Source organism: Pelophylax lessonae (genome assembly GCF_965119305.1).
Source record: "Pelophylax lessonae genome assembly, chromosome: 3".
Lineage (NCBI taxonomy): Eukaryota > Metazoa > Chordata > Amphibia > Anura > Ranidae > Pelophylax > Pelophylax lessonae.
The window spans coordinates 138089990-138150950 of NC_138770.1; the positions used below are offsets into that span (position 1 = coordinate 138089990).

Consider the following 60961-nt stretch of genomic DNA (forward strand, 5'->3'; position numbering starts at 1 on the left):
GTCTGTTGGAGGGACATTCATTCCCCTGACCACCATTGTTAGGGGCCGTTGTCTTGCTGGTCACCAATGTGAGGGGGTCAATGCTCTGCTGGCCACCAATGTCAGGGGTCAATGCTACGCTGGCAACCAATGTCAAGGAGTCAATGCTCCACTGGCCACCAATGTCAGGGGGTCAATGCTCTGCTGGCCACCAATGTCAGGGGTCAATGCTACGCTGACAACCAATGTCAAGGAGTCAATGCTACGCTGGCCACCAATGTCAAGGGGTCAATGCTGTGCTGGCCACCAATGTCAGGGGGTCAGGGGTCAATGCTTTGATGGGCACCAATATCAGGGGGCATGGCTACGTTGACCATCAATATCAGGGGGCATTGCTTCACTGGCTACTAATATCAGGTGGCATCACTCCACTGGCCACTAATATCAGGGGGCACTACAATTTTCAGTTTTTTTTTTGGGGCCATTATTGACAACCACTGCCAGGGGTTGTTGCCCCATCATCATCAGGGGGTCAATGCTCCTCTTTCCACCAATGTCAGGGGGTCAATGCTCTGCTGGCCACCAACGTCAAGGGGTCAATGCTCCGCTGGCCACCAATGTTAGGGGGTCAATGCTACAATGGCAACAAATGTCAGGGGGCATGCCTATGTTGGCCATCAATATCAGGGGGCATTGCTCCCCTGACCACTAATATCAGGGGGCATGACTCTGCTGGCCACTAATATCAGGGGGCACTACAATTTTCACTGATTTTCTTTTGGGGCTATTATTGACCACCACTGCCAGGGGCTGTTGCCCCACTGGTCACCAATATCAGGGGGTCAATGCTCTGCTGGCCACCAATGTCAGGGAGTCAAAGCTCTGCTGGCCACCAATTTCAGGGGGTCAATGCTCCACTGGCCACCAATGTCAGGGATCAATGCTATGCTGGCCACCAATGTCATGGGGCATTGCTATGCTGGCCACCAATGTCAGGGGGTCAATGGTATGCTGGCCACCAATGTCAGGGGGCATTGCTATGCTGGCCACCAATGTCAAGGGGCACTGCTATGCTGGCCACCAATGTCAGGGGGTCAATGCTCTGCTGGCCACCAATGTCAGGGGGTCAATGCTCTGCTGGCCACCAATGTCAGGGGTCAATGCTACACTGGCCACCAATGTCAGGGGGCATTGCTATGCTGGCCACAAATGTCAGGGGGTCAATCCTATGATGGCCACCAATGTCAGGGGGTCAATGCTAAGATGGCCACCAATGTCAGGGGATCAATGCTACGCTGGCCACCAATATCAGGGGGGTCAATCCTACGATGGTCACCAATGTCAGGGGGTCAATCCTACGATGGCCAACAATGTCAGGGGGTCACTGGCTACAATGGTCACCAATATCAGGGGGGCACTACAATTTTCACTGATTTACTTTCGGGGCCATTATTATTGGCTTCATAATTATTTCTGAAATAATTATGACTGATATGACAGGAGCCACTATCCATTGTAGAAATCAAATATGCTTGGTACACCACAGTCCTGAATCTTTTATTACTATATCTACAACTTACTAATCACACGAATGTATAACTAAGGTGTGGATATAATCCTTTTTAGCAGGGGTTCCCCGGGTCCTCAACATTATTTCAAGGTTTCCTCCATTACATAAAGATTGTGAAAGGCTGCTAGTCAGATTATAAGAATGATAAAAATCATTTTTGTCACCAAGTCACATGACCTTATTTAATAATAACATACATTCGGCAGCCACATTAGATTAGTACACTTACATGATTTGTTTTCTGCTCTGTAGCACAGCAATCAGTCTTACTTTACACCGCTCTGACAATAGCATTTCACTGAAAACATACTGTACAGTACATAGGAGGTAGATTTTCTGGTCAAATCACCTTTAAATCTATCAACATTAAACTGATTTGGATATAGGTAAGGTTTGGTAGGTAAGATCTTTCATTGACCCCAACTTACTTAAGGAATAGAGTGTGTTCACCTTGTTTTTTGCAAAGTGAATTTTCACTTATCTAATATACATGAAAATGTACTTTGAAAAGAGAAATTTCTTTAAGGTTTCTTTAAGATTTCTTAATTTCTTTAAGGTTACGTTGTGCTGGCTTTAATTGTCCAATCATGTGCAAGCAAAAATTATGATTTTTCTTTAATGTTCCTGGCACATGTTTGGGTATTCCTTGCAACTTGAATTTAACAAGGGATTGTACCATCAGACTTAACCTTCTTAGTGGCATTCCCGAGCGTGGCTCGGGGTTAAATTTCAGAGCCAAAAGTGGTAACCCCGAGCCACACTCGGGGTACCGCCAGAAGCATCGCTGGATCCTGTAAAAGAGGTTTCTTACCTTGTCACCGGGATCCAGCGATGTATCTCAGCGGTATGCGGCGGCGGATCTTCCACCCGATCCTCTCCATGCCCCGCCTTCCATCTCCTGCGACGTGACGTTCGCAGGGGGGTGGAACCGGCGGCAAATTCAAATGTAAAACACACCAAACACACTGATACCATTCAAAATAAAATAAATTCACATTACATTGCCCCCCAGTGCCCTTTCCTGCAGTTTTACTGTACTTTTTATGTATATATATATATGTATACACGTCTATATATATATATATATATATACGTGTGTGTATATATATATATATATATATATATATACTTTAACTTTTTCATAGTTTTTTATTATATTATAATTTATGATTTTGTATCTCAAACTTTATCATACCCGAGATGTTATAAAGAAGAACGCACAGTAAAAAAAAAAAAAAAAAAAAATGTAAATAGTTGGTTTGGGCTGCTCATTCTCAAGAATTACATGCAAAATAATGGTACCGCTTTCAGCACCTAAAATCCGAAAGAATCATACCGCCAGGGAGGTTAAAATACTAGTTTCCCCAATACACCTATATATGCACTAAAAGGGTAAAACTAGAAAACTGTGGATGGGATGAAATGAAGAAATTATAGAATAAAATGAATGTAAAATCTGGTCAAACTTTACACTAGGGTCAAATCATGTAAAAAGTTGCATCTTCCTAATACACTTATTGCTGTAAAACAGGACAGTGAAATGGTTAAAGTGGATTCATCTATACTCAACATTAAGATGTTGTTATGCATGACAGTATTGGACATCTAAAGGCAAAACCTTTTTTTTTTTTTTTTAAAGGGGGGTCAAATATGACACCAGCCATGTAATCCAACCACAAAATTTTTTGGTACTTTTTCTTCAAAAGAGATCACATGACCAACGGCCTATGCATTTGGCTTACATGATCATCACAGGAGGAAGCCTAGGGCAGTGTTCTCTTTAGAAAGTATTTCAACTATTTTGTTTGATGTATAGTTCTTTATTTAAAGTGGAGTTCCAGGGTAAAATCTATCCAACTAGGTTTTAAACAATAGAGCACCCCCTCCTCTATTTTGGATATCTTTTTTTTAGTCCTTTTGGTACCTTTTATGATTTTTTCAGGTGGACTTCCATTGTATCTCCCTGCAGCGAGGTACATCACTTCCGCAATTGGGACCTGTCACTTCCTTGCCTACTGGGACCTGTGTGTGTGCCATAAGATGATGGGACCATTCAGAAAGTGCAGCAGGACTCGCACATGTGCAGTAGGAAACTGGCTGCGAAGCCTGAAGGCTTCAATGCTACTTTACCTTACTAGCAATGCCGGCGCCTGCACCCGGAGCTGATGGACAGGTTGGCTTGGGGTGCCGACATCGTGGGAACACTGGACAGGTAAATGTCCTTGTATTAAAAGTTAGCAGCTACAGTATTTTTAACTGCTGACTTTTAGATTTTTTTTTTTATATACAGGCTGGAAGCCCTCTTTAACCATCGTGGAAAAAATCTTAATGCAGTTTTAGAGATAAAGTGGAAATCCAACTCTAAAATACATAGATGTTCCTCTTCCATTATACACACAGGGCCCCCTACAGCCTACCTGGCAGTTCCCCCCCCCCCCCCGAATATATCAATACAATATTTTCACTAAAAATACACTAAAATTATTATTAGCGGTCGCAAACATAACAGAGAACCTGTGTGAATTAGCCCTTTTTAATTGTTTTTTACCATTTTTTTTTTACATTAAAAAAATATATATAATTTTTTTTTTTAAATGTTCAAATGTTTTGATAATTTTAGTTTACAATTTTTTAAAATGAATCATTAATAATGTTTAATTATTTTCTTTTTTTTACAAATTTTTTCTACAGGACAGGGAAGCCTGTAGGCTTGCGGCACAGTAAAAGAAAGGCATGGGGGGGATCGGGTGCAGGCAGAACAGGGAGGGGGATCGGTGTTGGAGAAGCAATTACAGGAATGATGCCGTGTGTATGTGTCTCTCCCTGCAGCAGCTGAAGCTGGCAGGAAGGGAATAAACTGGCTTTCAGCTGCTGCAGAGAGCGGCACAGGGCTTTCTTCTTTAATTGCTGCTCTGCCCGATCGCACTGATTCCCCATACTGTTGGGGCCCCCCATGTGCCCGGGCCCCCTACAGGAGGAATGGTGGTCCCTCCCTATCAATGGCCCTGCCTATTACAAAAGTAAGTAAGCATAGGACACACCCCCATCATGCCCCCTTAAATGAGGATTGTACAAAAAAAAAGGATTAGTTAAACCTACAAGTGCTTTTTATAACCACTACTATTCCTTTATAATGGCTTTTGAAATGTACAAATGTAGCAATTTAGAGATTGGATGGACAGTTCAGAACTGGGAAACACTTTTTTAAAGATAAAAAGTGCATTTTATGTACAACTATATAAATCAGACCAAAATGAGGGACAAATGAGGAGGAAAGGGGGACTTTGTTCCAAATCAGGGACAGTTGGGAGCTATGTATTTGGCAAAGGATTTGTAATTCTGCTCAGTCAGTCGTGTAATTTACACACCTTTGCACACTGCATGACTAGGAAGACCACTTTAAGGCCTAGTCTACACTAGTGGTTGGGGAAGGGTAAAACAGGTGGTTGAGCAGAGTTTTTACTACCCCCCAAGCTGAAAGGGTAGCTGTACAGGGTATAAAGTCCGGGAGTATTAGGAACCATGAATTCTCCAGGACCACATGCAAAGCTGTTTTTAAACCAACAGAAAGTCTTTATTCCTCTAAGAGAAACAAAACATTGCTTCCAGAAACAAACATACAAAAGGACAAAAGTAAAAGTCTTTTCTTCAGCACAATAACAAACATTGGTTTGCCAGCCCAACCCAACCCAACCCAACACAACCCAACCCAACACAAGGCTTTTACCTGCTGGAAGTATAGCCCTGTCCAAACAGGTTAAGGCAGCTTCCAGCCAAGCTCAACAGTAATTCATTTTTCCAAACACTTGTCCCATCTCAGCTCCTCACTACTCCACACCTACTCTAGGAGCTTCCTGTCTTTAAAGTATAAGTTTACCTTCATTTTATTTTCTAAATTCCAGCTCCCCTATGTACCAATATACCATTAATGTACCTCAGTTGCAGAAAAATAAAAGCTTTCTTTGATTTTCAGAACAAGGCCTTACCTTAGACCATGCTGTGTTTCTTAGAAAGCTTCAGAGACTTCCTGGTAGATAGATTCGGGATGTGAGGGCCAGTAAGACACAGGAAGCAGTTCACCAGCTGACCTCATTAGCACACACCCTGCACCCATCAACTAGGTTTGCACCACATCCCAGCATCCCTCCATGTGTGAATTTGCCTGGCTTGTCAATGTAAGCTGCCCAGCATCACACCAGACAGGCCTGGACCACATGCTTAAATCTCTGGCCGTGGGTTGGACACCCCAGATGTAGTGAAGGGCCTGCCTGATTGGATACAGAGTGAATGGATAGATAGGTGGGTCCTCCTATTCTATATTTTTGGTAAATCTAAAGAAGATTGTACAGGGATTGTACAATCAGTTTGTATAGTGTATGGCCACCTTTATACACTTAAAATGAACTAGTTGCCCTGGCAGTGTCATTAATTGTTAACCACTTGACGACCGCCCACCGCAGATTTACTGCAGCAGGCGGCCGCTCCTGGGCAAACTGACGTAGTACTACATCGCTCATTCAGGAGACTCTAGGGTGCAAGCACTCCCGCCTCCGCTCGTCAGCCGGGGAGCCAGCGCGTGTGACAGGCGGCTCCGATGGCCACCGGCCAATCGCGATCTCCCCCCGCTGACAGAGAAGGAGAGACGGATGATGTAAACACAGCCGTCTGTCGTTCTCCCTGGGATGATCACAGAGCCTATGTGATCCTTCTATATAGGATCACATGTCTCTGTGATGATCTCACAAGCCCAACCCCCCCACAGTTAGAATCACTCCCCTAGGCTTACATTTAACCCCTTGATCCCTAATAGCATTAACCTCTTCCCTGGCAGTGTAATTATTATAGTAACAGTGCATATTTTTAGCACTGATTACTGTAGTAATGTCACTGGTACCCCCAAAAGTGTCAAAAATGTCAGTTAGGGGTCCGATCTGCCACAATGTCGCAGTCCACAAAAAACCACAGATCGCCACCATTACTAGTAAAAAAACAAAAAAAAAAAAAACAACAAAAATGACATAAATCTTTCACGTAGTTAGTAGACGCAATAAATTTTGCGCAAACCAAACAAAATACGCTTATTGCAATTTTTTTTCACTAAAAATATGTAGCAAAAAACAAATTGGCCTAATGTGTTAAAAATTTTTGATTTTTTGGGAATGTCATATAGCAGAATGTGAAAAATATAGTTTTTTTTTTTACAAAATTGTCGCTCTTTTTTTGTTTATAGCACAAAAAATAAAAATTGCAGAGGTGATCAAATACCAAAAAAAAAGAAATCTCTATTTGTGGGAATAAAAGGACGTCAATTTTATTTGGGTACAGCGTTGCACCACCGCGCAATTGTCCATTAAAGTAACACAGTGCCGAATCGCAAAATAGGGCCTGGTCATTAAGCAGCAAAATGCTCCGGGGCTAAAGTAGGTAAAAGGCACATAAACACACATTTTGCCACGTAAAAAAATGAGCGAAAAACGCATCAAACTGCACCGTAAAAAAACACGCAACATGCCAAAAGGTCCCATGAGCTACTTTACCATGTGTAGCGCAGCCCATTGAAATCAATGGACTGCCCTATGCGTGTCATGGGAGAAAACGAGCCAAAAAAATATGTGCTCCCACTATGCTAGATATGAATGGGGCATGAAAGTGAAATTTGTTTATTTACACAACAATAATGAAGCTCCATTCACATCTGTGCATTTTCAAATGCATGGCAAAGCGCACAGAAAAGTGCTGTAAACACACCATAAAACGTGCCATGCTCCGCTCTAAAAAAAGTTCTTGAGCTTGTTTGGAGCGATTGTTGCACACAGAGCAGTCCATTCAAATGAATGTTTGACTATTCTTCAAATGAATGGGCTGCCCTATGCGTTATGAGTAAAAACATAACAAAAAAAAGTATGCAGGAATGTGAGTTCCCCCTACGCAGAGATGTGAACAGGGCATGAGAGTGGAGCGTGGTGCGTTTTTGATGTGCTTTTTGGTGCGTTTGCAGCGTGTTTCTGAAACCCAAGGCAAAGCACCACTTTCTCCGCGGTTTGTCATGCGTTTGGAAACACACAAATGTGAATGGAGCCTCATTGTTCTTGTATAAACACACCAATTTCACTTTCAGGCCCCATTCACACCTAGCGTAATGGAAGCGCACTTTTTTAGACGTGTTTTTCCGGTGACACACATAGGGCAGTCAAACAAGTGGCAAAGTAGCTCATGGGACATTTGTGTGTGTTGCAGGTTCTTTACTGTGTGTTTTCCTGCATTTTGCACTTGTTTTTTTCACATGGCAAAATGTGTATTTGCCCCTGTGTTTGCTGTGTCATTAATTAATGGCACCAAAAGTGCAACTAGTTAATTTTAGGTCTATAAAGGTGGCCATGCACTATACAATCGGATTGTACAAACTCTGTACCATCTCCTTTAGATTTACCAATATTGTTTAATAGGAGGACACACCATCTATCCAATCACTCTGTATCCAATCAAGCAGACCCTTGCACTACATAGATTATGGTAGATCTAAAGTACAAAAAGGTTTTTTAGTGTATGGTGAGCTTTACAGAACCCAGGACATACTTCTGTTTTTAATATTACAGCTCTATCCATATAGGCTGTTATCGGATCACTCAGCTCCTGCACACTCTGCCAAATGAACAAGCTATGGCTGTGTATTTAGTGAGAACGGTGGTCTCTGATTGCATTTGGAAAACATGCACCTGATTAGGGGTGGTAGTGATCTGCTGGAGTAGGAGGGTAGATGATACAGGGTGTGTGCTAATGAGGTCAGCTGGTAAACTCCTTCCTGTGTCACATACCAAGATCTGTCCAGGAAGTAAAGGAGAAGTTTTTTTTTATAGAGCCATCTGGACATGGAGGCAAGGGATGTGTATATGATAATTAGAAAGATTTTTTTTATTTCTGCAAAAGAAGTACATTAATGGTATATTGGTACATAGAGGAGCTGGAATTTAGGGGAAAAAAAGTGAACTTATCCTTCTAGAGCCTCTTTTTGAAAGTAGGTTAACCCTTTTGGGATCAAAGTGTCTGTAATCAGGGTTTGGAGGTTCTTTTCCATCCAAAGTCTTTCCGAGCCTTCAAATTCCAGCTTCAAAATAAGGACCCACCAACCCATCCTTTCCTCTGCAACTAAACAACCCTGGAACCCCTCACTCTCTATAGGTGAGAACCCCTGAGTACGCAAAATCTCTGATCGCCCACTTTGATGCTGGGTTCACACATATGGGGCCCCGGGTTCGTGCCTTGGGTCCGGCGCATCCCTGTTCACCAGTTCAGAGGCAAATCAGTTATGAATTTTTGCCTGAATTAGAGCCAAAGACGCACAGGACCCTTTTTGAATGCAGACCGTGGCCGCCCCGGACCTATGTGAACCGGCTCCATTGAGAGCCAGCCACACTCGGCTGTCATGAGAATTGAATGCGGGGAAACCTGCATCCAATTCTTATATGTGTGAACCCAACCTAAAGGGACCACAACTGAAATAACGGGGAAATTTAGCGTCCATCCAGGACCTATCCTTGACACGTGTCCTGTACAGGGTAGGACACACGTTCCACAGTTGTGTTGCTTTGCATTGCAGCACGGGAAAAAGGATCGCACACCAAATGCAGCTGATTCAAGTGAATAGGGCTGCTTCGCAAACACATGCAATGCATGTGCTTGCAGTGCTGGTTTTTAGGGGTTAAAACAAATGGTAGACATAACACCTCCTCACCTCCTGTCAAACTCCATCTGAAAAGCGATCCACTGTGGATCCCTCTTCAGACAGCTACTGCTAGTGTCAACAAGTCCTTATATTGGTGGATCATGGGGATTATTTCTGATTCTGAATAAGCAGAAAGGTGACATAGGAAGCTGCACTACTCATCCAGGAAATATGTTTGTCACCCGCTTGGTTGTGCGGTGTGATGGCACAGTGAGAAACCCCACAAGTGCCACTACAGAATCACAAAACCTTTACCAGGGTGTAAGAAAGTATTGCACCTGTCATGAACCATCTGCCTGGAGAATTTACTTTAGCACCATGGGTCAGATTTATATATAAATGATGTAGCACCTCCTGGTTCATGAAATATTCATGGACTCCAATTAGAAATATTCGCTTTTTTTTTTATTTTTAGATTTAACCCTATAATAAGCAGATTCTAAAATATCTCATATCATGGAAAATTAGTACACGTGTGCATTTGTTTTCCACTAGCCGTACACTATTAGAATATTGTCAACATTTTTCATTTTACGAAGGTTTGCGATTTTCTTATTAGTGGGGTAAAATCAATGTTCATTTTCAACTGCTGGGGCAAGAAAATTCAAAGGAGCAGGATAGAAAATGTTTTCTTGAATTAATGAATTTCTAACAATGAAACGTCCATTCATTCCAAAATCGAATGTGAAAAGCAAATGAAAATTTTGAAGTTCTTTTGAGTGGCATCATCATTTTCATACAAGCGTTCGTTCAAAAATTCTCCTATCGTATGGCCAGCTTTACAGACAGACAACTGTAGCCTTCAGAAAGCAAATCAAGACAGCATGTGAACCGCTAACACCGTTCAATCATTTCACCTTAAAGTGACACTTTCTGATGGCATGTTAATTTACCAATCAAAAATGGAATATATTGCAGCTTATTAATCATTAGATGTGGTGGTTGCATTAGTTTTCTTTATTAGGCTCCCCCCCTTCTGTTTTCACCTAGTGATCTGGCCAGTAACACAATTCCTTTATTATTGTTTTAGAGTACCACCACTCTGAAAGAAGGAGCACAGGGGGCACCTTTGGACAGCAGGTTTGTCAGTCTAGGGGGGGTGTTTGATGTACTACCAGATTTAAAGTGTCATTAACCGCTTGCTGACTGCCTGTAGCTAGTGTTGAGCAAACCAGGACTGTATTGTTCGGGTTTGTACTGGACTTTTGGGTATTCAGTACCTGGACCCGAACCAGAACATTTCACTGTATGTTCGGGTACTGTCCATTGTTCGGTAACGTTATTTGATGTTTTGGCGTGGTTTTAATGACGCGCTTTCAACAGGTGCAAGGCAGCCAATCAGCAAGCATCTAACTAGTGTGCCCTAGAAGCCATTACAGCCATGTCTACTAATGGCATGGCTGTGATTGGCCAGTGCAGCATGTGACTCAGACTCTATATAAGCTGGAGTCACATAGCACCGCGTGTCACTCTGCTATAACTATACTAGGGAGAGGTTCCTGACTGCTGCTGCTGAGGGAGAGATAGGAGTTTACTGTAGGGTGAGGCTGGAGAGATTGTTTGTAGGGAAAGCATAGGAACAATCTGCTATGTCATACAGCGATCTACATTGATTTGATTGTGTGGGGTGCAGTGCACAATCTTTTTGCCCGGAGGGAGAGATAGGAGTTTACTGTAGGGCCAGGCTGGAGAAATTGCTTGTAGGGAAAGCATAGGAGGAACAATCTGCTTTAATCAGACAGCGATCTACATTGATTGTATTGTGTGGGGGTGCAGTGCACGATCTTTATGCCCTGACCTGAGCCCAGTGAGGAGGAGAAAGGAGAAAAAACATTTTTTTATCAGTCTGTTAGGCGTGCGGTGCTGCACATTTCATGCAAGCTCAGTGCATATCGGCCTGCTTAATCTGCATTTAAAAATATTTAACTTTGACATGCAGTCTTTAGACAGACACTGCTTTTCTAACCTGCTCTTCAAAAAGCACCAATGTGAGGGGAAAATAATTATTTTTCAGTATTTAGGGTAAAAAAAATTGTTTTCAGTCTTTCATTCAAATGTTTTTTTTTTTTTTTTATTCAATAGCGGAATAGAACAACAACAGTATCCAACCTGTTAGGCGTGCGGTGTTTAGTGGGCATTTCCTGCAACCTCAGTGCATATCTGTCTGCTTAATCTGCATTTAACCACTTAAGCCCCGGAAGATTTTACCCCCTTCCTGACCAGGGGTTTTTTTGCGATTTTTTACTGCGTGACTTTAACGGACAATTGCGCGGTCGTGCGACGCTGTACCTAAACGAATTTCACGTCCTTTTTTTCCCACAAACAGAGCTTTCTTTTGGTGGTATTTGATCACCTGTGCGATTTTTTGATCATGCGCTATAAACAAAAAGGGGACGTAATTTTTGCAAAAATAACAACAATATTTTTCACTTTTTTTTATATGAAATTCCCCCCAAAAAAATTTAAAAATCAAAATTTTTTAACATTTTCGGCCAAATTGTTTTATGCTACATATGTTTGGTAAAAAAAAAAAAATCGCAAAAAGCGTATTTTGATTGGTTTGCGCAAAAGTTATCGCGTTTACTAACAAAGGGAAAGATTTTTGTAATTTTTGGTGTTTTTTTTTTAACGAGTAATGGCGGCGATCTGCGATTTTTTTTGCGGTACTGCGACATTGCGGCGGACAGATCGGACCCTTGACTGACATTTTTGACACTTTTGGGGGTACCAGTGACATTACTGCAGTAATCAGTGCTATATATATGCACTGTTACTGCAAAAATTACACTGGCAGAGAAGGGGTTAACTGTATTGGACAGGGAGGGGTTAAGTGTGTCCTAGGGGCGTGATTCTAACTGTAGTGGGACAATGCTATTGGTGAAAAAACAAAGATCAACAGTTCTACATAGTAGAACCGTCTGATCTTCATTTTTACACAGGGGAGAATGACAGGTGGCTTGTTTACATAAGCTGCTCTGCCTTTCTCCCGCTGTACCGACGATTGGCGAGTGACCGGGGAACATCGGGTCCGCCGGTCACACGCCCGCACTCCTCCCTGAACGAGCCGAGGCGGGCGCGCGCCTCAGTGGGCGCGCGCTCGCCCGCTATTGGCTCTAATAGCAGTGACAGGCGAGTGACGTAGATCTACGTCACTCTGCCTGGCCGGGGCTGACTGCCGCAGTAAATATACTGTGCGCAGTCGGCAACCGGTTAAAAAAGAAAAAACATCTTTTCCTTCATATTTAACTTTGACATACGGTCTTTAGACAGACACTGCTTTTCTAACCTGCTCTTCAAAAAGCACCAATGTGAGGGGAAAATAATTATTTTTCAGTATTTAGGGTAAAAAAATTATTTTTCAGTTTTTCATTCAAATGGGGTTTTTTTTTTTTATTCAATAGCGGAATAGAACAACAGCAGTATCCAACCTGTTAGGTGTGCGGTGTGTAGCGGGCATTTCCTGCATATGTGTCTGCTTAATCTGCATTTTAAAAAGAAAAAAACTTTTTTCCTTCATATTTTACTGTGACTTACAGCGTTTATACAGACACTGCATTTCAAATCTGCTATTCAATAAGCACCAATTAAGGGGACAATTATTTTTCAGTATTTCATTCATACTTTACAGTGAGATACACCCATTGCATACTGTTGTATTGCACCTTGCAATAAAAAAAAACATTTAGGGGCAAAAAAAGTTTATTGCGGCCCTGTCCGCATATGTTACAGTGAGATACACCCATTGCATACTGTTGTATTGCGCCTTTCAAAAAAAAAAACTATTTAGGGGACAAAAGAGTTTATTGCGGCCCTGTCTGCATATGTTACAGTGAGATACACCCATTGCATACTGTTGTAATGCGCCTTGCAATAAAAAAACTATTTAGGGGACAAAAGAGTTTATTGCGGCCCTGTCCGCATATGTTACAGTGAGATACACCCATTGCATACTGTTGTATTGCGCCTTTCAAAAAAAAAAAACTATTTAGGGGACAAAAGAGTTTATTGCGGCCCTGTCTGCATATGTTACAGTGAGATACACCCATTGCATACTATTGTATTGCGCATTGCAATAAAAAAAAAACATTTAGGGGACAGAAAGATATTAAATTGCGGCTTAGTCTGTATCTGTACGTGTGAGATACACTCGTTGGATACTGTTGTTCTAGTCCACTATTCAATAAACACCCATTTAGGGAAAAAATATTACATTGCAGCCTAGTCTGCATATTTTACTGTGAGATACACTCTTTTGATACTGTTGTTCTATTCCGCTATTCAATAAACACCCATTTTGGGAAAAAATATTACATTGCGGCCTAGTCTGCATATGTTACAGCGCAACAAGGCCCACAGGTCCAGTCACTGGAGGCCCAGTTACTGTTGGTGAAGTGGTGCTGTTCCGCAGAGCGACTCATGCGTGCGTGCTGCAGCTGAAACTCCACTATGGCCTGTTGCTGCTTGCACAGTCTGGCCAGCATGTGCAAGGTGGAGTTCCACCTTGTGGACACATCACATATGAGGCGGTGAGTGGGAGCGCCGAAGTTACGCTGCAGCGCTGACAGGCGAGCAGCAGCAGGGTGAGAACGCCAAAAGTTCACACAGACGGCCCGCACTTTCTGCAGCAGCTCTGACATATCGGGGTAATTTCTAAGGAACCTCTGCACCACCAAATTCAGCACATGCGCCAGGCAAGGGATGTGTGTCAAACTGGCTAGGCCCAGAGCTGCTACGAGATTTCGCCCATTATCACACACCACCAGGCCGGGCTTGAGGCTCACTGGCAGCAACCACTCATTTGTCTGCTGTTCAATGCCCCTCCACAACTCCTGCGCGGTGTGTGGTTTTTCCCCCAAACAGGCAAGTTTTAAAACTGCCTGCTGTCGTTTACCCCTGGCTGTGCTGAAGTTGGTGGTGAAGGTGTTATGCTGACTGGATGAGAAGGTGGTAGAAGATGAGGAAGCGGAGTAGGAGGAGTTAGGAACAGGAGGCAAACTGAAGCGCACTGCAATCCTCGGTGGTGGAAGGACATGCGCCAAACTGCTATCCGCCTCAGGCCCAGCTGCCACTGCATTAACCCAGTGTGCTGTTAGGGAGATATAACGTCCCTGACCGTGCTTACTGGTCCACGTATCTGTAGTTAGGTGGACCTTGCCACAGATGGCATTGTGCAGTGCATACCTGATTTTGTCACCCGCTTGGTTGTGCAGGGAAGGGATGGCTTGCCTGGAACAGTAGTGGCGGCTGGGCACGACGTACTGTGGGACAGCCACCGCCACAAGGCTTTTAAAACTCTGCGTCTCCACCAGACGGAATGACAGCATTTCAAAGGCCAGGAATTTTGATATGCTGGCATTCAGGGCCAGGGATCGCGGGTGGGTGTGGGGGGGGGGAGTACTTCCTATTCCGCTCCAGTGTTTGGGAGATAGAAAGCTGAACGCTTCCACGGGACATTGTGGAGATCGTTGCTGGTGACCCAGGTGGTGGTGTTGCTGGCAGATCCTCTGTTTGCGGGGTGGCAGGTGCCACTGTCACTACAGAGGTGGATGAAGAGGCCGAGACTGCAGCAGCAGAAGAGGAAGCAGGAGGAGCCAGAGATACCTTTCTTGGTTTTTGAGGTGTTAAGGTTAACCCCTTCCCTGTCAATGTCATTATTACAGTAACAGTGCATATTTGTAGCAGCCGAAATGTTGCAATACTGCTAAAAATTATTGTTCGCCGCCATTATTATTAAAAAAAAAAAAAAAAAAAGACATAAATCTTTCCCCTAATTTGTAGACACGATAACTTTTACGCAAACCAATCAATATATACTTATTGCGATTTTTCTTTACCAAAAATATGTAGCAGAATATAAATTGGCCTAAAATGAAAAAAAAAAAAATTGATTTTACATCTGTTTTATTGGGAACGTTATATAGCAGGAAGTGAAAATTCTGTTATTTTTTTTTCTGAATTGTCGCTATTTTTTGTTCATAGCGCAAAAAATAAAAATCGCCTAGGTGATCAAATACCACCAAAAGAAAGCTCTATTTGTAGGAAAAAAAGAACATCAATTTTATTTTGGTACAGCATAGCACGACCGTGCAATTGTCTGTTAAAATAACGCAGTGCTGAATCGCAAAAAATGGCCTGGTCATTAGGGGGGCAAATCTTCCGGTCCAGAACTGGTTAAACCCAGTACCCTGCATTCACTATATCTGGTCTCCCACAGTACACAGAACATGGAAATGCAATTATCTTAGTAAATATAAACTGCTAAATATATTTTCTCATTAGCAGGTACAGCAGTCTTGTGACTTCTATCAGTGTCTGTTAAAGCTTGCAGGAGGAGTTTTCATTCTACTCTGACTGTCCCATGATGCTGCAGGATCCCTGACCCTCTGTCTGGACAGTGCTGATTGCCCCTGTGCTGATCACATGCACTCTCCCTAGAAAAAGAAAACCTTTCTATCAATACACACCAAACTTAGCATGTGCAGCTTGTTCCCAAGGCTCTGTACTATTGGGAGATAGATTGGGGACAGTGAAAGAGGAGGAGGATCAGAGAAGACAAGATCAAACAGCCTTTTTGCACATTGCGGAGGATTAACCCCTTAGGTTCCACAGTAAGTATAACAAGCATGCTTTACTGCATATACAGACTGATTTTACTGTTGTGGGTTTAGCAGCATATTAAAATACCAACAAATTGAAGCCAAACTCCAGCTAATACTAAGCATTTACAGCAAACCATTTATATTTTTCTTTTGGGATAAAGGTTTTACATAAAGAAATAAAAGCTGATCATTATAAGCACCCCTGTCAGTGTTAAATAGTTTGACTCAACACTCTTGCATTTGCAGGATAGCTTGTTCTGATGAAAAACAACAGACTTACTGGCCAGATCACCAGGTGAAAATAAAGGAAAGAAAACCTTAGAAATAAAATGAATACAGTACATCCATCACATCGAAGAATTGGTAAGTTGCAATATAATAAATGTTTGCTTTTGGTTTAATACCACTTTAATCAGTGGAGAAGCTTGATTCAACACAAACACGCCTGGATAGTAAACAGAAGCCATGGCCTAGACTGTGTACCTATATTATAAGTAAATATACTGTATATAAGTTTAAAGTACAAGTCCAAACAAATGTTATTTTCTTTATTCTAGACACAGTAGGGATGGGTTGGAACCTCTGTCATCATTTTACCATTACGCGGTGTAGCATAAGAGATTTCTCCTCACTTCCTGTCCTGCTGGCAATGGTTTTATCAGACAGGAAGTACAAAATTCTCTTCAACAGCAACACAAACAGAAATACAAAAACACATTTTTTATTTGATTAGGGTGTCAGAAACTAGCACCCCGGTTATAGATTTATTTCTGTCTGTGTCCCTGTCCCAAATTTCCCCTCAACTCCTGTCCAGTCATTTTTTTTTTTTTTTTTTTACCAAAGGGACAGAAAGGCAAAATCTAATGATTTAATAATTACCCACTTTATCTAAAAACAATTTTTCACTTGACATAAAGTGGAAATAAACTAAACATGTTAAGATCTGGTTTGTTATAGGGACCACCTAGAACTGTTAATTGTGCCTAAGCAAGTACCCTTTGGTCTGAAACTCCTGAAAAATAGCAGTTCACTCCATAGTACATGAGGGTACCTCCCTTCACTCCATAGTACATGAGGGTACCTCCCTTCACTCCATAGTACATGAGGGTACCTCCCTTCACTCCATAGTACATGAGGGTACCTCCCTTCACTCCATAGTACATGAGGGTACCTCCCTTCACTCCATAGTACATGAGGGTACCTCCCTTCACTCCATAGTACATGAGAGTGCCTCCCTTCACTCCATAGTACATGAGGGTACCTCCCTTCACTCCATAGTACATGAGGTTACCTCCCTTCACTCCATAGTACATGAGGGTACCTCCCTTCACTCCATAGTACATGAGAGTGCCTCCCTTCACTCCATAGTACATGAGGTTACCTCCCTTCACTCCATAGTACATGAGGGTACCTCCCTTCACTCCATAGTACATGAGAGTGCCTCCCTTCACTCCATAGTACATGAGGGAACCTCCCTTCACTCCATAGTACATGAGGGAACCCCCCTTCACTCCATAGTACATGAGGGTACCTCCCTTCACTCCATAGTACATGAGGGTACCTCCCTTTACTCCATAGCACATGAGGGTACCTCCCTTCACTCCATAGTACATGAGGGTACCTCCCTTCACTTCATAGTACATAATGGTGCCACCCTTCACTCCATAGTACATGAGGGTGCCTCCCTTCACTCCATAGTACATGAGGGTACCTCCCTTCACTCCATAGTACATGAGGGTGCCTCCCTTCACTCCATAGTACATGAGGGTACCTCCCTTCACTCCATAGTACATAAGGGTGCCTCCCTTCACTTCATAGTACATGAGGGTGCCTCCCTTCACTCCATAGTACATGAGGGTGCCTCCCTTCACTCCATAGTACATGAGGGTACCTCCCTTCACTCCATAGTACATGAGAGTGCCTCCCTTCACTCCATAGTACATGAGGGTACCTCCCTTCACTCCATAGTACATGAGGGTACCTCCCTTCACTCCATAGTACATGAGAGTGCCTCCCTTCACTCCATAGTACATGAGGGTACCTCCCTTCACTCCATAGTACATGAGGTTACCTCCCTTCACTCCATAGTACATGAGGGTACCTCCCTTCACTCCATAGTACATGAGAGTGCCTCCCTTCACTCCATAGTACATGAGGTTACCTCCCTTCACTCCATAGTACATGAGGGTACCTCCCTTCACTCCATAGTACATGAGAGTGCCTCCCTTCACTCCATAGTACATGAGGGAACCTCCCTTCACTCCATAGTACATGAGGGAACCTCCCTTCACTCCATAGTACATGAGGGTACCTCCCTTTACTCCATAGCACATGAGGGTACCTCCCTTCACTCCATAGTACATGAGGGTACCTCCCTTCACTTCATAGTACATAATGGTGCCACCCTTCACTCCATAGTACATGAGGGTGCCTCCCTTCACTCCATAGTACATGAGGGTACCTCCCTTCACTCCATAGTACATGAGGGTGCCTCCCTTCACTCCATAGTACATGAGGGTACCTCCCTTCACTCCATAGTACATAAGGGTGCCTCCCTTCACTTCATAGTACATGAGGGTGCCTCCCTTCACTCCATAGTACATGAGGGTGCCTCCCTTCACTCCATAGTACATGAGGGTGCCTCCCTTCACTCCATAATACATGAGGGTACCTCCCTTCACTCCATAGTACATGAGGGTACCTCCCTTCACTCCATAGTACATGAGGGTACCTCCCTTCACTCCATAGTACATAAGGGTGCCTCCCTTCACTCCATAGTACATAAGGGTGCCTCCCTTCACTCCATAGTACATAAGGGTGCCTCCCTTCACTCCATAGTACATAAGGGTGCCTCCCTTCACTCCATAGTACATAAGGGTGCCACCCTTCACTCCATAGTACATAAGGGTGCCACCCTTCACTCCATAGTACATAAGGGTGCCACCCTTCACTCCATAGTACATGAGGGTACCTCCCTTTACTCCATAGCACATGAGGGTACCTCCCTTCACTCCATAGTACATGAGGGTACCTCCCTTCACTTCATAGTACATAATGGTGCCACCCTTCACTCCATAGTACATGAGGGTGCCTCCCTTCACTCCATAGTACATGAGGGTACCTCCCTTCACTCCATAGTACATGAGGGTGCCTCCCTTCACTCCATAGTACATGAGGGTACCTCCCTTCACTCCATAGTACATAAGGGTGCCTCCCTTCACTTCATAGTACATGAGGGTGCCTCCCTTCACTCCATAGTACATGAGGGTGCCTCCCTTCACTCCATAGTACATGAGGGTGCCTCCCTTCACTCCATAATACATGAGGGTACCTCCCTTCACTCCATAGTACATGAGGGTACCTCCCTTCACTCCATAGTACATAAGGGTGCCTCCCTTCACTCCATAGTACATAAGGGTGCCTCCCTTCACTCCATAGTACATAAGGGTGCCACCCTTCACTCCATAGTACATAAGGGTGCCACCCTTCACTCCATAGTACATAAGGGTGCCTCCCTTCACTCCATAGTACATGAGGGTGCCTCCCTTCACTCCATAGTACATAAGGGTGCCTCCCTTCACTCCATAGTACATAAGGGTGCCACCCTTCACTCCATAGTACATAAGGGTGCCTCCCTTCACTCCATAGTACATGAGGGTGCCTCCTTTCACTCCATAGTACATGAGGGTACCTCCCTTCACTCCATAGTACATGAGGGTGCCTCCCTTCACTCCATAGTACATGAGGGTACCTCCCTTCACTCCATAGTACATAAGGGTGCCTCCCTTCACTTCATAGTACATGAGGGTGCCTCCCTTCACTCCATAGTACATGAGGGTGCCTCCCTTCACTCCATAGTACATGAGGGTACCTCCCTTCACTCCATAGTACATGAGAGTGCCTCCCTTCACTCCATAGTACATGAGGGTACCTCCCTTCACTCCATAGTACATGAGGGTACCTCCCTTCACTCCATAGTACATGAGAGTGCCTCCCTTCACTCCATAGTACATGAGGGTACCTCCCTTCACTCCATAGTACATGAGGTTACCTCCCTTCACTCCATAGTACATGAGGGTACCTCCCTTCACTCCATAGTACATGAGAGTGCCTCCCTTCACTCCATAGTACATGAGGTTACCTCCCTTCACTCCATAGTACATGAGGGTACCTCCCTTCACTCCATAGTACATGAGAGTGCCTCCCTTCACTCCATAGTACATGAGGGAACCTCCCTTCACTCCATAGTACATGAGGGAACCTCCCTTCACTCCATAGTACATGAGGGTACCTCCCTTTACTCCATAGCACATGAGGGTACCTCCCTTCACTCCATAGTACATGAGGGTACCTCCCTTCACTTCATAGTACATAATGGTGCCACCCTTCACTCCATAGTACATGAGGGTGCCTCCCTTCACTCCATAGTACATGAGGGTACCTCCCTTCACTCCATAGTACATGAGGGTGCCTCCCTTCACTCCATAGTACATGAGGGTACCTCCCTTCACTCCATAGTACATAAGGGTGCCTCCCTTCACTTCATAGTACATGAGGGTGCCTCCCTTCACTCCATAGTACATGAGGGTGCCTCCCTTCACTCCATAGTACATGAGGGTGCCTCCCTTCACTCCATAATACATGAGGGTACCTCCCTTCACTCCATAGTACATGAGGGTACCTCCCTTCACTCCATAGTACATGAGGGTACCTCCCTTCACTCCATAGTACATAAGGGTGCCTCCCTTCACTCCATAGTACATAAGGGTGCCTCCCTTCACTCCATAGTACATAAGGGTGCCTCCCTTCACTCCATAGTACATAAGGGTGCCACCCTTCACTCCATAGTACATAAGGGTGCCACCCTTCACTCCATAGTACATAAGGGTGCCACCCTTCACTCCATAGTACATAAGGGTGCCACCCTTCACTCCATAGTACATGAGGGTACCTCCCTTTACTCCATAGCACATGAGGGTACCTCCCTTCACTCCATAGTACATGAGGGTACCTCCCTTCACTTCATAGTACATAATGGTGCCACCCTTCACTCCATAGTACATGAGGGTGCCTCCCTTCACTCCATAGTACATGAGGGTACCTCCCTTCACTCCATAGTACATGAGGGTGCCTCCCTTCACTCCATAGTACATGAGGGTACCTCCCTTCACTCCATAGTACATAAGGGTGCCTCCCTTCACTTCATAGTACATGAGGGTGCCTCCCTTCACTCCATAGTACATGAGGGTGCCTCCCTTCACTCCATAGTACATGAGGGTGCCTCCCTTCACTCCATAATACATGAGGGTACCTCCCTTCACTCCATAGTACATGAGGGTACCTCCCTTCACTCCATAGTACATAAGGGTGCCTCCCTTCACTCCATAGTACATAAGGGTGCCTCCCTTCACTCCATAGTACATAAGGGTGCCACCCTTCACTCCATAGTACATAAGGGTGCCACCCTTCACTCCATAGTACATAAGGGTGCCTCCCTTCACTCCATAGTACATGAGGGTGCCTCCCTTCACTCCATAGTACATAAGGGTGCCTCCCTTCACTCCATAGTACATAAGGGTGCCTAGGTCACCCATTTGCATTCAGTAAATCATCCCAATAGTGCAGAGTTAGGTTTTGCAAGTCACAAAAAGCTCTACAGGGAGATTACAGGCAATACTGATGACCAGTACTTTGTCCTCTGTCTGCCTTTTGTTTTGCACAGTTTCAGCAGTTCAGTGGGACATCCTAATGACAGGGTCACTTTGATGCAATTGGGTAATTGGGTATGATGACACCATGTTACCATGACTAACCATTCACGCCTAAGGTTGGACACACAAGTGATTTTGGTAGTGTGACCATGCTATTAACCACTTCAATACCAGGTATTTTTACACCCTTCCTGCCCAGGCCAATTTTCAGCATTCAGCGCTGTCGCGCTTTGAATGACAATTGCGCAGTCATGCAGCTCTGTACGCATATGATAATTTTATCTTTTTTTTTTATACAACTAGAGATTTTTTTTGATGGAATATAATCACCACTGGGTTTTTTATTTTTTGCTAAAAACAAAATAAAAAAAGGCTAAAATTAAAAAAAAAAAAAAAAAAAGCGTTTTTCTGCTTTTCAGTTATAAAATCTTGCAAATAAATAATCCTTCTTCATGAATTGAAGTCAAAATGTATTCTGCTCCATTTCTTAGGTGAAAAAAACCCAAATCAGTGTTTATTATTTAGTCTATAGGAAAGTTATAGACAGTTATATAGATAGAAAGTTATCCATAAAATATGGTATAGATCTGAAAACTGATCAATCCTGATGTACTGACGCCCAATCTCATTTCTTGAGGCCCTAAAACACCAGGACAGTACAAATACCCCCCAAATGACCCCTTTTTGGAAAGTAGACAGTCCCAGGTATTTAGTAAAAAGGCATGGTGAGTTCTTTAAAGTTGTAATTTTTTTGCCACAATTTTTTTTTTTTTAACATACTGTCACCAGTGCAGTACAGTGTGATCATATAACAGGCGTAGTGCTGACCAAGGAAAGTATATATGAAAAAAAAAAGTATATATCATTTTTCTTTTTTTTTTGTTTTTCTTTATTACTTTTTTTTATTTTTCCAACACACTGTAACCAGAGCAATACAGTGTTACCATAGTAACACTGTACTACTCTAGACAAATAGGGATTCTTTTTTTTACACACATTATGATTGGTTATACCAGTGAATTTCACTGGTAGAAGCAACTATTTTTACTGATTGAAACGGTTCATTCAGTGTCTTTTGTTGTGATTAGCCATGATTATTCAAAGCTAATCACATGGTACAGATGCGCTGTGATTGGCCCCATCTGTACCATGTGACCACTGTGACCGACCAATTGTATACAACGAATGGTATGAAAGGAAGCCATCCCATTGTTTACAACTGCCATGTGATCTGCTGTGATTGGTTACAGCGATCACATAGTACTGGCAGAGAGCCAGTACAGTAACAGATCTCTCGCTGCGTGGCTCCATGAGAGGCGTGTTTTGGGACGACGTCGTCCCAGAATAATGCCCCCCCGGCTGTCTATTTACTATACCCCGGACGGGAAGGTGTTACTTTTTTAGCAGTCACAAAATGCTCCAAATCATATGCTTGCCACACTAGAAATTTAATCTAGGCAATTTTAGTAGCTTAACCACATATCCCTGTTCACCAAGCCCAAGAGGCCCTATCATTTACCAACTGTAGAAATATAGTGCAGGGACTAATGCCCCGTACACACGTGCAGATTATCTGAAGAATTCTGTCTTCAGATTTACCTTTTCTATGTAGTGCAAGGGCCTGCCGGATTGCATACAAATTGAAAGTGTTTAGGTTTGACCTCATATTATATGGTTTTGGTAAGTCTACAGACAAAAGTCTTCAGATAATCTGCACGTGTGTACGGGGCATTACTCTACATGTCCATCATTTGTGGACACCTAACCATAACATCGATACAAGCTTGTTGGACATCCCATTCCCAAATCACAGGCATTATTGAAGAGCCCCCCTCCTTCATCCACCCCTTTGCAGCTATAACAGCCACCACTCTTCTGGGATGGCTTTCCACAAAAAAATGGAAGTTTGCCTGTGGTCATTTTTGCCAATTCAACCAAAAAAAATTTGTGAGGTACTGCTGCTAAATAAAAGGCTTTGGCCAACTATCAGACTTCCAATTGATCCAAAAAGTTGTTCAGTAGAGATCAGGTCAGGGCTTTGTGCAGGCCACTTGAGTTCCCTCACACCAAACTCATAAAACCATATCTTTATAGACCTGGCATAGCGAACAGGGGTAGAGTTATGCTAGAACAGAAAAGGATCTTCCCCTAACTGGTGAACCCAATCTTGTGTAGCACTGTCCCTGTAGGGCCTGCTGTAAGATGACTTCTCGGGTCTCCTCTGATTATTAGCACAGTCACTTGAGATACAGTTTACACATCCTTCCTTATTCCCGATGGCTCGTCACTCAATTAACAATCCAGGGGTATTGGTTTTAGGTTTTATTTTGGAACTTGGATGGGAGAAGGTAATAGTGGGATACTCCAACTGTAACTATTGACAATGGATAAGGACAATTCTCACTTTGCCCCACCAGGTTGTTTGTGGAAGCAGCTGCACTACTTAATCCATACTGCCATATGTATGGAAAGGGTTAAGTCTCCTTGCTCTTTTCTATCCAGCAATAGACTTGGTGAACCTATATTATCTTCGGGACACTCACTAGCATCCCTTTTACTGACACCCATTCACTGACTCTTCTAGCTGCAGGGGTGGCCCCTCTTAGGTCAGGCCCCTTGACACAAATTTGTACTCACTATACTGCCGAATCAAATCCTCCAGTGTCTCCCCTTTCAGTCAGCTTCACAGGACCTACAGGTTCCTCTGTAGGCCATCTGGACGACTACCTGAGGCCTCCCGACCCCTCTACAGAGGAGGAGGCAGCTGCCCCCTTCCCCTGGGACTCCACTATCCAGCCGAAAGACCCCAAGAACATGTACTCCTGGCTTTTATACAGTATCCCAGCATGCACCAATGCACTTTCGCTTTGCCAAATCACCAGGGCTGTATAAAAAGCCTGTGCACTCATTTGTCAGGTTTCCTCCCACTGTCCAATATGCCTCCCTATTGGACCAGTGTGAAACACTCTGCAGACAGAACGAGTTGCGTATGAGCACAATGAGCAAACCTCACTAACAGATCCTGCTCTCTGGTAGGCAGAGAACAATATAGATTTACCTGCAGTCCTTCTGATAAGCAGACAGGACCTAAAACTATACTTTCTCTCTAGCGCCTACCTAGGAGGGTGCTACATCTGGAAGCCACAAATTGTCTAAAATGTCTTGTGTTGCAGGCATTACCCACTTGTGTCCTGGTCGCCTTTGTAAAATGGCAGAAGCACAGTAGCAACTGTATTTGCCTCAGTGCCGCTTTAAAATGGCATCGGGACTCCACAGATCCTATGGGTCTCAAAGATTCTATCACTGGAACCACTAGCCTTGGTCTGTATGGTCTTTTCATCAATCAGCGTCTAACTTCAGCTTGCTCACTTAATGCTAAACTTCAGCTTTTGTTTCACTTTACATGCCAAGCTGGCCCAAACAAACTATGTCCCTCACTAGCATGTGAGGCCACTGGATGTGTGGTTTAAACTGTATGTAGCTGAGGCTACATACAGCATACCACATGGTGTTCTGGGATCAAGCCGAGACCTTCCAATCTCATACCCGGAACACAATGGAGTCTATCTGAGCGGCGCTCAGTCATTCATGGAAAGCGATATATTCTGGCAATGAATACAAAGCTTCCTCTGATTGGCTGAGTAAGAGGTTTTGACATCAGCCCGCCAATCAGAAGAAGCCTTGTTCATTGCTAGAATACATCACTTTCTAAAAAAGGCTGAGCGCTGCTCAGTTAGACTCTATTGTATTCCGGGTATGAGAAAGGAAGTCTCAGCTCGAACCCAGAACACAGTTCGGTATGCTGTATGTAGCCTGAGATACCTACAGTTTATACAACACATCCAGTGGCCTCACATATTAGCGAGGAACATAGTTCGTTTGGGCCAGCTTGGCATGTAGAGTAGGGGTGTTAAACTCAAATTTATCGGGGGCTGCATCAGCAATATAGTTGTCCTCAAGGGGCCTGTTGTATATCTAAGACTATGTATCTACCCTTTATCATAATAAATAATTGCCTCTGCATTAATTATTACTGGATTTTAATTTAAAGCGGAGTTCCACCCAAAAGTGGAACTTCCGCTTTAGGGAGTCCTGACCCCCCGACATGCCACATTTGGCATGTCATTTTTTGGGGGGGGGAGCGGGTACCTAGTTTTGACAGGTACCCGCTCCCACTTCCGCTCGGAGCGCCGCGGCGCCCTGAGCGGAAGTTCTCCTCTCCCCCTCCCTCCCTGCAATCTTCTGGGACACGTCAGAGGTCCCAGAAGATTGCCGGCCAATCACGGCGCGCAGCGCGACTCGCGCATGCGCAGTGGGTACCCGGCTGTGAAGCCGCAAACTGTAACAGCCGGGTGCCCACAGCAGTGATGCCGGCGCCGAGGGAGAGGATCGAGGCTTCCGGCGGCCGCATCGCTGGACCGTTGGACAGGTGAGTAAATGGCTGGAACTCCGCTTTAAGTAATAATTAGCTCAGAGTTCAGGGGTGTGCTATTTACAGAGGGAAGGGTTCGGAAGCTGCGCTACGTACCGAATGCAGCGTTTAAGAGAGCGCTACGTAGAGAGTGAAGGGTTCAGGAGCTGTGCTATGTATAGAATGCAACGTTTATGAGTGCGCTACATAGAGAGTGCAGGGTTTAGGGGTGTGCTGTTTACAGAGTGCAGGGTTCAGGGTTGCGCTACATACAGAGTGCAGGGTTTGGGGGTGTGCTACAGACAAAGTGCAGAGTTCAGGAGTTGCGCTACGTACAGAGTGCAGGGTTCAAGAGTGATCTGTGTACAGAGTGCAGGATTCATGGGTGAGCTACATGCAGGGTTCTGGAGTGCTCTATGTACAGAATGCAGGGTCCACCGGTGCGCTACGTACAGAATGCAGGGTTCAGGGGTGTGCTACGTATCAAATGCAGGGTTCAGGGGTGCACTATGCACAAGTGCAAGGTCAAGGGGTGCATTATGCAGTGTTCAGAGTGCAGTGTTCAGGGGTGTGTTACGCACAGCGTGCAGGGTTTAGAGATGTGCCATCCACAGAGTGCTGGGTTTAGGGGTGCGCTAGGCACAAGGTGCAGGGTTCAGGGGTGCACTACACAGGGTTCAGGGGTGTGCTATGTACATAGTACAGGGTCTAGGGTTGTGCTATGTACAGATTGCCAGGTTCAGGGGTGCGCTACATCCAAAGTACAGGGGTGCACTATGTCTCAGTCTACAGTCTCATTGCAACATCTCATTTCCACCCCTCCTCCTGGGTTCTCACCTCTGCACGAGCCACTTTCCCCCCATTACCCCCACCCCTGCACAGATCTGCCCTCACAGCCTACTTTCCCCCCAACCCCACTTCTTAACCTTCCCAAAGCTTCCCTGCATCTGTACTAGGCTGTTCCCTTCCTTTGTATTGAGCTCTAGTACCTGTGAAGGTGGACTTGTGTATTCAGCTCCAGTAACAGTTTACTTCTGTCACCTTGCAGGGAGATCCTTCTGTCAGATCTAGCCCCACCCTACCCCTCTGTGCCCCACTGTGAGCGACGCTGTCAGTGCCTGCAGGGATCTGCCCTGCCACTCCCCACTGACAGAGCTCCACCCCACCCCACCAACTACTGCCCCCTCACTACCAGACCCCCACCCCCCAACTACAGCCCCGCCACTCACCATTGACAGACCCCCACCCTGCCAACTACTGTCCCCCCACTACCAGACCACCCCTCAACTACTGCCCCGCCCCTCACTATTGACAGACCCCCACCCCGCCAACTACTGTCCCCCCACTACCAGACCACCCCCCAACTACTGCCCTGCCACTCACTACTGACAGACCCCCACCCCACCAACTACTGCCCCCCCACTACCAGATCACCACCCATCCAACTACTGCCCCACACTATCAGACCACTACCCCCTGTGAAATCCCCGGGGACAAGCATTCAACTTTTGGCATTCAAGTGGTTCCTCCAGCCTGTGTGTCCTTTGTTTTAGCCTGTGCCTTTGTGCCCGACCAACCACTCGGGGTGATTGTTACTAAGTTGCCTGCTTGGCTGCAGCACCTCCCTGCGCTCAGCTTGTATAGCCTGAAACTGGCCCATGCGCAGTAATAGGAGGGGATACCGTCTTTCACGGGATACTGATCTTGCTGCTACTGGCACTCCCTGAGACCATAAGTGTCACTGTAAACACAGAAGTTCCTGTGTTTACAAGTGACAACAGGAAGAGCGGGTGAGAGCCAGAGGTGGCGGCCAGGGGCCGCTGCGGGCCAAATGACAAGGCCTGGCGGGCCGGATTCAGCCTGCGGGCCTTGTGTTTGCCACCTGTGATGTGGAGTGTAACAAAAGCTGGGCAAAAAACCCGGAAAGCTGCGCCATATTTTGCACCCTCCAGATTTAGTAAATCAACCCCATTGTTTAAAAATTACAAGATTTTTGTTTCCATTTCTATTTTTTCTATTTCCAATAAAAACCAAAGAAAGAAAAAAAGTGTCCAATATTACCACCAAAATTAAAGTTCCCCCCCAAAAAACCAAAAGGGATGTATAATGCATTGGAATAAACTAAAAACGCTAACAGGTATGATGTGTGGAACAGAGACATCTCCAAAACAAAAAAACATTTGGGATGCAAGCTCTTCTAGAGAAAGTGGCCCAAGGATTTAACTGGTTAACCATACTCTTCACTTGAAATACATGAACCCAATCTGGAAGGGTGTTCACAAAATGTTACCCATATAGTAGGTATGCTGGTCAGGTGTCCACAAACTTTTGCCCATTTATTCAGCAAACTGCAACACAGAGATGAAACTGACCTTAACATGTAAGTAATGCCCCACTGATAGCTCACCCTAAGGGTGGCTGGATCACACACGCATAAAAATACCATCCTTGCAAGCCCATAGGTTACATTAGGTTTATAGTTTGTTTTGAACAGTTTGCAAATAACTGGGCTACATCACAAAAACACATAAACACAGATTTTATGATAGCATGGCTTGTTCTCCGAGTACTGTGCTAAATTTTATTTATAACCTGAAAAATGCTAATATTGCAGTAAACAACAAGAAATGCATTGGAACAAAACACTAAATATTATTACCCAGAAACACTTGAGGGCATTTCATTTCCCATGACATTTAAAAAAAAAAAAAATGCATTCTCTTTTATTTTGATATTTCCTCGCCAAAGTAAAGAAAGAAGGCACTCATCGGCTGTGTCAGCTGGATTGCGTCATTTGTCATTTATGAGATCTCTAATGCTCAACCAGTAGGTCAGAGCCACACTGTATGCATGACTGAAGCAATACGTCTGACCCCATGAGAAATGCATACGTCTGACCCCGTAAGAAGTTCATCCGTTGTTTTATTTACCACTTATATCTGCGGGGCTTGCAGTAATAGACTGCCACAAGTATACCAGTTCAGAATAAATAGTCTGAAGACTATACCAAGATATAAAACTATATGTAAACCTCATAACAAAAATCCCAGCTTTGAAAGTATATTTTTTTATTTTAGTAATATTGTAGCAATAAGCGCCGGTTCACACTACCGCGACGCTACTTTGGGTGGCGACCTCGGAGCGGCCGCCACGGACTTCATAACATTGAAGTCTATGGCGGTCGCCTCCTGGTCGCCCCAAAGAAGCTCCGGACCCTTTTTCTAGGTCGGAGCGACTTGTGTCGCTCCTATTAGAACGGGTCCGTAGCTTCCCTATGGGAGGCGACCTGCGGCGACCTGTGAGGCGACCAGGTCGCCTCACAGGTCGCCCTAGTGTGAACCGGCACTAATACTAAAACAAAAAATATGTCCAAAGTCCTTTTTCTTTGCAGCACATTGGAGATCGGGAGCACTGGGGATTGATTTACTAAAACTGGAGTGAGCAAAATCTGGTGCAGCTGTGCATAGAAACCAATCAGCTTCCAGGATTTATTGTCAAAGCTTAATTGAACAAGCTGAAGTTAGAAGCTGATTGGCTAGCACCAGATTTTGCATTCTCCGCCCCGGTTCACACTTCTGCGAGTGCCGGGTTCGCATGTAATGTCGGAGCGCACTGCTCCAACATTACATGCGATCAGCTGTGCGGTGCGAGTTTAGCCATACAGTTTGTATGGCTAAATTCGCATCGCACCTGGAGCAAACACGCACAGGAGGCATTTTTGCAGCCGCATCAGGATCGGATCGCACAGCGGTTCACACTTGTGCGATCCGCTCCTGTGCGAACTGCACGATCGCACTGCGATATGCGATCAAACTGGGGGTGTCGTTAAGATTACATTGACACCCCCAGCGTATCGCATATGGCAGTGTGAACTGCCGGGGGTGCGTGTGCTATGCGGGAACAGGCTGCGAATTCGCAGCCTTCCCGCATCGCATAAATGTGAACCGAGCCTCCAGGTTTTAGTAAATCAACCCCACTGTGTTCTGTGCAAAAGCAGTAATCCAGATCTCCCAATGGTCCCACAAGCCCTTGCAGTTAAAACCATTTAACAATGTTCCTGCTTTCTGGGCGGGGAGATCAGAGTCGTTTTTAGCACCTCGCTTTTGCAGACTACACACGTTAAATGAAAGAACAAAATAAACAGCATTTGCAAATAGAGAAATTCGATTTATTGGCTCTGTGGTTAAACAGTCATGGATTAAAGCCATGAAAATAAAAAAATTTCAATTTGAAATTTTATTTAGCATGTTGCTAAACGCTTAATAAGACATCAACACTACAGCCAACATACTCAGGATTTGTTGTTGCTTTTTTTGTTTTGATTCTTTAGATACTTGGTGATAACCATGTTGTAAAAGCCAAAAAAAACAAATAGTGGCTATGGTGTAATGCTGGTTTTAGGAATGTTGACATGATCCTTAGAAAGATGTCCAAAAATGTGCAACCTCATTTGGCAAGTCTAGGTTTCGGAGTTGCCATCCCCAGATGTCATCATGGTCTCTCAACCACGGAGAGATCTACATGTTCTTACTCTTTGTTCTCCATCATGGAGAGTTCCTTCATGACTCTTAATTTCCCGCTAGCGTCCAAATTTCGCTTCTCCCGTATAAGCTCCTCTAGGCTGTGGAACCTCAGGGTATGAATGTTATTTTCTTCCAAATGGAGCTTCAAGAAATACTGAAGATTGCCCGAATGGACCTCCCCACCTGCTTTAAACTCCCTGTTGCCAAACCTGCACCAGGCAGCAAAGCTCTCAGAGTTAGTCCAGCAGATCTCATCACTTCTCAAGCCAAGGTGTCCACATGCATTCTGAAGGACCAGCTCTGCAGTCAGGGGCCTGTATCGATACCAGCTACTCACCACCCTGCCCATGCACCCTCCGCCTACCTCGAAAACATTGTCTTTGCGGATCTCCCCACGGTGCAAGTGTATGATCTGTCCCTGACCAACGTAGACTGCCCAGTGCGGTGATGGGGGAGGAGGGTGGTCTGCAGCAGGGCAAATAAAGAGCAGCTCCACAAGGTCTCCTGGTTGGCAGAAGGTCAACAAGCCTTGCATAGGGTAGACACTGAGGTCCTGGCTGCCCCTGAGCTTGGAAAAGATGCATTCCTGACAACTAAAGGCTGAAAACTCAATTTCGTTGAGCAGAAGATGCCCTTCACATTCGCTGGGACTTGGGTCCCTCACAGTGTACCGCTCAGATTGCCCTCTATCGTCCAGGTCCTCCTCCTCATCCGAGAAAAAATATGCCACCCCAACTCGCAGCTCGTCCTTCTCTATTCCAGAAGGGTCCCCTGTTGGCAACTCGCTGTAATTCAGGTGGGTGATGCGATCCAGTTGATTTCCCATCAATGACAGGACAAGGCAATAACAGCAGGAACACCAGTTCTGCAAGGATAAAACAAGAATCTTGTTTAATTTTACTGAAGAAATAAAAGCCCGATAGAAAAGTCCTAAAGAAAAGTCCTAAACAATCAGGTAAACATATCAATATAAAAACAAAAATGTCAAATCTTCAGAAGCATATTACGAAGATAATCAATAGACAGCGCATGATTCACATGAAAACTCCAGGCAGATTAAAATACATATTGATGCAGCTTCTAAAATGTATTTACAAATAGGAGAAGCACAGGTACCTGAAATTCAGCCTCTTGCAATCCTTAGTAAAGTAAAACTCAAGACTGGAAAAGGGTGAAACAGCACAAGGCGCCAATCAGTTGGGCTGCAGGTAATATATGCTAACAAAAGACATGGCAATAGGGGGAGAGAGTAGAGTGATCAAAAGATATGAGCTAATGCATCTCCTGCTTCTCCTTTCACTGTCCAGTCACAGGCTGTGGAGGGACAATACCTCTAAATGTTACCCAGCTGCAACAAAGAAAAAACAGGTCTACTTAGCTACAAGACAGGGGTGTGTTATGTGACAGAGCTGCCGAAGTCTCAGGACTGGATGGACTTAAATACAAATCCTTTGGTAGGTAAACCCCTCCCTTATATGTATGTATTGCAACTGTTTGTTTAGCCATTTAGCCTGGAGAACTGCTTTAACTCAGTTTAAGGAATACATTTATTTTTTTACATTTATAGGGGGTGACTGACATCATAAGTGCTACCAGCTAGATATTAGGAGCATAGGCTGGTGAGAAGTTTGAGAGGTAAACTCAGTTTAGCTTTGACTTTGTTAGTAATCCAAATAAAGAATGCTGGGGGAATCCTCTAGCAAGCCTCCCTTAGGCTGTTTAGTATTTGACAAGCAAGGAGATCAAACATCACTTGACACTAAAGACTCTAAAACACAAATAGAACGCTGTATGACAAAGACTGAAATATAAATGCAGTTATTATAACTAAAGGTAATATCTGATTTGATTTTATATTCCTGGATTGCTGTTCTATAATTTGATTATTGCATCTCAATATACTAGGGAAATCCTATAGCCACACAGATTGAATTAAATCTGGTCGGTTTTAAAATTTGGCATAGAGCGTGGGACAGTATAATAGCGCACTACAAAAATATTTCTACAGAAATGGCTGTACCCTTACTTTTATATTTAAGCTAAAAGCACGAATAAATGCCAAATACAGTTTATTTAGGCTGTTAAGATATATAATACACACACACTACTGTGCAAAAAAGATTTAGGAAGGTGTGAATAAATGCTGTAAAGTAAGAATGCTTTCAAATATATATTTTAATTAGTTTAATCAATTTACAAAATGCAAAGTGAGGAAACAGAAAAAAAATGTAAATCTCAAATCAATATTTGGTGTGACTACCCTTTGGCTTGAAACCAGCATCAATTCTAAAGGCCCGTACACACGTGCAGATTGTCGGCCGAAAAGCTTTGGCCGACGACCGATCGGCCGATTGTATGCTTGTTAGTATGATGCTTCCGACAGCCGACAGCGCACTTTCGGCCGAAAAGAATCTGTCGTGCAAGCATTAAAATTTTTGTATGCCGACACCAGAGCGGCCGATTGTTCGCCAGTCAATACAGAATTCGGCCGACAGACAGCAGATTTGCAAGACTGGGCATGCTCAGAAAAGAAAAAACACAGGGAAAGTTAACCATCACATGACATCACTTCTGCAGTCGGCTGTAGTCGGCGGACAAAATTCTTGTGCAGTCTTTTGCACTTTTCAACAGACACGACAGCCCGGGGACAAAAGACGGCCAATCGTTCGGCCGACGATCTGCACGTGTGTACGGGGCATTACACTTGCACAAAGTCAGGGATTTTGTAGGATCAGAGTCAGGTGTATAATTAACCAATTATACCAAGCAGATGCCAATGATCATCAATTTCATATGTAGGTTGAAACATATTCATTACCTAAAATGGAAGCAGTTGTGTAGGAGGCTAAAAAATAAGGGAGGGGGGGGGGCAACCAAACTTTGCTACGGAGGTGAGGTTGTGGAAGACAGTTTCATGTCACAGGTCATACACCATAGCAAGATTGAGCAAAGCAACAAGACACAGGGTTGTTATACTGCATCAGCAAGGTCTCTCCCAGGCAAAGATTTCAAGGCAGACTGGGGTTTCAAGATGTGTTGTTCAAGCGCTTTTGAAGAAGCACAAAGAAAACGGACAACGTTGAGGACCATAGATGCAGTGGTCAGCCATAAGGCCCGTACACACGTGCAGATTGTCGGCCGAAAAGATTCGGCCGACGACCGATCGGCCGATTTTCGGCTTGTTAGTATGATGCTTCCGACAGCCGACAGCGCATTTTCGGCCGAATAGAATCTGTCGTGCAAGCATTAAAATTTTTGTATGCCGACACCAGAACGGCCGATTGTTCATCAGTCAGTACAGAATTCGGCCGACAGACAGCAGATTTGCAAGACTGGGCATGCTCAGAAAAGAAAAAACACAGGGAAAGTTAACTTTCACATGACATCACTTCTGCAGTCGGCGGACAAAATTCGTGTGCAGTCTTTTGCACTTTTCAGCGGACACGACAGCCCGGGGGCAAAGGACGGCCGATCGGTCGGTACATGAGTACGGGGCTATAGAAACCTAATTCAGCAGATGAAAGACACTTCATGCTTACTTACCTGCTGGATATCGGAAGATGCCCAGCAGTGCCATCAGCACAGAACTGGCAGAAACCAATAGGACCCAGGCACACCCATCTACTGTCCAGAGAAGTCTGGCCAGAATTTGTTTTCATGGAAGCTTTGCAGCCAAAAATTCGACAATGAAACAAGGCTAAAGGACTCAACTATGCATGAAAACATAGGAACTGGGGTGGAAAAAAATGGCAGCTGGTGCTCTGGACTGATGAGTGAAAATGTGAAATATTTGGCTGTAGCAGGAGGCAGTTTGTTTGTTGAAGGGCTGAAGAGGTGTACAATAATGAGTGTTTGCAGGCAACAGTGAAGCATGGTAGAGGTTCCTTGCAAGTTTGGGACTGCATTTCTTCAAACAGAGTTGGAGATTTGGTCAGGACCAATGCTGCCCTCAATGCTGAGAATACAGGCAGATACCCAATTCATCATGCAATATCATCAGGGAGACGTGTAATTGACCCCCAAAATATTTTACAGCAGGACAACGACCTCAAAACACACAGTCATTAGGAACTATCTTCAGTGTAAAGAAGAACAAGGAGTACTGAAAGTGATGGTTTGGCTGCCACAGAGCCAAAGGTGTAACTAGAACCTTCAGGGCCCCGGTGCAAGAAACCATGCAGGGCCCCCCGGACACCTGGCCGGGGCCCTTCCCATTAAGCCTGGGGCTCCTCCCACTGATCCTGGGGTCCTTCACTCTCGTTGCGGGGCCCTTTATTACATTCCCACAGTGGGACCCTTTCACAAGTTCTGCAGTTGGCCCAGTGGGGGGGCACCAGGGGAGAACACAGGGGCCCAGAGACAGCAGAACACAAGTGAACTGGATAGGAGGAGTGGCAGGGGCAGCATACAGAGGAACCAATCTCCTCCATTTTCCTCCTGCAGCTACAGGAGGAAAAAGGACAGTGATTTCTCTACATGCTGCCCCCGCCGCCCCTCCTATCCAGGTATACAGTGGAGCTGCACAGGCCCCCTGGAGCATGGGGCCCGGTTGCAATTGCAACCCCTGTAGTTACGCCCCTGCACAGAGCCCTGATATCAACATGATGGAGTCTTTCTGGGATTACATGAAGAGACAGAAGGATTTGAGGCCGCCTACATCCACAGAAGATCTGTAGTTAGTTCTCCAAGATGGTTTGAACAACCAACCTGCAGAGTTCCTTCAAAAACTTTGTGCAAGTGTACATAGAAGAATTTATGCTGTTTTGAAGGAAAAGCATGGTCGCACCAAATATTATTTTGATTTGGATTTATCTTTTCTTCAATCATTTAATAACTTTCCCATTTTCTTAATTGATAAAAATAAACTATTAACACTTCTATTTCTGAAAGCATACATAATGCACAGCATTTTTTCACACCTGCCTAAGACTTTTTCACAGTACTGTATACCCATCCATACCATTCATTTGTGTCCCTTTTAACCACTTAAGCCCCGGAAGATTTTACCCCCTTCCTGACCAGGGGGTATTTTACGATTCGGCACTGCGTGAGTTTAACAGACAATTGCGCGGTCGTGCAACGCTGTGCCCAAATGAATTTCACGTCCTTTTTTTCCCACAAACAGAGCTTTCTTTTGGTGGTATTTGATCACCTGTGCGATTTTTTGATCATGCGCTATAAACAAAAAAAGAGCGACAATTTTGCAAAAATAACAATATTTTTCACATTTTTTTATATGAAATTCCCCAGAAAAAAAAAATGTAAAAATCAAAATTTTGTAACATTTTAGACCAATTTGTTTTCTGCTACATATGTTTGGTAAAAAAAAAAAAAAAAAATCGCAAAAAGCGTATTTTGATTGGTTTGCGCAAAAGTTATTGCGTTTACTAACTAAGGGAAAGATTTTTGTCATTTTTATTGGTTTTTTTTAACGAGTAATGGCAGGGATCTGCGATTTTTTTTGCGGGACTGCGACATTGCGGCGGACAGTTTGGACCCTTGACTGACATTTTTGACACTTTTGGGGGTACCAGTGACATTACTACAGTAATCTGTGCTATACATATGCACTGTTACTGTAAAATGACACTGGGAGGGAAGGGGTGAACTTTATTGGAGAGGGAGGGGTTAAGTGTGTCCCTAGGGGCGTGTTTCTTACTGTCATTGGATGTGGCTGTGTGTGTAACAGCACAGATCAACGGTCCTACATAGCAGGACCGAGTGATTTGTGCTTTTACACAGGGGAGAGTGACAGGCGGATTTGTTTACATTAGCCGCCTGCCTTTCTCCCTCCCTACCCGACGATCGCGAGTGACCGGCGGACATCGGGTCCGCCAGTCACACGCGTCGGCTTCTTCGGGTACGAGCGGAGGCGGGAGTGCGCCTCCGGCGACGCGCGCTCGCCCCCTATTCGACTCCCAGGCTAGTGACATACCGTCACTTTGCCTGGGAGGGGCTGACCGCCGCCGTATATAGTCGGGCGGCGGTCGGCAAGTGGTTAATAGCAGCTTTGGACAGCACATCTAGAAATACGTTTAACATTCTCCTTCTCCTTGCAGGGGAGTAGGCTCACTGACACAATGGGGGAGATTTACTACCGGAGAGTGAAAAATCTAGTGCAATTCTGCATAGAACCCAATTGGCTTCCAGGTTTTTCTGTCTAAGCTTAATTGAACAGCTGAAGTTAGAAGCCGGTTGGCTACCATGCACAGCTGCACCAGATTCTGAGTGATTCCGTTTAAGTAAATCTCCCCCAATGAGTTAGGAGAGTTAAAAGTTTAATAACAGTGGTGCATGCGACTGCAATGCATGGGCACTGCTCTTACTGGGTAAATGGAAGAGCCACAGTGGGGAGTACAGGATGACCAAACAAACAAATAAAAAGGATGTGCTTTATAACAATGTGCTAGATTAGGAGGTTGGTCAAAGCTGGATCATTTAGTAACAGCAAGAACTAGATTGCTCCCCCACCACCCATAGTTCTCTAGGAGAGATCTGCCCGTCTATGGTCAGCCCTTTATAAATGCTGACTTCTTGCTTAGTAATGCTGCGGTAAGCCTGTGCTAAAGGTTATATATCTATAGGTTGGATCTTACCTGATTGAAGACAATAGGCTCTCTAATACTCTATAATTATGTAATGCTTACTCCAACTATTTGTAAAACACACCTATCATTACATAGACAGATATACATATAATACAGAAACATGCTGACATGCACTTTCATGCAGCTTCTCAGGTTTTCCCAAATCCCACACTTCTCTGCAAAGCTTGACTTTTGTTGAGAAAAGTGGTGGCCATGTTTTACTATACTGGTTACTGGGGCTGCACATCACAAAGAAGAATCCATAGGAAGGTGCAGGAGACAGCAAGCCAACCTTCACATTTGTTCACTCTAGTTTTTGCTTATCAGGAATATGAGAATTATTTTTCCTTAAAGCAAGCCTGTTGAAATTAGCCGGCTTCAGGGGAGAGGAGGGACAGCCAACAAAGGATGCCCCATAGTAAGCCTATGTGTGAGGTCACCGCTCAGGCATTCCATCCATTGTCAGTGATCTTTTTCTCTCCCCTGAAGCCTCCCTGGGGAGATCACATGACCATAATGTAGTGCCCCGAGAACAAGTACATATATGCATCTTCCTTCTACAGGGTAGATAGAATAGGAGTTAGAAGGGGAGGGGGTGGTAGTAGGTTTGGGCTTAAAGTGGTTCTAAAGGCTAAAGGTTTTATAGCTTACGGCAGGAGTCTTCAAACTATGGCCCTCCAGTTGTGCAGGAACTACAATTCCCATCATGCCTCGTCATATCTGTGAATGTCAGAGTTTTACAATGCATCATGGGATGTGTAGTTCCGCAACAGCTGGAGGGCCGTAGTTTGAGGATCCTTGGCTTACGGCATGCTATGCAGTAGGTTAAAAAAACCTTCAGTGTGCAGCTCCCCCCCCTCAATACTTACCCGAGCCCAATCTTGATCCAGTGCACATGAGCAGCAGCTCTGTTAGGTTTCTCGCTCATTATCTGGGATGCAGCAGCAGGAACCATTGGCTCCCACTGCTGTCAATCACAGCAGCCAGTGGGGAGGGAGTGGGGGGCAGGGCTGAGTCATGGTCTGTCTTACGAACACAGAGTGGGGCTCCGGAGCGAGCATGCACAAGTGGCCCCATAGCACGCAGCTTGCCATGGGGGCACTTGGCAGGGGGGAGGATCAGAGTACCAATGAGGGACCAGAGAAGAAGAGGATCGAGGCTGCTTTGTGCAAAACCACAGAGCAGGAAAATACAATATGTTTGTTATTTTGAAAAAAATTCCTCTACAAACCCTTTAATTAGCTCCCTCCCAGGAAAAAAAAAAACTCCCCAGCAATACACACCAAACTGAGCATGTGCAGCCCAACTCCGGTATCTCTGTCTCATCCACACATGTTTTGGAGTCAGTGAAAAGAGGAGGATCTGTGCATACAGGATCAAACAGCCTTTTTACACAATGCAGAGGATTAACCCCTTAGGTTCCACAGTGAGTTTAACAAACATGTTTTACTGCATATACACACTTATTTTACTGGTATGGGTTTAGTAACACTTTACATTGTGCCACAAAATGTAGACTATCCTTAAGGATTCCTTTTTAGATACTTTGAGGGAACGATGAGTGAGATTTAAAGTGATTGTATAGTCTTGTTTTTTTTTAGTTAAACATAACAAACATGTTATACTTACCTCTTCTGTGGAGGGGCTTTGCACAGAGCAGCCCGTATCCTCCTCTTCTCAGGTCCCTCTTCGGCGCTCCTGGCCTCTCCCTCCTGTTGAGTGCCCCACAGCAAGCAGCTTGCTATAGGGGTACCCGAGCTGAGCTGCAGCTTCCTGTGTCCATTCAGACACAGAGCCCCGGCACAGCCCCATACCTTTTCTCTCCTCATTGGCGGACTGACTTTGATTGACAGCAGCGGCAGCCAACAGCGCTGTGCTGCTGTCTCAGCCAAAGATGAGGGGAGTCTTGGGCAGATGAGACACTCCTGCAACATCGCTGGATATAGATAGGGCTCAGGTAAGTATTAGGGCTGCTGCACACAGAAGGCTTTTTATCTTAATGCATAGACTGCATTGAGATAAAAAAAAAAAAAACTTTATGCCATTACAACTCCTTTAAAGGTTAAGTCTGGGCAATATACAAAATGTACCGCATCTAGGCAGTACATGTACTTCTCCCAATGTTTAACTCTGCTACAACACAGAAAAATGCCAGTTGATTATGCCACTAATATCATTAAGCTTCTAACTGTGTACTCTTTTCTGTGGAATACAGAACACCTCCCTCTATGTACAGCCCTGGCCAAAAGTTTTGAGAATGACACCAATATTATTTTTCACAAACTCTGCTGCCTCCGTTTTTAAGATGCCAATTTGCATATACTTCAGAATGTTATGAAGAGTGATCGGATCAATTGCAAGGTCCCTCTTTGCAATGAAAATTAACTTAATTTCACAAAAAAATAAAAACATGTCCACTGCATTTCAGCCCTGCCACAAAAGGACCAGCTGACATCCCTGTCAGTGATTCTCTTGTAACACCGGTGGCCGTATTGACGAGGACAAAGCTGGAAATCACTCTGTAATGCTGACTGAGTTAGAATAACAGTCTGGAAGCTTTAACCACTTAAGCCCCGGAAGATTTTACCCCCTTCCTGACCAGGGTTTTTTTTGCGATTTTTTACTACGTGACTTTAACGGACGATTGCGCGGTCGTGCGACGCTGTACCTAAACAAATTTGACGTCCTTTTTTTCCCACAAACAGAGCTTTCTTTTGGTGGCATTTGATCACCTGTGCGATTTTTTGATCATGTGCTATAAACAAAAAAAGAGCGTAATTTTTGCAAAAATAACAATATTTTTCACTTTTTTTTTTATATGAAATTCCCCCCAAAAAAATGTAAAAATCAAAATTTTTTAACATTTTTAGCCAAATTGTTTTATGCTACATATGTTTGGTTAAAAAAAAAAAAAAAAAAAAAATCGCAAAAAGCGTATTTTGATTGGTTTGCGCAAAAGTTATCGCGTTTACTAACAAAGGGAAAGATTTTTGTCATTTTTGGTTTTTTTTTTTAACGAGTAATGGCAGTGATCTGCGATTTTTTTTGCGGTACTGCGACATTGCGGCGGAGAGATTGGACCCTTGACTGACATTTTTGACACTTTTGGGGGTACCAGTGACATTACTGCAGTAATCAGTGCTATATATATGCACTGTTACTGCAAAAATGACAATGGCAGGGAATGGGGTTAACTGTATTGGACAGGGAGGGGTTAAGTGTGTCCTAGGGGCGTGATTCTAACTGTAGTGGGACATGGCTATTGGTGTAAAAACAAAGATCAACGGTTCTACATAGTAGAACCGTCTGATCTCCATTTTTACACAGGGGAGAATGACAGGCGGCTTGTTTACATAAGCCGCTCTGCCTTTCTCCCGCTGTACCGACGATCGGCGAGTGCCCGGCGGACATCGGGTCCGCCGGTCACACGCCCGCACTCCTCCCTGAACGAGCCTCAGCGGGCGCGTGCCTCAGCGGGCGCGCGCTCGCCCGCTATTGGCTCTAATCCCAGTGACAGGCGAGCGACGTAGATCTACGTCACTCTGCCTGGCCGGGGCTGACTGCCGCAGTAAATATACTGTGCGCAGTCGGCAACCGGTTAAAAAGAGGGTGGTGCTGGAAATCATTGTTCTTCCTCTGTTAACCATGGTTACCTGCAAGAAAACATGTGCAGGCATCATTACTTTGCACAAAAAGGGATTCCCAGGCAAGGATATTGTTGCTACTAAGATTGTACCCAATTCAACCATTTATCGGATCATCCAGAACTTCAAAGAAACCGGTTCAATTGTTGTGAAGAAGGCTTCAGGACATCCAAGAAAGTCCAGCAAGCATCAGGATCATCTCCTACAGTTGATTTAGCTGCGGGATCAGGGCAGCACCAGTGCAGAGCTTGCTCAGGAATGACAGCAGGTAGGTGTGAGTACATCTATATGCACAGTGAGGCAAAGACTTTGGAGGATGGCCTGGTGTCAAAAATGGCAGCAAAGAAGCCAATTCTCTCAAGAAAAAACATCAGGGACAGACTGATATTCTACAAAAAGTACAGGGATTGCACTGCTGAGGACTGGGGTAAAGTCATTTTTGCTGATGAATCCCCTTTCCAATTGTTTGGGGCATCCAGAAAAAAACCTTGTCCGGAGAAGAAAAGGTGAGCAGCGCCATCCGTCTTATGTCATGCCAACAGTAAAGCATCTTGAGACCATTCATGTGTGGGGTTGCTTCTCAGTCAAGGGAGCGGGCTCACTCACAATTTTGCCTATGAACACAGCCATGAATAAAGAATGGTACAAAAGCATCCTCATAGAGCAACTTCTCCTAACATTTCAAGAACACTTTGGTGATGAGCAATGCCTTTTCCAGCATGCTGGAGCACCTTGCCATAAGGCAAAAGTGATAACTAAGTGGCTTGGGGCACAACATCAACATTTTGGGTTCATGGTCAGGAAACTCCCCAGACCTTAATCCTATTGAGAATTTGTGGTCGATCCTAAAGAAGCAGGTGAACAAAAAAACTTAAAGCCTTGATTTTGCAAGAACGGGCTGCCATCAGTCAGGATGTGGCCCAGAAGTTGATTGACAGCATGCCAGGGAGAATTGCAGAGGTCTTGAAAAAGAAGGGTCAACACTGCAAATATTGACTCTTTGCATAAACTTAATGTAATTGTCAATAAAAGCCTTTGACACTTATGAAACGCTTATAATTATACTTCAGTACATAATATTGATCTGACAAAAAGATCTAAAAACACTGAAACAGCAGACTTTGTGAAAATTTATATTTGTGTTATTCTCAAAACTTTTACCAGGGCTGTATGTTAACTAGAAAAGAAAGGGGGGTATTCTGCAATCCACCAAAAGTGAAACAGAAAAGCCTGACAACACTGCCTGGGATTTCACAGCAGAAAAAGCATAAGAGTTGATTTACTAAAACTGGAGAGTGAAAAATCTGGTGCAGCTCTGCATAGAAACCAATCAGCTTCCAGGTTATATTGTCAAAGCTTAAAGTAAACAAGCTTAAAGCGGTTGTAAACTCGTTTGAGTTTTTTTTTTTTTTTTACACCCTGCAAAAGAAAGACATAATGAGCTAGTATGCATCGCATATTAGCTCATTATGCAATACTTACCTCAGAACGAGCCCCCGCCGTGCCGCTCACTCACCTCTATGACGGGCGACATGTCTAGTCGCCCGTCTTCCGGGATCGCGGCATCCGGCCATCTGATTGGCCGGAGCCGCGGTGACGTCACTCCCGCGCACGCGCGCTAGAGCCGACAGTCACGGCACGGGGCTCTGAAGGAACGGCACGATCGGCCGTTCCTTCAGAGCGCATGCGCCAGTGACGTCACTGGCGACATGTAAGGTAAATATCTCCTAAACTGTACATGTTTAGGAGATATTTACAGTACCTATAGGTAAGCCTTATCATAGGCTTACCTATAGGTACAAGTTGTAGAGGAGGGTTTACTTCCTCTTTAAAGCGGTAGTATCCCGCTTTTTGACACTTTTACCTACAGGTAAGCCTATAATAAGGCTTACCTGTAGGTACAATTAATATCTCCTAAACCGGCATGGTTTAGGAGATATTTGCAGTGCATGCAGCCGCTCACGCGAGCGCCGCATGCGCTCTGAAGGTCCGGGGGGACCTTCAGTTTTCCTTGCCAGGAGCTTGCCAGAAAATCACTCCCACGCGCGTGCGGGGGAGTGACGTCATCGCGGCTCCGGCCAATCACAGTGCCGAAGCCGCCGAACCCGGAAGAGATGCCGAGGGATCATGGCAGCGCCCTCAGCGATGTCCGGGGGTCCGTGTCGGGGCTTCGTTCTAAGGTAAGTAATACTAGCTCATTATGCCTTTGTCTTGCAGGTTTTTTTTTTTTGGGTTTACAACCGCTTTAAGTTAGAAGCTGATTGGCTACAACGCAGAGCCGCATCACATTTTGCACTCTCCAGTTTTAGTAAATCAACCCCAATATGTTGTCAGCTTGAAGAGAAAGTTAGGAGCTTGCTAGATTTCTGGCAGATCAACAGGTATTTTCTGTTGCTGTTTTCAAATAGATACAACATGGGCAACATGGGCAAATGAGCATATTTTACAGAGATGTGCTACATATGTTTATTTTGGTCAGATCTACACTTTAACCACTTGCCGACTGCCTAACGCCGATCTACGTCGGCAGTCAGCCCCTCACAGGCAAAGTGACGTAGGGCTACGTCACTAGCTTGTGAGGGTCTAGGGAGCAAGCGCGCGCCCCCGGAGGCGCGCTCCCGCGTGGTCACGGACCCCCCCGCGTGTGTGACCAGCGGACCCGATGTCCGCCGGTCACTCGGCAATCGGCGGGGGAGAGGGAGAATGTCAGGCAGCTTGTGTAAACAAGCCACCTGTCATTCTCCTCGCTGTAAAGACACTGATCACACGGATCTAGTATGTAGATCCGTTGATCAGTGTCCTTACAGCTCAAGCCACAGCCAATCACAGTAGAAAACACGCCCCTAGGGATACACACAGCCCCTCCCTCCCAAATAAAGTTAACCCCTTCACTACTAGTGTATTTTTACAGTAACAGTGCATATGTATAGCACTGATTACTGTAGAAATGTCACTGGTAACCCCAAAAGTGTCACAAATGTCAATCAAGGGTCCGATCTGTCCGCCCCAATGTCGCAGTACCGCAAAAAAAAAAATCGCAGATCGCCGCCATTACGAGTTAAAAAAAAAAACAACAAAAATGACAAAAATCTTTCCCTTTGTTAGTAAACGCGATAACTTTTGCGCAAACCAATCAAAATACGCTTTTTGCGATTTTTTTTACCAAACATAGGTAGCATAAAACAAATTGGCCGAAAATGTTAAAAAATTTTGATTTTTACATTTTTTTGGGGGGGAATTTCATATAAAAAAATGTGAAAAATATTGCTATTTTTGCAAAATTGACGCTCTTTTTTTGTTTATAGCGCGTGATCAAAAAATCGCACAGGTGATCAAATACCACCAAAAGAAAGCTCTGTTTGTAGGAAAAAAAGGACGCCAAATTTGTTTAGGTACAGCGTCGCACGACCGCGCAATTGTCCGTTAAAGTCAAGCAGTGCCGAATCGCAAAATACCCCCTGGTCGGAATGGGGGTAAAATCTTCCGGGGCTTAAGTGGTTAAGCAGAGATTCTAATTACCTCCCCAAACACTGAGACAACCATAGCAGGGAGCATGTACAACTTTGTAGAACAGCATGCAAATAAAACGTTGTTTTGTAAAAAAAAAAAAAAAAAAAAAAAAACATAAGTTATGGTCTGATGCTGTGGTTCTCAATTACCAAGTTGCAGCCTCCTACTTCCTGAACCTCTAGCTCGCTGCCGATCCCCTGCACCGCACCACCCCAGTGTCTCCCAGCTCACATACTACCCCCACCTCCCATTTTTACACACATTGCCCTGAAACCCTCCCACAGTGTACCCAATTTAGCCCCTACAATGCCCCCAACCTGCTGCAGAACCTCCAGGCCCCCAATAGTGTCCCAAGCCTCCAACAATGTACCACAGTGCATACCAATTTGCCACAGTGCCTCCTATACCCTGCAGCCCCTTCCTTTCCTGATAGAGCCTCTGCAAAGCACCCAGCTTTCTGGAGGAAACCCAGCTTACTCCAGGAACCTTATACCCTATTTGGCAACCAAGTCTGCTCCAGAGTTCCTACCCCCCCCCCCTTCCTCCAGAACCCCCTGAAACCACAGTGACACTCAGATTAATCCTAAACTTTCTATTTTATTACATAATTTTGCATTCACATGCTTTTATTGTGCATAAGAAACTTTTTTTTTTTTTTTTATACCATTAGGACATACTGTAGAAGGGCTTGGAAGTACAGTAAAACCTTGGTTTGAGAGTAACTTGGTTTGAGAGCGCTTTGCAAGACAAGCAAATTTTTAAAATAAATTTTGACTTGATATACAAGCGATGTCTTGATATACAAGTAGCGTCATGTATAAAAAAGAATAGAGGAGCCTCTAAAGTGTAGCAATATGGTTACATTTAATGAAGGTTCAATATTTAGCAACTCACATGGTTGATGATTAAAACAGGCACATCTAAGTATGCAGGCATCCTCCGCACCGCCATCGACATCATCCCTTCCCCGCTGCACTCCACGAGTGATTCAAAGCCTCTCTTTCAGATCACTCTACTGCAGGCTATTCTTCCCAGTCAGGATTGCAGACTGACAGTGGTGAGAGTCGGTGGTTCAGAAGATGGTCTATGTGGACAGCTTTACCCCGGATGCCTGCATACTTAGGTGTGCCTATTTTAATCATCAACCATTTGAGTTGCTAAATGTTGAACCTTCATTAAATGTAACCATATTGCTACACTTAGAGGCTCCTCTCATCTCTCTTATATTCTGTAGCTCTGCTAGATTTTGCTTCTAATCCCCTTGGGAAGGCTGCATATTGTGGATGGACATTTTATGGTTGCACAACCTATAACATTGCTATAATCTTTGTATACAGACTATAAACTAAAGGACTTGTGGAACGAATCATCTGAGTTTCCATTATTTCTTATGGGGAAATTTGCTTTGATATAAGAGTGATTTGGATTACAAGCATGTTTCCAGAACAAATTATGCTCGCAATCCAAGGTTTTACTGTATTTACCAGGCTTTGGTCTTGGTAAGGTGGAATCACCGCCCTAATGGTCTGTTGAGAAACACCAGTATGGGACTGTAGAATATAATGGGTGGTGCCAAAGCATGGAGAAAAGCCATCAGTTGTTTATTAACTGCAGGAACTCCCAGGGGAAGTAGGTAGGTTTTCTTACACATAATTTACTGACAAAAGTTTTGTCCTCTTTAGAGCCCATTCACATTGAGTCGACACGACTTCGGGGGGCGACCTGTGAAGTCGCGTGCACCGCGACTTCGGCGCATATCACATAATGGAAGTCTATGCAAGTCGCTCCGAGGTCACCCCAAAGTAGTACAGGACCCTCTTTCTAAGTCGGAGCGACTTGTGTCGCTCCTATTAGAACGGGTCCTGTACTACTCAATGGACCGCGACTTGTCAGGCTGACAAGTCGCCTGACAAGTCGCGCTAGTTTGAATGGGCTCTTAACCTAACTTTATGGCAACTGGAAACATGTCAAATATCCAAAGTGAAATACTGGTAAGTGGCCTTTACATACATAGGGCTACCACCCAGCCGGTATTTCACTGCCCAGGACAGCAACAGCCTTCACAGCGCAAACCAGTAAAACAAAATGTTACCAGCCCAAATTACCAGCCCATCAAGCCTGCATTCACAATTGATCAGAGCATACTCCTGATTGTTTTGCAGTGTTTTTTAGGAAGTTTTAGAAGATTTTTACATGTGTTTTGCAGGTGTATCAAGCTTCAGGCTTCTATTACTAGTGTGGGCAAGGAGGGGAGGAGAGCAGTTCTAGAGGAGTTCTTCAGGTGCAGAAAACGCATGGGCCAAGTTTATAGGTCCAAAAACACCTGATTACACTAAGGGTCCATTCACACTAGCGCGACTTGTCAGGCGACTTGGTCGGTCGGTCGCTCGCCATAGAGTAGTACAGGACCCGTTCTAATAGGAGCGACACAAGTCGCTCCGACTTAGAAAAAGGGTCCTGTACTACTTTGGGGCGACCTGGAGGCGACTTGCATAGACTTCCATTATATGAAGTCCGTGCAAGTTGCGCCAAGATCGCGGTGATCACGCTGTGCACCGCAACTTCACAGGTCGCCTCAGCAAGTCGTGTCACCCCTGTCTGAATGGGCTCTTAAAATGAAAAAAAAAAAAATATATATATATATATAAATAAATGCATCATTTATTTAGAATGTACAAGCAAGTTTTGAAATGTAAACACGCACAATTACAAACAATAGGATTCTGCACACGGGAGTAGTCAGGCGTATGCAAACACTACAACATGCTCTGGTGTAAGTGGGGGGCTAAGGGCCGGTAATTTTATCATCAACCTGTAAAATGAAGTTCACAGTGGCCATAAAAGAAAATAAATTCCCTTAATTTGCATGGATTTCCTCTCTCTCTCTCTTCATGTTTATCTATGAAGCAGGAAGTGAAGGGAAATCTGTACACAGGAACAGAGATGGTGATAAAAAAAAAAGTCTGACAGGGGTTATAACCTCCCCTTGCTCTATCCAAAATGAAAAAAAAAAAAAGTTGCCCATAGTTCTACTTTAACTCAGCTTTAAATAAAAAGGTGTCCATTATTAAGGTGTTCAACGCCTATTAAAATAAAAAAAAAAAATCAGCTTTTTCTGCAATACTTACCTTCTCTTTGGCATTGTCCCCCACAGGCACTCCACTTCAACCACCAGCTGCTGGTTAATGACGGCCAGCATTTTACAGTTACTTCTAGTGAGCCCAGAGCATCAAGGACCTGTCCCCTGGGGGGTTGTCATTATGTAGCCTGGGCTTCCTGGAGAATCAGTCTTGATTTCTGCTGAGGCCAACAGATGGTAGGCCAGTCACCAGATTTCAGATTTGCAGCATGATGTGTAGCTGACAAACTGCAGAAACTTGCTTGAAGCAATCACGTCAAAAAACTATTTGAGGAATGTGGAATCCATGTCTGGAAAAACTGAAGGAGGCACTACCCAGTATTAGTATCGTTTCTAATATTGCTGTGTAACTGTACACTACAAGGCCTGAAGACAGCAGTAACCAGCTTGTAGCTTTATATATATTTACAGTATCTTACAAAAGTGAGTACACCCCTTACATTTTTGTAAATATTATATTATATCTTTTCATGTGACAACACCGAGGAAATGACACTTTGCTACAATGTAAAGTAGTGATTGTACAGCTTGTATAACAGTGTAAATTTGCTGTCCCCTCAAAATAACTCAACACACAGCCATTAGGCTCCATGTACACGGGACGTTGGAAATGGCCGTTTAGGAGCAGTTGGGCGTTTTTTTCAGAAGCCCCTGAACGCAGCTCCATGTTATCTTATCTGTCCATGTACACATGGTCCTTTACAGACATTTGCAGGCATTTGCTTTCAGGGACGTTTTTTAGAACGCAATTATTTGCGTTCGAACGTGTGTTTCCCGGCGTTTCAAACGCAAAAACGCGACCGAACGCGACCAAACACGATGACCTGCGTTTAGCGTTTTTCCATTTTAAAGGGGAATAATTTTTTTGACCTCTAGGAACGGTTCTAAACGCAAACGCCCGCAAACGCCCGCTAAATGCGGGTGCAAACGCGACCTAACGGACATTTCAAAGGTCCTAAAAATTCCAGCATTCAAAGGGACTTTTAACAACGTCCTGTGTACATGGAGCCTAAATGTCTAAACCGCTGACAACAAAAGTGAGTACTCCCCTAGGTGAATATGTCCAAATTGGGCCCAAAGTGTCAATATTTTGTGCGGCCACCATTATTTTCCAGCACTGCCTTAACCCTCTTGGGCATGGAGTTCACCAGAGCTTCACAGGTTGCCACCGGAGTCCTCTTCCATATATATATATATATATATATATATATATATATACACATATACATATACATATACATATATATAAACACACACACACACACACACTAATATATATATATACATACACACACACACACACACACACACACACACACACACACACACACACACACATATATATATATATATTTATTTTTTTATGTAAAACAAACCTAAAGTTCCCTGTGTTCTATCAGAATGCCGCTACTCATTAGATTGTGCAACGGAAGTGACGTTTGGACCAAAAACACTTATTGCGCAAGCGCGATGACGGGTAGCGGAAATCTGATAGAAGATCCATGCGGACATCTTACTACACCCAGCTACATCTTTCATTTCAGAGTAATTTTAGAAATAAAGTCAGCGGATATAAATAAATATGGTATATTGATATCTGTGATGCTGTTTGGATGTGAAATTTTGAAAGCATAAAGTGTTAGCGATAAGCAGTGCGAGGTGTACCAACATGGCCTCCGCCACCTTTCTACTGTTGGCGTCCAACTTCTTTAAAAATGTAACATCAAAACATCATCACAGATGTCAAAATACTAAGAAATTCAAGTTCAAGACGTAGCTGGGTGTAGTAAGATGTCCCCATGGGTGTTCTATCACATTAACCCGTCAGATCATGAAGTGTTTGGAACACATAGCAGTGTGAAACTCATGGTGGAATGTATCACGCATGTGCAGTAAGTGTTTTTTGGTCCGAACGCCACTTCCGTTGCACAATCTGATGGGTAGCACTCTGATCGAACACCTGCACATCAGCCTCTGAACTTAAAGCGTTTGTTACCCCAACATTTCATATTTCTGATGTGCCTGCTGTACCACGAACTTGTATGAGAAATTATCCTGTTCTCTTTGTATTGTTCCTTTATGTGAAATCTTTGGTGAATATGCCAGTCCCTCTGCTTCCCTTGTATAAACTGACCACACTAAGCAGGAAAGCACACCATGGTCAGTTATCTGGGAACTCAATGATTAGACTTGTCCTGACATGTTGCGGCTGCAGAACCATTCACTGGGAAGCTCAGTGTGCTGCTGCTGCTTCTCCTCCCCCAGCTCTTAGGCAGCTGAGAACAAAGGGAATGTTAAAAAAAAAAAAAGTGTTTATAATTTGTTATATCTATGCAAAATATTTTGCCTTTCATTTCTATTTTAAACAAAATGGGTTGTTTTACAAGGTGATTGTTTACAATCACATTAATCTCTTACTGCTGGATCCCTCCAGCCTTTTAAGGAGTTAAAAATGCTGGAGGCTGGTAATTTGGCATCCAACTAAATGATCACCAACTACTGGTCAGTGGTCATGTGATCGAGAGCCCACCTGATTTTACACATTGAGTGAGTGTGCTCTCAGAACAGCAGATCACTTGTAATCTTTACCACTCTCTATCACTGGTAAAGCCCACTGTCCTGCAGTCACATATATGAAAGTGGCCAGCAGCAACAGGTTAAGGAGTATAAGAAGGTAAAACTTTTATTTTCTGCTTTGGATGGAGTGTGGAAGGGTTAGCCTCTCAGGTTTTTTATTGTGGTCTGTGTCCCTGCTAGGGAGATTTATCTATTTGTCCTGGTGACCACAGAACGTTAAGGGGAAATTCAAAATTTTATAGTGATCCCCAAAACAAGAGATATGCTTATGACAAGTGTGTAAGGGTCAGGGGAGGACTGGGAAGGGGGGCAATCACACCCCGGGCCGCTCTGATGGCGGGTAAAAAGGCCACACTCAGGGCTGGATTAATGTAAGGGCCAGACACTGTATACAGCTGCTGGTCGCCGCTACACAATGTTATATTTGCAGAGCTGCAGCGGAGGGGTATGAGTGTGCAGAGTCGCTCCTGCACCAGGCCGGCACAATACTAACACAGTCACTTCCCTGTCTCCGCCCCACAGGAGCTTCCTAGGCCATCTGGCGTGATGTCATGAATTTTTTTAAACCTCCTTTGTTGCTATTAAAGCGGTTGTAAACCCAGAAAAAAAAAAACCCTTCAAGACAAAGGCATAATGAGCTAGTATGCATCGCATACTAGCTCATTATGTATTACTTACCTTAGAACGAAGCCCCGACACGGACCCCCGAACACCGCTGCGGGCGCTGACATGATCCCACGGCGTCTCTTCCGGGTTCGGCGGATCCGCGCTGTGATTGGCCGGAGCCCGCGATGACGTCACTCCCGCGCATGCGCGGGAGTGATTGTCTGGCAAGCTCCCGGCAAGGGAAGCTGAAGGTCCGCCGGACCTTCAGAGCGCATGCGCCGCTCGCGTGAGCGGCTGCATGCATATCTCCTAAACCGTGCCGGTCTAGGAGATATTAATTGTACCTACAGGTAAGCCTTATTATAGGCTTACCTGTAGTTAAAAGTGAAAAAAAGCGGGATGCTACCGCTTTAACATTAAATTATGTTACCACATTGCATCCTGTTTGTCTTGCTTCATAACATAAATATCCGTTATAAAACCAGGTGGGCATGGATGGTGAGCTGATTCGATGGTTCAATGGGCCACCTGACTGGACTTAACCCCCCCCCCCAGGCCTAATGCTGCCAGCTCTCCCCTGGCAATGGTAGAGTTCCCCTCACTTTAAGGAGATTTCCTGTCGCTTCCTATTGAGTCTCCAGGACAGGAAGTGAAATGTCCCCAATGGTACAATGACAGCAGAAAAAAAAAAAGAGGCCTGACAATTCAATTTTGAGTTGTTGCCAAAACAAGGTGAATCTTCCAGTGGGGACACCTGACCCGTTGTGGTTCCTTCCCTTTGTAGAGATCTTCCGTTCTGTCTACAAGTTAGTAAGTATTTCGCCAAATAGGACAATAAAAACTGACAGTTGTTTTAATCATGCCCAAAATGAAGAGAAACAAAAGCTTTAGATACACTTAAAGAATATGTAAACCCAACATTTCATAATCCTGATATGTGCCTGCTGTACCATGTACTTGTATGAGAAAGTATCCTGTTCTCTTTGTATTGCTTCCTTTGTGAAATCCCTGGTATCCCTGTCAGTCCCTATTAGGACTCTTTCACATGGGCGCTCTCCGCTAGCGGATCCATCTGCTCAACAGGGAATCTGTCCATTGATCCCTCTGAGCAGGTGGATGACAGGTCAGTGTCCACTCCACTTATGCAGAGCAGACACAGCACAGTCCTCTATAGGTGGTCTGATGTAAATGGACGGCCTGTCTGTTTACACTCAACTGTCATCAGACCTGGTCTGCCATACGGATGCAGAACGGATCCCCCATCTGTTTTTAGCAGATCGAATGGGATGTCGGTGGGTGTAAATAGACACATGTCCATTTACATCCTCTGCTCCACAGAGAGCAATGGATGGTCTGATGAGGACCACCTAAAAAACTAACAGGCAGACCTCATCGGTCTGCCCATGTGAAAGGGGCCCTAACATCTAACTACACTAGGCATGAGAGCACAGCATGGCCAGTTCTCTAGCTGTGCTGGGAACTCAGTGGGGTTGATTTACTAAAACTGGAGAGTGCAAAATCTGGTGCCGCTGTGCATAGAAACCAATCAGCTTCCATGATTTATTGTCAAAGCCTAACCCAGTGATAGCGAACCTTGGCACCCCAGATGTTTTGGAACTACATTTCCCATGATGCTTATTCACTCTGCAGTGTAGCTGAGTATCATGGGAAATGTAGTTCCAAAACATCTGGGGTGCCAAGGTTCGCCATCACTGGCCTAACCAAACAAGCTGATGTTAGAAGCTGATTAGCTACCATGAAAAGCTGAACCAGATTTTGCACTCTCCAGTTTTAGTAAATCAACCCAACTCCAGTGGACAGACGGACAGACTTGTACTGACACCCCCCCCCCTTTAACAGCCATTCACTGGGAATCAATGTGCTGCTGTTTCTCCTCCCCCAGCTCTCTTTTCTCAATTGTATAAGGAGCTTGGAGGGTATTTGATAACAGGGGAAAAAAAGAAAAAGGCATTTATAATGTTTTTTATATGTATACACAAATGTTTTGCCTTTCAGTTCAATTTTAAACTGAATAGGTGGTATTACAAGGTGAGGGTTTACATATACTCTAAGCTTGGGCTCCTCTCCCAGCACTATTGGCCCAGAATAGTGAGAAGCAGCCTCACTGACTAACAGTAATGCCTCGTTTCCGCTGAGTGGTACGGTACGGTTCGGTTCAGTACGGTACGGTTCGGAATGGTACACATTGCGTTTCCAATGCCAATAGTACCCTTTCATGATAGGCGTGGTGTAGCAGGAAAGCTGTGATAGACGATTCTCTGTCAACCAATCAAAGTTCTGCAGAGTGTAGCTCCACCCTGTTGGTACGGTACTAATGTGCTTGGTACCCCAACGAAAGGGTACCAAAAAGTGGTACGGTACGGTTCGGAATTAGGGTACCATTCACAATGGAAACGGCATAAATAGCGTACCGTACCGAACCGTACCAGAAAGCCCTGTACAAACGAGCCATAAGGTGCGAGGAAGTGATATGTTCAAGCACCGAAAGTTAGATGCACCCATAGGTGCCTGTATTTTAATTGTTGCCTGTGTTCCATTTATGATTTGAAATCTATCTGACTGCAAGTTGGGGGAAATAGCCCCAATAAGAAAACCCAATGAAAACCTGGCAGAGGTTCTACCTGTGGAAGGTGAGCTTTCAGAGTACACATAAAACCTGATTACTGGCATTTCTCCAGTCCTAAATATTTAAGAATATTAGTAGCACTTTCACATGAATTTCACTTGTATTATTATTTACCCAAAAAACATGTAAGGATGTCACCGTGGACCACCTTTAGAAAATGCACACCGCCTGGCTACTGTACAACCAATTTAAATCACTGTTTTAAAACAAGCAAGGGTGATGGCTCTAAAAATAATTGATGCCCCTGCATATTAAAGATAGCCTGTGAATCTGTATTTACAGAAGGAGAGGCTAAGTGACTTACATAGGTGTCATCGCAGGTTTCATTTAAATATAATTTCTGGTTAATAAACTAATGGGATAGCTGCCCAATTCATCGCAGTCTTGTCTGAGCCTGAGACAACATGATTATGAGGAACTGGTCTGCTCAGATAGGTAAGCACAGCAAGGTGTAACTACATAGGCTTCCTACAGGAGGGAAATGCAACAGGTCCATTGGACATTGGGGTTGATTTACTAAAGGCAAATCCAGTGTGCATTACAAGTGCACTGCAAGTGAACTTGGAAATACAGTCGCTGGTGATCTGAGGGGAAGATCTGAAATGAGGGGACGCTCTGTTGATTTCTATCATCTGATCATGTGTAAGCAAAAATGCTTTTTTTAATTTTCCTTGCATGTCATCCCTCAGATCCAAGTGCACTTGTAGTGCACAGTGGATTTGTCTTTAGTAAATAAACCCCAAAGTCTTAGTTAGTCCAGGTTAGGAAACCTGGGCATGCTAGCTTAGATGGAACTACAAATCCCATCATGCCTCTGCCTCTGGGAGTCATGCTTGTGACTGTCAAAGTCTTACAATACCTTGTGGGACTTGTAGTTCCATAACAGCTGCAGTACCCAGGTTGCTAACCCCTGAACTAAGATTGAAGTTATTGGGCGTGATAATCTGCTATGATCCTTACATCTATGGTTAACAAAAGATTACTGCAGACAATCCTGGATGACAATTCTCAAGGGAAATGAGATTGGATATGGGGGATACCTTTGTCTGATTGCTATTGATTCCTACAGCTTAAGCTGGTGATAGAGTTCATTGGCTGTGCCCTTTTGTCTGCACTAACAAACACGCCTACTCTGGCGATCCAAGCATATAGATTTATAGAAAGTGCTTTCAAAAGAAAAATTTTTGGGGGCAGTTCATTAGAACTACACAATAACTCCCTGATATCTATGACCATAAGGCCTCCTTTCAAAATATCCACCAACCTCTCATAATCCTACAGGTATCCCAAGGAAGATCAGGTCTGACAGCTCAATGCCCGAGGCCAACAGCAATACAAACTCCTATTTAACCAAAGAAAACTTGTGCAACCAAAAGAACATTAAATAGATTATAACCAACTCCAAAGACATGCTGGTAGGTTAATTGGATCCTGTATAAAAAAAAAATTGGCCCTACTGTGTATGTATGTGAGTTAGGGACCTTAGATTGTAAGCTCCTTGAGGGCAGGGTCTGATGTGAATGTGCAATGTATATGTAAAGCGCTGTGTAAATTGACAGCGCTATATAAGTACCTGAAATAAATAAATAAATAAACCAGGGGTGGATCATATAATATGGAATTCAGAAGTCAGTTTGTCCAATCCAGGAGCCAGCTCCATTGACCACTAGTAGAGAGAACCTCAAAAGTTAGGTGCCAGCTGTAATTTTAGAGGAGCATTGGCTACCTGGCACCTGGGATTTGTCCAACCTCATAATGCATTCTATACATACTGTATACTGAAAGCAAAATATATATATATATATATATTAACAAGCAAACGGTATACTTTGTTTAAATTAGGAAGTATTTACTAGTGGATGCTTAGATCAGGCTTATAATACAGAAAAGTATTTGAATTTAGATATGGTTGGCAAAAAGGATTTATATTCCAAAAATAAAATATTAATAAAAATTAAAAAAAAAAAAAAAAAAACCAGTGCGAGCGTATTTGTGCAAAGTTGATGGACCACTCAGTATTTTTTTGCCACCATGTCTTCATTACATACTGGCACTTTACACTATAGCTTGATTTTGGCTTTATCTATTAAACAGCACAGGTGAACATAACACACACCTAATCAGTAGCACAGCGATGATTGGGGAAAGTCTAATACCCACATCAATCAATTATATTTCAGTTTACTATTGCCATATGCCTGAATGATTAATTCTAATTGCTTCCTGTAGGACACTGCACTTAACATGTTGCTCTTTGCCTTGTCAAAGAATCTTGACAGATCTAACACACTTCTGTAAAGATGTAGGAAGTAGAGAAGGGATATTGTTGGATATGTTAAATATAATCAGGAGACACTTCTGTAATTTTTTTTTTTTTTGGGTGGGGGGGGGGGGGGGGATCAAAGACACTGGCACATAAATATATTCCTAACTAAGCAACAGAAAACAATGCCTTGCTAGAAAAACAGATGGTCAGATGCTGTATGTAAATTTTCAGCAGCTTTTGAAATATACAATTGATCCCTGAGATTCCAATACAGCTATAGAGGGGGGTGTTATTTGATAAACCCCCAAGTGAGGGCAGCACCATACACACACAGGGAATGTATACAGAAATACCTTTATGTGCCCTTTGTTCAGCAATATGGCTGTTTGCAGTGCACTGTGGTCTAGAAGTTAATAGCTATTGAAGTGATGCAGAGGTGCTGGTGTCAATGTAATCAATTAAGATGAAACCTGATCCTTGGAATATCAATAAAAACAGAGGTTGTATTGGTCATGTATCACTTGCTAATGTATCTATTGTGCAGAAAATTGTATAACAAAATAGCTGGTAAACATAAGACAGAGTGACAATCTAGAATGTTTAGATCTGAGATGTTACATGTTATCAAAGCAAATAAACATGGGATAGGAAGGAGACAAGTGTGAGATTACAGACTGCAGATGACAGAGGGATATAATGACATTTTTATTTTTTTAGTAAAATTAAGCTGATTGGACAGACTAATTCCTATAAAATGGACAGTAATCAATTTTATCCTACCTGTCACAGACACCTATGTTAGCTAAATCATTGCAATGTGCATCCTGTCTGCAGGACGTTATACATGATCTTCTATCTAGAAGAAGGCTCTGCATAGCTGTCTGCAGAACACGATGTGCCAATACTTTATAACTGCCCGGGTGTTAGGTGGATTAACGGCTGATCTGTTGAGGATGGTAGGGAATTGTTAAAGTTGAGTGATGGTAGGAGAGAGAGCTCTGCCTCAATCTGCTTTGTAGACCATGAGATGGTCTCCTGATCCCTGTAGACGAAAGGAGGGAGGCAATTGTACTGCCAGCTTACCAGGTTACCCTGGATTTTATTTGATGTGAAACTGATATTTTTAGGGTGGTAGGCAATTGCTAAAACTAAGTGTTCAGTGATGGTCTTTAGAAAAGTGCTTTAAGCTTCAGTCTGCTTTGTAGACCACCAGATGATTTCCTGAATCCTCAAAAGAGAGGAGGGTGGCAAATGCACTACACTACCAGGTATAGGGGTGCAATAGGTGTTATTAGGTGCAAATCTGATCGGTTTAGAAAGGTAGGTCATTACTAAAGTTGGGTGCTGAATGTTTTTAGAAGAGAGGTCTCAGATGCAATCTGCTTTGTAAACTATCAGATGGTCTCCTGATTCCAAAGAAGGGAGGAGGGTGGCAACTGCACTGCCAGCTAACTAGGGCTATCCTAGGTTTTATTGGGTGCCTAGCTGATCTCTTCAGATTCTTAGCTAATTATTAAAGTTAAGCAATGTTCTCCAGGAGATAGGTCTTAGCCCTGATTTGCTTTATAGACCCATCAGATGGTCTTCTGATCCACTAGAAGGTTGGCAGCTGCACTTCCAGCTAATCAGAGCCACCCTGGGTTTTAAACTGATCTGTTCAGAATGGTAGGTAATCATTCAAGTTGAGCGTTGATCTCTAGGAGAGAGGTCTCAGCCTCCACTGCTTTGTAGACAATCAGATGGTCTTCTGATCCGTCAGAAGGGTGGCACCTGCACTGGCAGCTAACCAGGACTACACTGAGAGGGCTTGTCCTTCTCCAGCCCCTGACTTTATTAGCACCCCAGTGTTTGTGTTGTATCTCCAAAAGGAATCAGACCATCAGAGAACCTGCTCGCTCATCAATGATCATCTGTACCGGTGCCATATCTACAACAGCTTTCCTTCTAGCCACAGATCACAGGGGCATGCCTCACATAACCAAACAAAGGCAATCTTATCTATACAGCAATGAAAAAGTACAGTAACTCAAAGCAAGCCAGATCTTTCACTGGAGCAAGCAAAAACAAAAGGATCCCAGTGTGCCTGCCAACAGTGCCAAGGTTCTTCTGCCACTGTTTGGAAGTATGAAGGTTGATGGTCTCCTAATGAAAGGCCCTGAGCTTCCAGAGGTGATCTTCAATCATCCGATAGTAAGATGTTCTCTTCCTTTCCAACAGATGGATTGAAGGTGAGCTCACACGATCTGTCCTTAGCCTTGTGCAGAGGGTCTCCCTTTGGTGAGCTTGGTGGGTGGAGGTTGGTGCACTGTGCCCTTCCCAGGCTGTACCCAGAAGAACAGCAGCATGCACTCCCTGGAATCAGGGCTCATTAACACATCCATATACAAAGTGCATGTACCAGCATGGTATCAGGGATCATCAAAGTGCATACACCCCCCTGGTATCAGGGATCATTAGCACACCCATATACAAAGTGCATGTACCTCCATGGCATCAGGGCTCATTAACACACCCATATGCAACGTGAATGTGCCCCCACGGTATCAGGGCTCATTAACACACCCATATGCAAAGTGCATGTATTGCCATAGTATCGGGGATCACCACAGTGCATGCACCCTGTGGTATCAGGGATCACTAGCACACCCATATGCAAGGTGCACGTACCCCACATGGAATCAGGAATCACTAGCACATTCATATGCAAGGTGCATGTACCCCCATGGTATCAGGGATCACTAGCACACTAATATGCAAGGTGCATGTACCCCAATGGTATCAGGGATCACTAGCACACTCATATGCAAGGTGCATGTACCCCCATGGTACCAGGGATCACTAGTACACTCATATGCAAGGTGCATGTACCCCCATGGTACCAATGATCACTAGCACACCCATATGCAAGGTGCATGCACCCTGTGGTAACAGGGATCACTAGCACACTCATATGCAAGGTGTATGTACCCCCATGGTACCAGGGATGACTAGCACATCCATATGCAAGGTGCATGTACCCCCATGGTACCAGGGGTCATTAGCCCACCCATATGCAAGGTGCATGTACCCCCATGGTACCAGGGATCATTAGCCCACCCATATGCAAAGTGCATGTACCCCCATGGTACCATGGATTATTAGCACACTCATGTGCAAGGTGCATGTACCCCCATGGTATCAGGGATCATCAAAGTACATGCATGCACCCCCTGGTATCAGGGATCATCAAAGTACATGCATGCACCCCCTGGTATCAGGGATCATCAAAGTACATGCATGCACCCCCTGGTATCAGGGATCATCAAAGTACATGCATGCACCCCCTGGTATCAGGGCTCACCCATATGCAAAGTGCTGCCCTATATCACCAATCTGGCTCACCATGCCAATACCCAGCAATCTCCAAAAAAATCGCTCCCTGGAAGGAATGCCCACCCATCACCACCCATGAAACTTCTGCAGGGGTTAATAATGCTACATGGGGTGAGCTTACCCTTGTGGCTATGCCTGCAGAGGTAGACAGAAAATTCCTAGAGCCCCCTCGTCCTAGCCATGGGAGAAGGTGAAGGGATATGCCCCCAGCGGCCGCCGCTCCGCCAGCTTCTCCCGATCGCCCAGCAGCCGACTGTCACCGGCGACAACAAGCAGCTACTGGGCTCGCAGCCCGTGTGAGTGCAACTACAATGAGCTACGACTTTTCAGCGTCCGCCCAGCGCGCCGCTGATTGGCCCGCAGGCCGCGGAGGGGAGGAGCACAGCCCGGAGTGAACAATGATCCAGCTGCTGGGCTGTCAATCAGGCAGTGGGCGGGGCGCCGTGTCAGTACCGGTGCTGGGCTTTGATGTGTAGTTTGTCATGGGCAGCGCAGCCCCGGGATTAGTGACCCCCGCCTTCATTTACCGGCTGCACCCAGCGCTTGTCACAAGCCTTTCTTTTATAGCATTCACCATGGCTGGTAAAGCTGAGCTCCAGGAACATAGAAATGACACAAACCAAAGCAGATCTGTAGTTATGAACACATCCTTAAAGTGTATGTCCACTTTTGCAGCACATTTATAATACCTGCTTTATATATGTCACATATTTTCTCTGTCACATAGTATAAGTTCTATTCCATTGCCTACTGAGCACTTTCACCCATTCCTGCCCAGGCCAATTATCAACTTTCAGCGCTGTCACACTTTTAATGACAATTGTGCGGTCATGCAACACTGCACCCATTTGAACTTTTCATCATTTTTCATGCAAATAGACCTTTCTTTCATTGATATTTAATCACAACTTTTTTTTTTTTTTTTTGCTAAACAAACGAAAAAAAGACCAAAAATTAAAAAAAAAAAAAAAAAAAAAAAAAAAACTTTATTGTTTGTTATAAAATTTTGAAAACAGGTGATTTTTCTCCTTTACTGATGTGCGCTGACGAGGCTGTACTGATGGGCACTGATGAGCTGGCACTGATAGGTGGCATTGATGAGGCGGCACTGATGAGGTGGCATTGATAGATGGCATTGATGAGGCGACACTGGTGGGCACTGAAGAGGTGGCACTGATTATGCTGCACTGATAGATGGCACTGATAGGCATTAATAAATGGCACTGATCAGATGGCACTGATAGGCAGCACTAAAGAGGGCACTGATAGGCGGCACTGATGAGAACTGGTAGGCGGTACTGATGGGCACTAATAGGCAGCATTGATAGGTAACACTGATGGGTGGGCACAGATTGGCAGCACTGGTGGGCACTGTTTGGAAGCACTGGTGGGCACCGATAGGCAGCACTGGTGGGAACTGTTTGGAAGCACTGGTGGGCACTGTTTGGAAGCACTGGTGGGCACTGATAGGCAGCACTGTTTGGAATCACTCGTGGGCACTGATAGGCAGCACTGGTGTGCACTGTTTGGAAGTACTGGTGGGCACTGATAGACAGCACTGGTTTGCACTGTTTGGAAGCACTGGTGTGCAATGTTTGGAAGCATTGGTGGGCACTGATAGGCAGCACTGGTGGGCACTGTTGGGACTGCACTGATAATCAGATGTCTCCTTAACACAAGCCGGTTATCGGCTCTTTTCTCCCCTCCCCATGCTGTCAGCATGAGGAACGGAAAGACGCTAATAGGCTTGTGTTGACATTGTGATCAGCTGTCATTGGACACAGCTGATCACGTGGTAAAGGGTCACTGTTATTGGCCATTTTCCCCGATCTGTGATCAGCTGAGTCTAAAGAACTCAGCGATCACAGAGCGCGCTGCTGGGGGCGTGCAGGCAGCTCAATCACGGGAGGATGTCCATGGACATCCCCCCAGCAAAGTAATCCCGTGCTGGAGCTGTCTTTCGGCTTTAGCAAGGGCAGGAAAGGATTAAAAATGAACTCCAGGGATTTTTTCCCCTTGCAGTGGGGCTGTGCCTACACTGCATGGGTTAACTGCTCATTTTGTCCAGGGGTGCAAAGAAAGGCTATACTTACCTAA

The 60961-nt window shown here is 44.4% G+C and overlaps 1 protein-coding gene across 1 annotated transcript; it reads right to left on the bottom strand.

Annotated features, from left to right (window-relative positions):
- Nucleotides 1-30210: 30210 nt before the first annotated feature.
- LRATD1 (LRAT domain containing 1) lies at nt 30211-59159 on the bottom strand. The gene is made up of 2 exons (XM_082252583.1): nt 58986-59159; nt 30211-31381 (listed from the first exon to the last, which is right to left on the bottom strand). The coding sequence occupies exon 2, from the start codon at nt 31340-31342 to the stop codon at nt 30521-30523; it is 822 nt and encodes a 273-aa protein (XP_082108709.1). The 5' UTR covers nt 31343-31381; nt 58986-59159; the 3' UTR covers nt 30211-30520.
- Nucleotides 59160-60961: the final 1802 nt, after the last annotated feature.

Coding starts and splice junctions, on each gene's coding strand:
- LRATD1 (XM_082252583.1), bottom strand. CDS start 31,342: ATGGGAAATCAACTGGATCGCATCACCCACCTGAATTACAGCGAGTTG.